The sequence below is a fragment of the Chelon labrosus genome (genome assembly GCF_963514085.1).
Source record: "Chelon labrosus genome assembly, chromosome: 15".
In the NCBI taxonomy this organism is placed as follows: Eukaryota; Metazoa; Chordata; class Actinopteri; order Mugiliformes; family Mugilidae; genus Chelon; species Chelon labrosus.
In genome coordinates this window covers 16,681,655-16,753,743 of record NC_140348.1, presented here as the reverse complement: position 1 = coordinate 16,753,743, position 72,089 = coordinate 16,681,655, and the positions used below count along the sequence as shown (strand labels likewise).

The following is a 72,089-nucleotide window of genomic DNA, read 5'->3' as shown; positions in this document are numbered from 1 at the left end:
CGGTTAAATTATAAAACAATGTGCTGTGTGCTGCGCTATCACGCTGACACCGGTGGGGACGTCACGTTACGTGAGACAGATTTTTATGGTTCATTTTATATATTGTTTATCTAAAATGACTTTACAGTTTTATTAATCCATTCATATGTAAGAAATGTATTCAAATATATTCATATATGTCATATGAAATTTGATTTTTTTTTTTTTTTTTTTTAAGAATTTTTATTTTTTTTTTTTTAAATACAGAATACGTAATTTTTTGGCGGCACCCCTGACACAGTCACGGGGCACCCCAGGGTGCCGCGGCACCCACTTTGAGAAAGGCTGGTCTAGACAGTAGAGACACACAGACCACTACCTTTACATTATAATGATGGGCTCTGGTAAAAAAAACAAACAAGCAACAACTAATTTATTCACATGGGCTTTTCTAGAGGGAGACTGGATGTATTGCACATGTAAAAAGAATCATAACAGCGGTTCCAAAAAGCAACACTTGAAAGAAGAGTGAAAAGCTGGCTGTGAAGGACAGGGACACACCACATCATTATTATCAGTCTCTCTACTAAGACATTCATGGCGAGGCACTCATTCGTACATACATCACACTTCAGTGTCAAACATCCATTTCAATTGAAACACTGGATAAAGAGGAAAGAAAAAAAAAACATACAACATTTTATTCTCGTATCAGTTCCTTAATTATCTTCCTTCTTACGATAAAAAAAAATCTTGAAAATAAATTACTGACCAATTTACTGTTCAAATAATACTTTTTATTTATAAATGCATGGTGCTCTTGAGGAATAACAAGAAGACAAATTAGTGACAAGTGACGTGTTTTCTCATTTTATTATACTGAACAGCTTTTGTGTTTGTGTGTGCATTCATTTACATCAAAGAAAGACACTAAATGTGAATGTCTGTATGTATACTGCATCTTTGTTAAGAAACCTTTAAAAAGACTAAGACTCATTAGCCTTGGCAAGTTGCACAATGTCCTTGTAAATAAAATAGCCTGAGTGTCATTATTGCAAAATAAACTAGACGCTGCAAAAGAATCTACTAACAAAGTGCAGCCTACAAGTCCTCATCTTTATGTAAAGCCTGTGAAACAGAGCTAAGGTTGTTACAGGAAGTGCGTAAATTAGGTACTTGTGCCTTAAGGGTGTTCAGGGCACCTTTAAACATCGAGATCAACACATCATTTTGACATTTTGAGTCTGTTCTTGCTGATTTGCCGTTTAAAGTTCTTTCCCCCCATTACTATTTCCTTGACTTCAGCAGGACAACATGACAGCCATTAATGTGAGGCTGAAAACAGAAGGACCACAGAGGTTAAAGTAAACCTATTTAATCACGAAACAGTGCTTTTATCCGACGGCTTAATTATGTAATTGATTACAATATTGGATCGGGACTGAGGGCCATTTCAAATTAACTATTGGCAGCTTTCACACTACAGTAACACAGGATATGCCACCTCCTGCTTTATATAAAAGGGTCCACTAAGTCTGGTGTGGTTTAAAATTATAGACCTATCTAATTTACCATCTTTCTTGGATATAATTATGGAGAAGATCCAATAATCCAGTGTTCATTTTTATTTCCTTATTTGAGAATGAGTAATTACTCAGTAGGTAATATGATAGTAATCAATTTGGCCAGTATCCGCCCTTTGATGGCTGACCCACACAGCCACATCAGTTAAATTACTTGAATTAAGCACTAGCTGGAAACCTAACAGACTCAAAAACACAGCCATTGCTTGCATTGGGATTGTATTTTGCATATTATATGTTATTATATTGTATGTCTTGCATTCATGCTAAATCCTTTAGGTATTTACTTTGCTTTCTCCAGTCCTTCATTATCTCTTTTTCAGTAACAAATAGCATAAAATTACTGCTCCAAAAAAAAAAAGTCAGTTCCACTGTGCTTAAAAGTGGCTGTCACTCTTCTGTCCATCACAACTCAGTTCCTGAAGGAGAGACTCCCAACCAAGGCTGGCTTACAGGCTACGCATACATAATTTAATGCGAGAATAATGTGTTTTATTGCATCTGCTAGCACTCATGTTAATAATCTAAGGCAAAGCAGTTTAAGTCAAGACACAAACCAAAGATGACATGTCCCACATACAATCCGAGTGACAGAAATAATGATTAGCTATAATAGCCAATCAGTACAAGTTAATATTTGACGAATGACAAGTTCACAGTCGTCGTGAATAAAACATGCCTTTGGTATTTAGAATTTAAATGAGGGCAGAATTGATGCGTTGGATGTGTCCATTGACTGATTTGATGGCGGGTTTGAGAAGGTCAGGGATAATACACTGCGGTCCTGTCTACTGCCGTTGACGCTGGCAGGAGATGCCTCTTGCGATGGTGTCGGGCCACGTGTACGACATGGAGCAATCAGTCAGAGGTGACCTCTTCTAATGCCACGTTGATTGGTCATGTTGCTGTGCTCAGATAAGATGAAACATGGGAAGCATTCTGTGTGTGCCATTTTTGACTGTGTCTTTTGCTGACCTCTGTCTCTTTGCCACTGATTCGACACATTCAATTGGCCGAAAAAAAAAAATTCCATCTGGGGCCACAGGTGCTCAGTCACGGCCCAACATTGGCCAACAACTGAACATCACAGCTCTCAGCGTAGCACAAGTAGCTTTAGTCTCATGTCCAACCATCAACTTTCCAACAACATTTAAGAGACATTTTACAGATTCCTTGTTTTAGTCCAATGGAAAAAGTCAGAAACAGTGTTTACACCAACTCATGGAGCTAACAAGCTTAATTAACTAGCAACAAAAATACTCTGCCAGCCATTGTTGTGTTGTGTGGCCAGGAAGTAGGACCCAGAGGCAGAGACAAAGGGAAGCTGGGACAGGAAACAAAGGAACAAAAAGCGCGTTGCAGGGTATGCAGGGTAATCCAAAAAAAAAAACTAAAGCAAGACAAGAACTCAGGAAACAGGGAGAAGAACGGCAACACTAGGAAAAAATGAGACTACTTCAACAAGTGGGAAACTCAAAAGGTAATTCACGGAGATAACTCAACGGACATAACTCCAGGAAGGAAAAGGCAGGACTATATACACCTATCAGGCATAACATTACGACCACCTTCCTAATATTGTGTAGGTCTTCCTTGTGCATCCAAAATAGTTGTGACTCATCGGAGAATGAACATGGGCCTTCTGAGGGTGTCCTGTGTTGTCTGGCAACAGAATGTTGTTTGTGGAGGCTTTTGGGTCCTATAGGTTGAGGGGAGGGGCCTCTGTGGATCAGGCTTGTCCCAGTGCATCCCACAGATACTTGATCAGTTTGGGATTTAGGGAATCTGGAGGCCAGGTCAACACCTTGTGCTGTTTTTCATGTTTTTTTTTAGTTGTTCCTAAAGCGTTTTTGTGTGTGTGTCTGTGTCAGGCTGCATCCTGCTGCTGCCATCAAGGAGTGTCATTGCTATGGGGTGGGGGTGTCTGGTCTAGTCTGGTCTAGGTGGGCGGTACATGTCGAAGCTCCTGTCAGTGGTCATAATGTTACACCTGATCAGTGTAGACACACATGGGAGAAACCAATCAATCAAAGGGGGTAAACACAGGAAGTCAAGCAAGAACCAAAACACCAAGGAAGAAACTTACAAAACAGAAACAGGAAACACAAAACAGAATTACAAAGAGGAAAAATCAATATTATGAGACCATAAATTTTCCACTGGCAAAACTGAAGCCTGCCTTTTCTACCTCCCACTTTCCAGACCTGTTATTCCACCAAGAATGGAAACAAGAATGGAAACAAGAGTAGGTGTAACAACAGTGGTGCAGCATAACAGCAGTGGAGTACAATGTAGTATGTGGTATTATTAGCAAAGGCATGCCCATCACACTAATAGGCTTTTCTTTTGCCTCAGGTAGATATGAGTCATGAGTCATGTCGTAACCAGAAAAACTCATTTTGTATATAGCTCATTACATTAAGTGTCCCATCGTGCCCATTGTGCCAAATGTGTCAGCATTCAAAAGGTCAGGACTCTGAAACTAACGCGCCCAAATGGAATGTGGTGTTAATTAAATACCATACCTGGTTCTGTCATGTACCCAAGTGGCTGCTTTGCCAAAAGGTGCATTTAATTAAAGTTAATTTGGACAGCCAGATAAGCAATAGCATATACTTGAAGTAAACAATATTTAAGTTATGGTATGAATAGCCTGCAAACCTTGGGCTGCAGTACACCTGCGAAATGTAAGACACACAGCCAAGCAGTTCTGGTGCCAGGTTTTTGCTAGTGTGTGACAGAGAACGGTCGGTACAGCTTCATGGTCACCTCACATGAATAAATCAATCATGTCTGTGTCTTCAAATTTCACTGGAGCTCCGCAGACACAAGCTCAGACACAGTAATGTTTAAAGATATTCATGCTTCATGCCAACTTTCTGAGCTTGCAGGAGCACCTTTAGGTCATATGTCACGGAGCTGTCGGAGGAAATCTGACTAATTCCGCAAGCCTAATGATTAATGTGATGAAATATCCGGAATTACAAATTAAATTCTCTTTGACAAAAACAGATTTCAGAGATCTGGCAGCCCAAAAAGAGCAGTGCATCTCTTAATATGAAGTGTTTGTCTGGTGTTGAGGTAGTGGAAGGAGGAGATGGCTTGTTATTGGGAACAAAAGGCAAAAACGGCAGCAGTATGTCGTTTCTGTCCTGCTCCTGATGAAAGAGAAAAGCACAGTTATGGTAATTTTAAGTACATCAGGGAAGCTGAGGGGAATGGTTACCTTAGGTTACGGTTTCCTGTGATTCCGTCAGTAGCCGACTATTTTTAAAATACTATTCTTCATCTAAAAAAATAACATTTTTTTTTTTGTGCGGAGACCTCTGCCCAGAGCGAAACACCTACAGCAGAACAGTAGAAAATGATTAATTCTTCAGCCCTCTTTTGAATCACACAAAGATGGTAATAGGCAACCACACAGCACCTGAGCTGCACAAGGGCCGTGTAAACACACACTGCAAAGGCAAGCTTTTATGATTTATTGACCCAGGACAATGTTTGTGAAAGGCTCATTTTGGAGGCCTGGAACACACACAAAAAAAAAAAAAAAAAATGTTTTGTTTTTACATTTTGCCAGTTTAGTGTGAATGAGTTTGAAGACTAAATTGTTGGCCCGGGCGGATGTTTGTGTATAAACTGCGGAACTGACAATACAATACCACTAAAAGCTGTCTTTCAAGCTTTTAACAGACTGCGATCCAACCGAAAACTAACTACTAAGTGGCTGTCAGCATGAAAACAAACAAACAAACCAAAAAAATGGTATTTAATCATGTTTTGGTAAGTGCACACAGATGTTGTGTTGAAAGACTATTACAGACAGAATTAGAGGGCAAACCGTTTCAGGTGAAAACCGCAGGGATTTTCTCTGGGTGCTGCGGCTTCCGCCCACAGTCTTAAGGGATGTGCATACGAAGGAAATGTAATCTTTCAGGGGTGAATGTCTACCCTGCGTTGGGCCCAGTGATGGACTGGTGACCTGGCCAGGGTGTACAGTGCAAAGATGGTCCTATTGCTTTAGAGTGAACAAGCTAAACCTTTCATGACACACTGGAGGACTTGCTCACAGTGATGTGCCATTTAATTTTTCATACAGTATATTGGCATTTTGTGAGAGTATTGGGCATCGATACTATTTCTTTCCCACTGCTGGAATAAAAATCAATGACGGAAACGTATGTGGGCTGTGCAAAAGTTGATGGGATATGTTTTATAGATTTTTTTTTAAATGTTTGTAGGGGGAGTGTGGTAGTACTGCATGTCTCTAAAATCCACAATAATAGACTCCATATCACTCCAGTTTTGATATGAACTGTTGGGGGACACATAGTAATAAATACAATATGTATGCCTGATTGCATGTTGCCTTTAGGACTGCAGCCATTTATTTCAAAGCAAGATAATTCGCAAAACAATGCAACTAAAGAAGTAAATCCCTTATATGCCTTAATTTAACCTTTTAACACAAAATGTATCTTATTTGATACAGTTTTAAGGTCCAGTACGCACTTCAGTTTAAAAAAATCTGATTTTTCTGACCACTGTTTCATATTTCCAGTTTTTAGTGTGCCACTTTTTTGATATAAGCCGTTTTGAGTAGCCCTCCACACATAGAAATCAAAGCTATAGGGAAATATTCATGAGGCTTTCCTCGCAACTACCAGTCGAAACCTGGCAACACCAACCAAGATCAGCTGACCAAATGTTGCATGTTGCTTCAGGCTTAGCCTTCGCTGCTCGTTTTGCAATCCAGCAACCAAGGCCCTCCAAATAAAACATGAGCTGCACGAACCTTCAGGCACTCATACCAAGGAGCCAGGTTGAAAATAACTCTGGTCAGTAAAAGAAGTGAATTTCACGAATATTCTAAAAAAAAAAAAAAAAAATTTGTTATAAAGTTAATATTAAATTTTTTTTTTTACTTGATCAGTTTTCCTCAAATTCTACACTAAAACAAGATGCAGCCTGCATTCTCACAGATTTCTCCGATCTCACTAATTGCATTTCCTCACACCGATTCTGCCATCTTGGAGCAAGCTTCCCTCACGTCAGCTACATCTGAAGGATTGAATGATACTGAGGCCATGGTGGATTGAGATCCTCTGTGTCTCAGCAGGTTACGGAGAACGGAGCCAAACACATTAACGGCTGTAACAGCACCACATGAACACAGTCTTCTCTCCTGGTTTCTGATTGGACTTGATGCAAATTGAGCCTGCGCACTCTCGGGACAGCCTGTGGTCCCATTCATAAAGCTCTTCAGGGAGAACAGCTGGTTCCACCAGTTCTTCTCATTTTCAGGGATTTCACTCAAAATAAGGAGGTAACTCAATAGGATGAGATGCTGTAAAGTTAAAGGAATTTCAGGAGAAAACCATCTTTGAAAGCAGATAAAAGAAATGGTAGCAGGAAACAGAAAGGCCTGCAGGCTGTGGGAAATGATTACTTGGACTGATTGACAGGTGGTTCATCTTCAGATGCACAGATACGTTTCAATCACTGAGCTGTTGCTTTCTTGATGCAGTTTCACAGCTGATATGCACCTGTTGGTGTAAACATCACCTGGATGTAAAAGGATGAACTGTGTAATCTTCTACTCAACAAGCCTGCTCATGCACGCTGGCCATTTACTTTAAAATAACAACGTACACACAGTTGGCTTTGAAATAAAGGATGAACAGTTCGATGCATTTAAGAGTTAGGCTGTCATCCTGAACCATCTGCACTTTCAAACTCAGAGCTTTCCTTCCCTCGTCTGATGAATGAGCCTCGAATCAAATCGATAGAAAAGTCAAAATAAGACTCCCACACATACATAATGGCAAGTCAAAAAAGACATTTAATAGGACACACAAAAATATCAATGAATGAGTGAGAAGTCAATCAAGACCTACCATCATTCCCTAATTACTCCTAATCCCAGTGTATATAATAGATAATGACAATTAGAGATCTGACTTTGAGATATTACTATTTGTGAATCATTTTTCGTAATTACCCATAATTAAATCATGATCCACACTTCCTTCATGAGCCATTCTTGATTGTGACACAGAAAACAGTGACTACTCTCCTTTGAGCAACTGTATACATTTTGTTGGAAGGATGTAATTAGAATGTTTTATATGTAATTTTTATGATGGTGTGTTCATCGTGTAATACATAGAGTTAGTTAAACATTAAGGTTTGTCACAACTTCAGTTACGTGCTGCCCAGTGTACCATGCAAGTTAAAAGCCCATCAAATGAACAAAACCTATGCGTTTAAATGAAAAGTCAGCATTGAAACAGCTGTGTTTTGTCATGCTGCACAAAAAAAAAAGGTCAACACAGACAAGTAACGTACAGGCAGAAATGCAAACAAAAATCCATAGCTTTAGCTGAATGGACTGTAACACAACATGTCCGGTCAAGGCTGAAGCATAAAGCTTCCTTACAGAATAATTGTGTGTGTGCTTCAAGGCCACACTTCATCACCACTATGTACCTTCTAATCTAAAAAGAGAGCAACAAATCTTTCATTCTCCATCTGAAAGGCGAATGCACCGTGGAGATGAACTGGGAGCTTTTGCTTTCATACAGCCAGCAGAGGACCGAACAAAACCCTCAAACCAGTGATGTTTTTTGTGCGGTTTACTACACTGGTCTTGGTGCATTTGAATGAATTTGTGTACACAAAATACCGCGTTCGCATATTTTTGGTTCATCCCTTTTCAAAGGGATTTCCGTCACCTCAAAGAACTACCAGCGAATACATTTTTCACGTCTGCCAGTGGGACACAGACTCCAGTTTTTCAAGATGCCTTCTTCATTTTCAGTCCCTTGCTGTCACCTGGACTCATGGGTAGCTGGGGTCCGGATCTGTGTTTTTTACTGCTTCATTATATTCACATCACTCTCTGTCAGGTTTCTAATTTACGTCAATAGCTGGAGCTACAAGTGTTTGATCTTTTCCTCTTTTTCACTTTCCATTTTCAGTAGAACTAGTGGTGTCTTGACGGCTATTATTATTTTTTGCCATAAAATCTTGTACAGATATCTCCTCGAAAGGTCTGTGGCTTTCATGTGGACGAATAGATACCCTCCAACAGTGCATTCACTTCCTGCCCTACACCTGCCTCACCTAAGGGATGGCTGTCTACCAGTTAAAGCCTTGCTGATACTTTGGCACAGCAAGTGGATTTGGTGTCTCAGTGACACATATACAGCATCTATTTCCCTCACAAGAAACTCTTGCTGGATTTGTTTCCTTGATCTTTTATGATCTGAAAGCTCGTGTGCATGCATATTTTAGAATTTAAGTAGGAGGCCTAAGCCTCAGCAGTCCGAATCTTTTCATTGTCTTGCAGGTGTGATGACCCCTGGTGATCTGGAGCACCTGTGGCGCCTAGTTAGACCAGGTTACAAAAAGTCCTACCTGTCTAAACAGTTTCTCTCTGCTCTTCTTCCCAGGCACTTCACATTCCTGTTTGGTTCTGTTGCTTTAAGCTGACCACCTGTCTCTTGCGCTCTACAACATCTAGACACATACTCTTCACTTGTGCACAACATGCTCCGCTGACTGTACTGACTTCCACATCTCATAAGTGATTTGGCACATTGATTTGATTTAATATGGTGAATTAATAAAGTGTTGTTTAACTGAAATACTGGTGTGTCTCCCTGTTGTTGTGGCCACTTGAGCCAGGTCATGACTCAAGTAATTTAAAAATAGCTGCAGTCCCAATTCATCATGCGGTTGGCCATAAATATTATTTATTATAATGTGTCCCTCAAAGGTTCATATAAAAACTGGACCCCGAAGAGAAAACGTCACAGTGGTAGCATTCCTTTGTTGTGCAGACGTGCATTGCTGTCACACTCAGCCTCCACTAACAGACTAAAAGTGAAAGATTTATCTTTGTTTGCTCAAAACATCCGGGTGGAAATCTTCAGCAGAGAAGAAAGCATTCTGCATTCTGTTCAAACAGTGTCAACAAAAAAAAAAAACACATTCTTCCACCCACGCACAGGACAACAATTGACATGTGGGATATATTACAAGTCATACTCGCAGATATCTGTTATATCTTAGGGTGAAATGATTTTCATTTACCCTAAAACATTATTTGGTCGTCCTTGTGAAGCCTTTATCTTTTACGCACCAAAGTATCCTCTATAGGCAATTTGCCGCTTTTTTATTTGGGTTACTTTCTCAGATTTTCACCCACAATAGAGGAGCGATTTATCACGGTCAATCATTTTTGATTGTAAGTTGACTGTTAAAGCTGGTGTGACAGACAGCTAGAAATGGGAGGCTTGACTCTCTTCTTTCTCCCTGTTCAAAAGAGCCTTCTACTGACAGATCAGACCAGTAATCGAACCTAACAGTAACACAAATCCTGTTAAAATATCCTTTGCATTAAGCTTTAAAATCTACACAATACCATTTCATCAGTTATATTCATTTGACTCACAGTGAACACTCATGTCAGTTGTCTTTTGACTACTTTGCTGTTACTCTTCTGTCCATCACCACAAAAAACAAAAAAACAAACAAAAAACACCCAAACGATCTGACTGGCCCGACAGATCTGTGTTGGAGCATAATCAGTTTCCAGCGGAACAACACCAGACCTCTAGCATTAAATTTCAAGGAATATGACCATCTTCAATATGGAATTACATTCAGTATGTCAGATATGCAGCATGCATGCAATTAATAAAAGATTCCTTAATTATTTGCAAATTAGAAAATGCACTCAATTAAATAGAATGAACTATTATCCAGTGTCCATTATTTATTAATGGAGGGTCACAGGAGGTTGGAACCACCACAACCTCTGTTGGAGACAGCTCATGCGCTACATACTGTTCGCTTAAGATATGTATAGCCTGTATAAAAAAAGGGCTGCAGCTCAGCACCATCAATAGTATTTAACAGTACTCCATAGCATGTTATAAGATGGGGTAGTGTAGCCAGGTTAAAAAATAATTAGGTATGTCTCTGAAGCCTTCTCTGTGTGCTGCAGCTAAAAGTCTAACAGCGAAGTATTTCCACATCCTATGTTGTTATTGTCTTGTGATCGGTGACTAGTCGACATGATGCTTAAAAGCATCACGGCACAGCAGTACAGCTGTACAATTCCTAACAAGCACACCTACGGCCAATTTACAATCACCAGTTACAATCACCCAGACAGGTCAGATAGAAATATTTAATACAATAATATTTTTTACACCAGCAAATACACAACCTTTATACAGCTCTTGGACTTATTCATGATATCATTTTCTCTCATCTCTTATACTCCATTACTTTGTGGTCTCAGGCATCAGACTACTGACATCCCTTCATAAACAAGCCGTCAAAGCTGTGGTCAAGAAACCACTGACATCCCATCACTGGAACCCATTTTAGTGTCATTTCCTCAGTTTTTACATTTTTATTACCATCCAGCTCCACCCATTTCTGATGACAGACTTCAACATTTTGCCATTAACTTCAGAATTCTATGAAAAGGAAAATGCAGAAACAGGTGCTTTAAGACATGATCAGCACAAATTGCATTTTCAGTTAAAGGCCCAACCTTATGGCAAGCAAATTTTCAGGACAAAGTCTGCCCAGAACTGCAAAAATAAACATGGTCATGGCCATTGCTTGTGTAAATCAGCTCTCGTTAAAAGTTTGAAAACTTTTGTATTGATTGTATTTATGCAGCACCGTATTGAGCAATATGCATCATATTCTGATCCCCGTCCAGGGACTGGTGCTGGAAATAAGCTTTGGCTTTATACTGCTTGTCCATTACGTAGTTAAGATGAATGCCTTGGTGATTATTAGGGGGGTCAAAATATGCAGCAATTAACAAGAAAAGCAGTAAAAGAAGAAAAAAAAAAACAGTTGACATGAATACATTTATGATTATGTGCAGTGTTTTGTGTATGCGTGGAAATTAAGTTTTAACTAACTGCATTTAGTTAAAACTTTAGAGACTAAAATGAAAGAGTAGGTTTTCAAATGTTTCAGAACATTTTAAATGACTTGAGATCAAAGCAATAAAAGAAATTTCTAATCATGAAGTTTTCCACAGTGAACATCTTTTATTTTGAATTATACATTTTACAAACTTAATCATACCCAAAAGGCATCATATAAAGAAGTGAATTTGTTTCTGTGAAGTCCAATATCTCAAAGTTGCTGTCTGAATTTCTGTAAATTACAGAATCTGAACACTCATTAGGAGCTTTTACTGAGAACATAAGAAGAAGGACTTCTGTTGATTCCTTTTTATGGAAAATCCCTTGGACGATATTGCATGCATTAAGCTTTTGAATGGTGTGGTGCTCCAGAGATGCCTTACACAGCTGGTGTTACTGTACATTGCTGGTGGGGGCCTAAGTCTCCCATGTGCCTTACAATGGATCATCATGTTTCTGGGCTTTCAGAAACCGCTGTCCCTGCGGCATTGCTGTCAATGAAGCGTCTGAATGGACACCTGTCAGTGCTCTTTCTCCAATTATTTCTGTAATTCTGTGGTCTTCTTGCGAAACAGCCAGCTTCTCCTGTCCTCCTCCAGTTGACATCATGAGTGCTTAGGCAATGTGTATTTTTCCCCTCCATTTCAAATAATTTTTTTTCCATTTCAGTAACTGTGCATCATATGCTGACATTTACAGCATTACAAATATTTTTCCATTGAAGACACTGATTTACAGAACCGATGCTCTGAAAAGTAAAACTTTGTTTATAAATAGACTGTATATAAATATGGACAACGTCTTCCCACTTCATTGCATTGGCTAAACTGACGCTATTTTCCCGGGATACCATCTTTCTGACTTTCCGAGAGTGGAGCCACGCCGAGATATTGATGACCTGACCACACTTCAGCCACATGTGTATTTTAGTGTTTTAGTTCGGCCCAAGTCCCATCCACTAACATGGGGGGGTGGACCTATACTGCAGCCAGTCACCAGGGGGAGCTGTACTTGCTTTGGCGAGTTTTGCCGTCCATCTTTATACTTTCTATGATTTTATGGTATAAAAGTTTCACTAAACTTCTTAAAGCCTTTTCGGTGGCATCTCACTTGATCGTCCCAATTTTTAAGCATATGCCAACAGCTGGTCATAGTGTTCAGAGGCTGTTACTTATGCTATTAATCAAGCACACACTTCCACTTTATGATCAGGATGGTTCATCTTTCAACACGCGTGGATGACAGCAGATTTAGATGGTTAAGAATGTTATCTTAGATTTTGTCTTATATTACGTCCCTTGAGGAGGGCTAACTTAAGCCCTAGTCAAACTTCAGCAGTATTACCCGGGGACGATGAGATGGACAACATGCACTGCAGCACATTTTGAGTTTTATTTATTGAAGCACCAATATGTTCATCACATCCGTAAGAGGTGGAGCCGATTCTCCCCTGGGATCAATACAGTCTTCGCTAATGAAGATTCCGCCTTAATTGGTGCAAAGAAGTTTATTGGCAGTGAGGACTTGAGGGAAATAGATGTGGAGAGATGGAAATGACGAAAGAGATCTAAGGGAAGGGATGAGAGGGGTGGAATGCATAGACGGATGATGGTCTTCAGACACGGAAGAGCCCAGGGAGTGAGACTCAGGGTGAGGGTACGTCCTTGTCCCACAAGTTCCTGTGATAAAAGATGGAAGAGGAAGCAAAGAAAAGAGAGGGATGGGGAGAGTAGTGGTGAGAACTGAGACGAACAGGTAGAAGGGTAAGAAACAGTCTTGTTTCTGAAACTTGGTTACAATAACTTATTTTTCACATTATATTTTTTTAATATTCTTTTAGTTATGAACCCAAATTGAAAGCGTAACTAAAATATAGTGGTGTAAAAGGCACAATATTTATTTCTAACTTGTAGAGGAAGCAAAGAACATGACAAGGCTGAAGTAGCCTTGTCAACAGAGTTTGCTTCTCCTGAATGCGCCACATTCAACACAGACCTTGGAGAGTAATTTCTAAATCACATGACTTCCTCAAGTAACACAGTTACATTTTTTAATCAATAAACTGTGGTCTTTTAGTTGGCCTTCATTTTATAGTTGTCCGTGTCTATTCCTGCCTCATTAGAAATCAGTTTGCAGGTCAAACATAGGACGCTGAGATGAAGACACAAATGCAACCTTGGAGGAGAATGCTGGCTTCATTGGTACAAAGCTAAACAGCATTGCCACTTCACCTGCCTTTGTCTGCTAAGAGAGGGTAGCAGAGATGCAAGTCCAGCTATTAAACTGAAACAGATTTTCAAGGTCTACTTGTCACCGGGAGACACGAGACCTATGTGAGAATCCTTGCAATGAACATCTCTGAAAGACACTTGCTTTTCTGAATTCACACTAAGAAAGAAACTGTTTAACATCAGCTGTGACCCATGTAAAACAGGCATTACGACTCAAAATGAGCACTGCATATGGAATATAAAGGCTTGACAAAGTGTGCAAACAAGCAGCACAATCCATCCCCAAGATGACCCACTGGTGAAGACCTGTGTCTCCTCTTGGTTTTAATGCTTCCCTTTCTGGACAATCAAGTGGCATCGGGTTCACTCAGTCACCTGCTGCAGAATGAGGGAAGAGCACTATCTGAAAGTATACGAGACTTAAAAGGAAAGAGAAAGTGTAAGAAATACTGACTTGACTGACGGACACACAATTAAACGTAAATCAACATTTACAGCTGGCAGCTGAGATAGACTCCAGCCAAATGTCTGGCCCGTAAATTGTCATATGTGAAATAGAAAAGCGTGGCATGTATAATAAATGTGCGCCGCTTCATTGTGGTTTGGCCTCAACCCACACCGTACACTTGACCTTTGACCTCCATCTCTGGCATTAATAATGACTATGTATGCTATCCATTTTAATGGCAGCTACTTCAGCATAATCCTTACATGTTAGGGTTAGGGTTAAGGTTAAATTTGTATTTATTGTATTTAAAATTTATATAACATTATATAAATGTTTTAATTGCATATTGTACTGTATAATGTTCATCTGTTTTGAAGGTGGAGTTACCCTCATTATATTGTTCTAAGTAAGTTCTCCTCATCATATTGCCATTGTTAATTGTCTCCTTTAGCTTTTGTTGGAACAGTTTCTTTTTTTTTTTTATACGCTTGTGCAAATGAGTAGACAGACTTGTTTGTATTCATTTTCTCAGAATCTCTAATCTTATTTAAAGTTTGTGTTCAACCACACAGTTATTTTGCGCAGCCCTTCTCCTCAAGGAGGAAAAAAAGAACACAACCTCTATCTGGGTCAGGTCTCAGGTTGATATGTCAACTTCTTATACAACTTAAAAAGACTTTTTGCACAGCCTCAGGGGGCTTCATGTCCCTGTTTTATAATAATATTATTATTGTTGTTATTATGATCACAGTAGGCAGCTAGAATGGAGAAAATGTTGCAACAAAACTTGGGAGCACTTGTATAAGTTGTATCAGTGCATGGTGAAGATCTGTAACCCATTAACACTAGTGTAAACTGCTGCTTTGGTTAGTCTCATACACCAGAGTCAGGACACTAGTATTCCACTAATAATCAGACTAATAGCCCATGTAACCACCTCCATTGGAAATATTGGCACGATTGGGTTGAGATGCATGCTGTAAACCTTTTGATAACCCATTCAAAAGCTGCTCCTACATCCTTAATTTGATTGTGGGTATATACACTGCCACCTGGATTTGACTAAGCAAATAGGTACGAGCCTCCTATTGGATAATTACTGCATGGGCGATTATCTTTCAGCTGGCAACAAGTTATTAACCCCAACTAAGGCAATGAGTAGTTTCTCATTTCTTAAACAACTGTGTCGAAAGACACATCCCGTGGTCGTGGAAAAGATGTTAGTCTGTTTGAGCAGGGTCAAATCATTGGCATGCATGGAGCAGAGACTGGCCACCAGAGACCAGACCTTAACCCCACTGAGAATCCTTGGGATGTGCTGGAGAAGGCTTTGCGCAGTGGTCAGACTCTCCCATCATCAATACAAGATCTTGGTTAAAAAAAATAATGCAACGTGGGTTGGAAATAAATCTTGTGACATTGCAGAAGCTTATCGAAACAATGCCACAGCGATCAAAGCTAAAGGCGTTCCAACGAAATATTTGAGCGTGTGACCATTTTTAATTTTTTTTTTGTGGCAACTTTTTGGCCAGGCAGTGTGTATTTGATGTGCAACAACGGTACATGCATTAGAGACGGAGCGCAGCAATCACCTAGACCATTTAGACTCCCGCTTCTCCAAGTGCCTCTTTTGTGGTTGAGTAGGCTTTTAATCAGGCATGGGAACAAGAAAGAGAGGAATCAATAAAACAGCAGTCGAAGTTAAAATGGTTCCTGTACTTTCTTTGAAAAGGTCCTACTCATGATAACTTTAAATTGGAACAATTCAAGCAAACACTGATTTCATTAGTCTCGTATTTTCTTCATGGACATGGAAATTCAAGTGTAGCTGAAGAAGAAGAAAAAAATCAACATAAGACAGGGAAGTCCTTTATTGGATAGTATATTATTTAATATTAAAATAGTATTTTCTTTACAGTGAGTCATATAATTTTCATGAAGTAAAATGTTGAAGCATAAAGACCTCATTGAGTGTTTGTGAATTCAGACTGTAAGACCGTAAAAAATTAAGATGGATTAATTAAAAAGTGGTGCATTGATAAAAGTGGTGCTCAACTCAAGGTTTGGAGGATGGTGCCAATCACTGTCCCATTCACTGTAGCCTTGTCCGTAAGTGAAGAGGCTGATCCTGAATTCAACTAGCTTAGGGTGAAGTCCACAGCTCACCGTTGTCTGTCTTTTTATCCGAAGTCCTGTTCATGCCTGGCATAAAACACGCGTCTTGGGTTATAGGATCACAGGTGGGTAGCTCCGAGATCACTCAGATCTCATTTGAAGGCATGGGCTGCAAAGGACTGTCACACTCTTTACTTTGATTGGGCCACCTTGGAGGACCTCCTGTTGAGCTCATGTCCTCTCTATTAGGCAGAGCTTTGCCTCATTATTTTTGTTCTACAATTTCACATCTTTGAAATTTTGAAAGTAGAGAACACAGACGTTATTCTGAATGATGAAAAGAGCATCCAGAAAAGAGCGGACTGCACATCGAGCCAATGAAACTCTAATGATCCAATATTACTGAGAGAGACGGAGCCTACTCGATGTGCTTTTCCACCGCTAATTGTTTAAATACTTTGTCTTTCTCTCGCACGCACACAGTTTTTATCAAGTCGCAGTACATTGCATGCGGCCTATACACACCATTTGATTGCCATTCATTCTATTTTAAGACAAATGTTTGCACAATTTTCCACCCACTCCCAAATGACGCAAGTTTATTCAAATGTATACTCCAGAACTGAGATCCAATCACAGGTGGCCACTTGAGACCCATGTGCAGAGGCACTGAAATGCCAGATGAGAACAGATGCACTCAGAGCGGTCCACTTGTGATCAGACAACCAAGGATGCTTGTTAATATATGGACAATTGACAAGAGGACATGAAGTCAACACTGGATTAATTATAGTCCAGTGTTCCTTATTATACCGGGCATATACTGATGTAGCTCTACACTGCAGCACAGTGTTTACATGTCTTCCACATGATTTATCAACTGGTAACGAGGACATTCAATTTCATGGCAGCAGGAGTGATTAAAATAAAAAAAAATAAAAAAAGAATAAGGCCTGATTTTGTCCACTTTGAAATGAATTACCCATCAAGTCAAAAACTACATGGAGCCTTGCAATATGTGCCACCAGTTATCTTAAACTGCACGTGCTGCGGGAGAATTAGCAAACGACCAGCCACATGCGGTTTTATCATCTGTGCTGTGCACAGTAAACGTTCACTGTCAACTACTGTAAACCATATGGAAAAAAAATGCACTCATCTGAATGGGTCTTAGCAGATAGTTATTCACTGAGGATAAAATGATTTCATGCTTTAAATATGAGTTTCAAAAGTTTCCATCCGCCTCTCAGTGGGACTGAAAGGTGTTGACACATCTTTCCCAGTGTGAATGATCTGGTCTTCAGGCTCCGTTATCTGCAGGTCACATACTATGAACGGACTTCTTCTTTCAGGCTCCCTCTGCTCTCTCAGTGCTTTTCCTTGTGAACCTCTGTGCAAATATATCCCCGGCTTGTCACGACTCATATCTTCCACCTGAAATGGAAAAGAAATTAAAGCTGTGAAAATGCTCTCAATTCCACTGGGGCACTGGGATTGAACGTTCATAGTGTGTTTGATTAGAATTGTTGCTTATTTTTTTCTACTTTTGCTCCATGTGTGCTTACAAACTGGCAGGCAACATATTACATAACATGGTGCACTGCTGAGCACCATTTACATGAAATATTTATTGTGACATTCCCATATAGTTTGGTGTGAGCGTTTAGTGTAATTTTCTCTGTTGTTAAAAAACAATTTTCTATAATTTCTGACAAGACAAAGGACACCCTTTGTGCATAGGCATCTCTGGTGGCTTTTTGTTCTCAACACACTTCAATTGGCCTAGGCAGGTGTGGAAATTGTAGCAGAGTGAAAATATAATACAGCGAGGAAGTAGACACGCTGCCCGATCGAAGCGGTGATACGGAGCTGCCTTTTCTGTTCTGGCAAATGTTTTTATGCTGACAGAACGCTTTGAGTAACTATTGATCCCCAATCTCAAGCAGACCCTCCTTCTCTTTTACATTACTTAAAGTTGGATGAAAAGATCAATGACTATTTCACAACTTTTATTGCAGAGTCTGGTTCAGGTTCTCGAGAAAATGGCCTACAACTCCTTAAATTGTTTACACTTATTTCTAGAAAAAAAAAAAAGAAAAAAAAAACAAGACACCACAATTGAGCTGTTAGTGTATTTGAACCATTTTATGACCAAGGTGTTAGACAGGCCCTGTGTATGCAGACATGCAGTCAGTGAGATTGGTCTTTCCTCAATAACTTTGCAAAAATTTCCCAACCCCACATGTAATGGAGACAAATTTGGAGCTGTTGGGAAGATGTACTTCTAACTACCACCCACTGCTTCCACTCTGGTTTAAGTGAAGCCAGATACATCCAGGAACTACCCGCCTAATTTCTCCTCTGAGAGAAGAGACATGATCTGAACGCATGCTTGGTTATCTCTTGGCGAGGCATCAATAAAGCTATATATTCCTCTAAATTAGCTGGAGAACGAACCCATGTCTCAGTGCTTTGTTCGTCACTTAATTAAAATTCCACGTGTTAAAATTAGCGCACAGATAAACGGAGGTTATATACATATATATATATATATATATAGATATATAAAACATTTAAATGGACAAACAATATATACCCAACTCCAATTATAGTTAGGCTTTGTTTAAATAAAAGCTTATCTTCCTTCATTCCACCTTTACTGATGAGCAACAGAATGAGCAGTTTCACATAAGCTCATTAAAACGACAAAACGTTTCCCTTTAAAATTGTAAGTAATCTGGTAAAAAGCGGCAGTTTTCAATTATAGCTGGTCAGGCCTCTGACAAAATGCGACCAACTTATTTTGACCACATTCATTTATTTTTTTTTCATTGCGAGTTTAAAAGACATCACACTTTAAAGATTGCCACCGTTTCTTTTGTGTGCTTGGTGGAATATCAGCAACTTAACTGAACATGGCAACGGGGACTGAGAGGACACAAACTTTGTCAGAGTTCTAGGTTTTACATAATCTTTGCTTTACAGACATTTTAACAACACATAATCATCTACACACAAAACCCCACACCCAAAGAAAAAGTAAAGAAAAAAACAGCCTTCCACCCATGGTTTATGAAGGCACTGAGCTCATCCATTGCAAATACAAAAAGGATGTGTGTCTACAACAAGAACTGAAATTAGTGTACACTATGCAAATTTTTACCTTTGCACAGTTGTGCCAAAAATAACATCTAAATATAAGGATTCTGATCAGACTACTTAAAACTACAGACTACAGACGACCTAAAACAAAAATAAATTAACCAAATAGAATCCCCTCCTTTCCAAACTCCCCTCTTTCCTCAGACCATTTGGTTCATCCCAATGAGGCTGGTTGAACACACCAGGGACTCATCAACGCTCTCCAACGCAGCTTGACTGTTTAGGAACTTAACACCTGTTTACTGACAGAACGCTTGCTGCTTTCTCGCAGTATTATTTAACGCTGTTGTGCATTTTAAAGGCTTGAAAAAATACAAGGCCCCGTGTGTCAAGTTCAGCACTCAGAGGCTGCGTTCAGACTGCAGACAGATCTGATTCAAATCTGATTCCTTCTCATATCCGATTTTTAGGGCTGACTGTTCACACTGCCTTTAGCAAGTGTCCAAATCGGATATGGTTCTGTTCAGACTGGGCCACATTCTTCACCGGTCTGATAGGTTGCTGTAGCAACGAGCGGAAGCGTCATTCAGCACGTGTATTTGTCAGACGTTATATAATTGCGACTTCAAAATCGAGATCCGATTCAAATCTGAATGGGCTAAAAATCGGATTTTGGCTGGCAGTCTGAACGCAGCCAGAGTGTCCCGGCTGTGCGTGACGAAGTTTCAAGAGCAATCTTTGACCCTGTCTATCTTTGCACCTGAATCTGATTAAATATTTAGACTTCAATCACAAGGGTTCCTGTCGGATGACACTGCCCATATCAATGACTGTCCGTATAAACATGACTAAAATTACTATTTTTATACCGTTTTCAATCGCTTCCTCTCCCACTTCCGAAAGGGCTCTTTGACAAGCTCAGTAGTATTTTTAGTAAATTCATCTGGAATTATAAAAAACCCAGGCTAAGACTTGGCCTGCTGTACCTGCCTTATCACAGGGGAGGGCTAAGACTCCCAAATCTGAAACTGTATTATTGGTCTGCTCAATTACGCTCTGCAGTGTTCAACAGGGATTTCTCCATCCTGAGTGAATATTGAGCAAGCACTATATTTGTATTCTGCAGAGCCAAAACAGCTGAAAAAAAAAAATAGAGAACCCTTTCCTTAAAAACACTATTGGCATCTGGTATCAAGCACATCAGTATATTAAAGACACTCCTCCCATATCCCGCGTCTCCCCCATATGGGGTGATGCATATTTCAGGGCAGGAGGAGCGGATGGTGGTTTTAAAATCTGGTCTGATAGAGGTGTATGTAAAATAGAGGACCTTTACATGAATGGCAACTTTCTCACATTTGATCAGTTGTGTCAGATCTATCACATTACAAGAAAACATTTTTTTAAAACATTTACAATTAAAACATTTCATACAGTCAAACTATAAGCAAATGTTATCTGAACCACCACCGCTCTCATAAAAAGCTGTGTATACTCGGCATATATCCAGACAACTTTACTGTTATCTCAATACAATCAATTCTGATCGACTTTGGTCTCCTGCAGGCCAGAAGAATGACTGCTTTATCTTGGAAAAAAATGGATATACCTTCGATAAATGTGTGGGTGAAAGAGATGGCATCCTCTGTTGTACTAGAGAGGTCGACTTATATAACTAGAGGAAAGGCAGAAGAATTTGAAAAGGTGCGGGGACCGTTACTGGAGTTTCTTGGGCATCAGCGTGCACAACTTTGACATTGCTTTTTGGTGTTGTTGTTATACTATTGTTTTCTTCATTATTGATTTATTGTCATTTTACTTTTGTTTAATATGTGAAATGTGATATCTTTTTATATGAAAAATGTAGTAACCACAACTATTTCACTGTCTTTGCCAATGTTATTGTGTGTTTGTGTTTAATATGTTCAAAAATCAATAAAATCCTGTCTGTTGCCTCTGAAAAGTACAATCCAAAGATGTCCTATACACCCATACAAATGTCTGTTGTATGTAACCATACAATATTTTCCACTGTGACGTCCAAATGTTTCTGTGATCATCCTCTAGAGAGCAATTCCTTATTTTCTTTCCCATTTATTTTATCACGTTGACTGTTTTGTCTTTGAAGGGTCATTGTATCCGGTCTCCGATTTAGAAGCTGATATAAAGGCATTCAGTGTACTACTTTCCCCTCTATGACGTTGTTGTACGTTTTGTCTTCTTCCAGACAAGGTTATTTTTCTCTCTGAGCTTATCCGTCAATTTTCTGTCTGCTATCATTGCTTACATTTGTTGTCCTTCTGATTTCCTTTGCAATGTACTGTGGATAAAAAAACACACATTGAGCTGCAGAGTAGCATTTCCTCAGCTGGGGCCAGGCAAAGCCTCATTTCCCCTTTAATTATTGCCTAACTTAGTTTTTTGGTCTTTCTTCACCCATTCAGATATATTGGGAAATGAGCTTGTCTCATTCAATGAACTGCTGGGTTTACTTATTTCTGTTGGGAGAGATTTGAGAAAAAAAAAATAGATAATACAGAAAACAGATGTGGAAAAATAACCATCGACCCTTGAGAGAAGCTAAAAAATTGTGGGAAAGTCCACATTGAACTTAATTTTGGAGCTTAGGGGAATGAAATGGTAATGTAGTTTGTTAAGCAAGATTGGTTTAAAACTGTATTAAATCTCTGACACAACTGAAATCATCCATGATTGTGAATATCTTGGACACTATTTTAGAATAAATTTTCACTGTGGAGCAAAACTCCTGAAGGTTGGTCTGGAACTAATTATGGGTGATGTAAAGAAGAGCAACAGTCAGACACGTCATCTCAGCGTCGTTGAGCTAAATTAGTTTACAACAAAATGACTCTGATTGGTTGTAGGGCTATCCAATTGCCTGCAGAGCTATTTTTTCCTCTGTATCAGTTGAAATAGCATCCACATTGAAATCCAAATGGCATGGTACCAGACTTATATTCTGATAAGACGGAAATCTGTCTGCACCAGGCTAAGTCACCGTAGTCTTCATTGCAACTATTTGGCAGCAACCGCCATTGTTTGCGAGTGCAGTTCTGCACCTTATAGTAAATGATGCCAAATCTCTTCTCTTTCCTTAATTTGTATGCCAATCCTTTCATAGATTCATGGCTCATAGTAAGGCTTCAGGAATACTAATTTCTTTTTAATTTGATGTCAGTATATTGTCTATTTTGTATATTGTTTTAATTGCTTCAGCCTTATCTGGGTTTGTGTTATACGTATGGGTCTTGTTGGAGCTCTTTTCTTAAATGTTGTTAAATAGTGAAAAAACATAAAATGTTCTTTTATGTATTACTTTGCCCAGGAATTATTCATTAGGGATTGTTTTTCATTTCCATAGAGTAGACTGGTGATTGCTAATGATGTTATTCACATCTGTCATATCATCTGTTTCATGATGATGTAAAGTAAATGAATGAATAAAAAAGTAAACACTCCTTGAGGGAGTATATATATATTTTTTTTAAAAGTCCCTTTTTACATTACATATTTCCTTGAGGAAAGAAATGGCAGTAGTAAATAATAAATACTTTAAATCCTCCTTATGTTTTGAATTTTCTGTTTATTATTAAATACGTTTCCTTTTAAGAAGGCTACTTGTGCTCGCCCCCTCCTCATTTTCTGTAAATGTGTAAATGATCTTTATTAGGGTCATTATTGTGTGTCCAATGACTCCGTGACTTACTGCTACATTAGATGTCGCTGGTCGGTGTTAGTGCAAACCACACACCAGAACAAGCTGCTGGCATCCACTTCAATAAGCTTGATCAAACCCTGCCGTGTTCCTCTGCCATGCCCGTCAAAGCCATCACCTTTGACCTATCTGTATTCGAGCAGCAAGGATTTCACGGTCTTCCATGTCCTGTGCAGTTTTCCGGTTTACATAACAATTTTTTACTTTATTTTGTATTTACAAGTGCTAAAAAGTTGCTGATGCATCTAGTAGTCTGTTGCTGCATTTCATTGCATCACCTCCACCTGTCCATCACTACATGCTGTGCAACCATTCTGTGTATTACATCAACATCATGCATCAGTGTCTATTAACTGTAGAGATCTGTGTACCAAACCTACTCCTGCACAACGTGATGGAAAGGGTGAAAACACATCAGGAAGGCAAGAAATTCCACAAATTCACTCTCGACAAGGTTTAACACCTGTTAAAAACCACTGCAGGTGACTACTGATTGAGAGAACACCAAGAGTGTGCAGGGATCTGAAACATATTCCTGTTTTCTACATAATTCTGAACGTGTTCCTTCATTGATTTCTACAAAAACCTGCAAAATAGAAAATAATAAAAACAAAGACAAACTTTTGACTGGTACCGTGTATAGCTGCATAGCTTTACTTAAAATTATATTCAATAACTACTTACAGTGGAGAATACTACCAACATAAATACAGCAATTATTAAACAGGACAAATGAAGTAGTGGAAAATGGATGCACAATATCAAAACAGTCACTGTGTGTCTTTTCTGGTGTTGTTTGAGGAATATATTGGTTGCAGACCACCACCATGTTCTGGTAATGTTTTAATAGTGGAAAACATCAATGCAATTATATACCACCTTTGTGCGTACTTCTGTTATTTTTTTTCAGCCCCTATTGCTGACTGCTCTGCAAAGTCAAAAGAAACAAACAAATGTGGTGAGTGGCAGAGTGCCTTTAATGTGTTTTTGCAGCCAAGGATGAAGGATAACAACAGACAACCTGAAAACATAATGTTTTTTTTGTCCCAATTCACGGGATTTCTTCAAATGTGGCTCAAGCCTCCACCTGGAGCTTCGTTGTCAAGGGCCACCGTGCCTCGTGAAACCAGATTTTTTAACCATAACTTTCTCCCTCTCTCGTCTGGCAATTATCCAATTTATCTTTTAATGAAAAGGTTAAGAGAAGACAGCATTTTTTTCTAAGTGGAAATGACTCACTGGAACCGCACAGCACCTGACAGGATGACCTTACCAAAAGGTTTAGCTAATAACTTTAAAAATACCTGAAAGTCTTCACTACACATAGCGTATAAGTTTAGACAGATAAGGACAGAAACAGCCATGAAGCGCCAAGTCTAGTTTCCTAATTAAAATGTGTGTTACATTCATAAGAGCAAGGCCGGAAGAAGCTTTTGCTTTTTCTCTGTCCCAAATTAAGTGACTGGCCTTTTGACCATCACATCTGCTTTTCATTGCCATTTCCAACACATATCTCCTCAAATAATGCTCACAGCCGCACATTTTTTTTCTCTATAATTACAACACACTGGCAATCACATCTTTTGTGCTTTCACTCTGCTCTTATGATGATAATGATTTAAAGCTGCATATGTGGACGTCGTCCTTGTTTCCTTGTTTCAAGTGACTAAAAGGTGTTGAGTGGAAAGCAAAAACAAATAGAAAATTTAGAGCATTTTATGCGACATTTTATTCTCACATTCTGCACTCAAAATGTGCCCCAGTTAAATTTTAGGAAGAGTAATGAATCAGCTCACGGAACTCATAAGACACATACGAGTCACATATGAAATATACTATGTCCAACTGAGGCTTGGGACGCTAGTGCAAATTGAAAAGGAAATCAGACCAGGAAAGAAGCAGTTGCAGTGAAAGGAGAAATAAGTGTCTTTTTAGACTTTACTCATTAGACGTTTCTTCCATGGCTTCTTAGAACAAGGTTGTGATTTCTGCTGATAATGATTAGTTGCTGGTCTGCAAACCTTCTGATGCACTGTCTTCGAACTCACAAGGCATAAAAAGGTATTGTTATTACTGTGTGTCTTTTTATTTCTTAATGATTTCTTTTTTAATTATTTATTAATTTCACCATTTTGCTCATTTGAAAGAAAGACAGTTTAAATGATGAGATGTGATTGCACTTGTATAATTAGTGCATTGGTTGAATTGTTAATGTTTCAGTGAGTGTATTCTACACATAAAATGAAAAGTACATGAAATAGATGGTTGTGAGGAGTCCATTTTTTTTTTTTTTTATCACTATTAAAGTATTTTCTTTTACATCCAGATGTACCCAGTTGACAAATGCTAAGCCATCTGTTAAAGATCACTGTGGAACGTCAATTAATTCTTGAGCCAAACTCATTGCAGACATTAGCAATGTCATCTAGCCATCCGCAAAAACCGTGTAGTTTGTAGGAGACATCTTTGCGTTTTGTTGCCATCTAGAGTTTACTGGTGGTATTGCAACACGAGTTGAACAGCAAAAAAACAATTACCCAAGTTAGTTCGGGCCACAGTTAACCTCTTCATTGAATGGGTCAGATTTGACAGGAGCCGCCACCGCTGAGCAGAGATGGCTAAAATTTTGCAAACATAATTGCTGAATGGAGTTCTGATTGGCAGGGTGTACATTCTCGGGATGACGCCGTTATGCTGTATCCTTACTCGTGGAAAATATCTGCAGGGAACAGGAAGTGAAAACTGAACTTCTCTGCGAGCCCAAAGCGTAAAATTGGATGGGGAAGCTTGACTGAAAGCTTTCGACTGATACGTAGACATTAATAATGCCAACTTTCCGTGAATCTAAACTTGTATGTCTCATTTGCAATTAAATGATTGTTGCTCATAGAGTCTGTGCAGCAAAGAGTCAGGGTTCCATTGCAGAAAAGCCATCTTGAAAGCTCGGTATTCCTATGCCGTTGGAATAATTAAATACACTGAACAAGAAAGAGCAGCAAGTGCATCTCTTCAGTCTTCAACCATAACAAAGCATTTATCTCTGTTGAGGTCACTGTGGCGGGAGAATTTGTCGCCAACAGATCTATGTGCAAGACATTATGCATACACCTTTGTCTGCTTTAAGTATCACCTGCTGTGTGCACGTCTTGGAAGACGGCCTCCAACGCCTTGAACGTGAAGGGGTCAGGGAAGCCACAGGGAAGCCACATCAGTGGCTTTATACGAGTCCACTGACATTTCCCCTTTGCTCATTTTTGATATTTTGATAAGGAAAGTGTCAAAGAAGAACTGTTGGCTATGGTTCTGCTGAAAGATAATAATACCACTAGTGACATTACCTTTGAAAAACATGAGGAGTTATTCAAAAAGCATGGCTTGTCATTTGAAAAAGTCAGTCTAATCGTCACAGTTGGTGTTCCCACCATGGTTGGCAAAAAAAATAAAAAAGTCCACCGGGATCAGAATTAAGAATGTCACTCGTAAAATGAATGAATGCACGTCACTGTGTCACATTCACAAAAGGGTGCTGAAGAGGTTATGGACAAAACAATACAGTTGATTAACTCATCAGAGGGTACATATCAAGTACACAACATCCCCTGTTCTACAAATTTGTGCTGGAATGGAAAGTTGTTCATGAAGAGCTCTCATGCCATGTTTGGCTAGCTGCAATGTAGGCGAGTCACCACTGAAGTGACCCTCAAGAGCTTGTCGCCTGTTTAAAGATAAATTGGTGACACAAATCCATATGACTAGATGATGCTTCACTGTAGCAAGAAAAAACTGGATGCTCAACTTGACTTTGATATATAGAAAAATTTGTTATCGAGGATCTGCAGCACTTTTTGAGCGGCTTGTCCCCAAGACTATGGCACATGTTTGGTTGCAATCAAAATTGTTTTGCAAATTAGATTTATTGGCAAAATGTGCAAACTAGCAGCTGTTTGCAAAAAAAATCAAACAAGAACAATTTAAATAGTGCCACACAACTAATGTTACATGTGGTTTCTCCAAATTCAACACAAAATGCCTCTTTTAATCACTACTGCAGTCTCAAAATTATTCGACCCCTTCATGACAAGCATCTTTAGTACTTAGAAGAGAACCCTTTTACTGTTATGACCCTCTGCGAATGTGACACCAGTGTCTGGCAGCGTTAGTGGGGAATCTTAGCCCACTCCTCAAGGCCTCCAGTTCACTAATATTCTTGGTGTTGTGTGCTGCAACCACCTTTTTCAAATCCCACCAGAGATTTTCAGTGGGGTTCAAGTCAGGTGACCGGGATGGCCACTGAAGTATCTTCCAGTGCTTATTCTGAAACCTTGGTGGACTTTGAGGAACGTTTAGGATCATTGTCCTGTTGGAAGGTCCAATGACGCCCAAGCTCCAGCTTCCTTACAGACGACATTTTCTCCCAGGATACTTCATCGAATCCATCTTGCCCTCCACACGCTGCAGGTTTCCAGTTTCAGAGGAAGCAAAGCAGCCCCTGAGCATCACTGCAGGGTGTTGTTTTCAGCGTATGCTTCATTCTTCCTCCTCCAGACATACCGCCCATCCATTGGCCCAAAAAGTTCTAGTTTTGCTTCATCGTTCCACAGAACAGAATCCCAAAACCTCTTTGGCTTATTTATATAGTTTTGAGCAATTTGGAGCCGACTTTTCTCGTTCTTTTGGGTCAGTAGTATGTATTGGAGTTTGGGCATAAAGCCCTTCAGCGTTAAGTATGTGCCTTACTGTGGAACCTGAAACCTCAGTGTCTGCTGTCACCAAGTCTTGCTCCATGTTCTTTGCAGTCATTCGAGGGCCTCCTGCCTCCTCAGGAATCTAAGGATTCCAGCCTTATCTCTAGGAACAGCCAGTGTCTTTGCTAGCTCTTTGGATCCTTTTCCTTGCTTGTGCAAGTCAGTTATCTCTTCTCTGGCCTTTTTGGACAAATCTCTTGACTTGGCCATGTGTCTTAACATGCAATCAAAAGTCAAATGTCAAATGTCCAGGTATTTGAGGTGTTCTATCTCAAGCACACCTGATGCAACTAATGAATCCCTTGATTGGTTGTGCTTGAGGCCACACCTGATTTGCAGAAGTGTGCTCTCATGAGGAATTCTATTCAGGGAGCTGAATAATTTTGAAACTGGAGTAGTCATTAAAAGTGGCATTTTGTGTTGAATTTGGAGAAACCACTTGTTATATTAGTTGTGTGGAGCTATTTAAATTGTTCTTCTTTGATTTGTTCATTGCAAACAGCTTCTAGTTTGCACATTTTAGGGGCTGAGTATTTTTGATTGCAACTGTATGTTCTGATTATGTGTAGGTCCACCTATACATGCAATTTGCATTCTCGTGAATTAAATGAACACTATCAAATACGCATGAGCATGGGCGCATCTTCAGGACAAGCAATTGATTGGGACTCTTTGAAAACAATAATAACAAAGGCAAGTATAAACCCCTTTACACCTTGGAAGGACATATAGTGCATCAAAAATAATCCACAACCCCTAGGGCCCCCCTTTTAACAACCATGACAGATTGTGCTAGTTTGGACTAGGGGGATGGCACAGGTATGTCTTTGCCTGGGGAGGACTTCTAAGCCTAACAGCTGTCAGGTCTGATGTAAGACCTGGCAGCTGTGAGAAGGGAAACTTAATTTCTCAACATTAAACAAATGGTATCCTAGTTCTTTGTATTTGATTTATGGTTTTTAAATGTCTTTAGTTGACATATCCTGCAGATGCATTGCCGAAAGCCACTGTTTATGTTTAACTGATCCTCAAAAGAAACACTTCTGGGATCTTAGGCTTGTGTCACTTGTTTATATCCATTTTCTGTCGTCACACAATGCTGGCAATGTTGTGGGCTTTTGTAAAAATATTTTGGTTGCTATAAAGAGTCACAGTTAACTGGCAAGAAAATAAAATAGAACGCTCAATTCAATTTTATTTATACAGTATCAATAGCAATCCAATTTGTGTCACAACGCTTTGCAGAGCCCAGACCCAGAACCCCCCAGAGCAAACACCAAGGCAACGCTGGCAAGGAAAAACTTCCTTTTAACTGGGAGAAACCTTGATCAGAATCCAGCTCATTTGAGGGGAACCCAGGGACCCATCCGCTTGAGGCCAGCCAGTGAGAGCGATGAGTTTCTCCTCCTTTTGTGTGAAGACACATTCCATTCATAAAAGACAAGGAGGCAGACAGCAGTGTCTCTATTTTTGTAATAGCGCAAACCTAACCCATCGGAGCACTTTGAAAGAACAACTTGTTATGGATGTTATGTGCTACACTACTTCTTGACTGGGTGTAGGTGATTCAGGTTTACACTTGAGTTAAGTTGGTACAATTTTATTTATTTATTTATTAATAAATCCTGACTAGCTTCCTCCCTCTGTTTCTAATCTCCATTAACTAAAATGTGGAACAATTCCTCAAACGATCACAGTAAATTTTAAAAATGCATGCGTGCAACAAGTGTGCACAGATTTTCTTCTATCCTTTCTTCATCTGCAGCTTTGTGCATTTGTAAATCCAACAGCTTCAGTGGCAGCATGTACACTGAATCTAATTAACATGAGCTCACATTAATTAAGGTTAACCTGCTGTGTTATGTAAAGAATCACACATTCGCAATTGCACAGCAGCTGTGTAACCGACGCTCAGCTGGCTGAGCCGCGCTGAGCAGCGGATTGCATCTCACGCTGAATATAAATGTCATGCTCCACATGGGTAGCAAACAGTCCGCGTGTTATATTGTTCCCCATTAGAAAAAAACTATTACAGACCTGAAAATCCCACAATAAACTACCTTTTCTTTGTCATTAACGGTGCTGCTGTTGGCCTATGTAGAGGTCAAAGCCTGCCTTTCACACATGGAAAACTGCATTAGTTTCAAATATGTCAAGACCAGTGACATCTTAAAAACCTGTTTGCTGAAAGCAAGCATTCACTGGCATGGTTAAGTGTTTATGTCTCATGACTTCCTTGAATGTATTGAAATGTTTATCTTGATAAGCAGACAGCCTGCTCGCATGTAATGAGGCGTATGTAAAGGTTTAGATTCTTCCGCGGTATTGCACAAGGACCTTGACCGTGTGGATTGTTTTGACTTTAACAGCTTCCAGTGATTATCTGTCGGTGATTTAGTATTGCTGGTGATGCAAATGGTGTATTTTCCAGCCCTCTGTCGACATGTGAGGAAAGGAGCTGCATGGCACAATAGCAAAGGTTGTATGTGGTATGTAGTGCAAACACAGTAAATAACCCCAATACACTGACATACATTTCACTATAAGCTCAGGGAAGCTTACGTAAATTCCGTATCTGTTGCTTTACACCACCTGGATGTGTATGTTACTCTGACGGTTAAATGTGCATATTTTGCCGTGTGTTATTGCTGCTTATGACACAGCTTTGAATGATGAATTGCTACACACTCATCTGTTCTCCTGATAGCTTTCCAAACCCCTCGTCAGCCGGAAGCTTGAAGGTTGCTATGTAATTGCGTGGATTCACTAAAGAGGGCTCAAATGCCAACATGTTGTCTTATGTTGTTGTAGAACTACTTATTTATTTATTTATTTTTTAAATGTTTCTTTAAAAATCTATTTAAAGCCTATAATACTCTGCCAAAAATACTGCTTCTTGTGTTTCTGGAATAATGTCAAGAGTGGCGGTCGTTTGGCGAGAAGAGGGAGCGGAAAACAAGCCAGAAGCTCAGCGGCTTGGGAAGAAAAAAGAAATAATTTCTCTCTGAGAATTCAACAATGCTGTCTGACGAGATGCGCACTGGAGTGAAAAATCAAACATGAGGAGTAGAGAGAACAAAAATTGCTAGCTGCTTCTTTACAATTAACACACTTTTAACCAAAACCAGTATAAAAGATGTTTGACTAGATGATCTGCACAGCTACATGTTCTTGATTCATTTCATTTCGTTTCAGCAAAAATTTAGGAAACACCCTACCTTCTTGTTGTCAGGTAATGGCTGCTTGACGACTGTCTTCTTGAAGGGGTTTGCACCAAATTCGTCTTCCTCCCCCACTGTCAGTCTTGGACTGGCCGTCATCGGGCGAATGACCCCTGGTTTCGTCTAGGCAGGAAGAGAGTTTAATAGCAGAGAGGAGTTAATTCTCTGGAGACGCTTTCCAAGACACTTTAAATAGCTAGACTTTTTACACAAAAAGGACAAAAAGCATGATCAAATGATAAATTAAAATGTGCACCTTTTTAGAATTCATCAGCTTTCTTTCCACACCAGCAGAAGGGTGCAAGGTGCATACAGATGCCTGAATAAACAAGGTGGGATAAAAAATAAATAAATAAATGAATAAACATCAACGTAGAAATGTATGCCTCTCATAAAACTGATAAAAGGAAGTATTTCAGTAACTGCTGGTTTTATGTGAAGGTGGGAAAAGTATGAAACGTCTGAGTTGAAATTCGATGAATTATTCGTAATGTCTGCCAAGTGATATTTACCACCATGAAGACGGGTCTGGAAAATGAGAGTGTGCAAAGAGGTGAGTTTTGTTATATCAGATGTGCATGAACATCAGCTACTGTTGATGGATTCGTGTGAGGTATCCACAAGAGAACACAACAGAAACAACACAGTGTGACAAACTGTAACTGTGCAAATATTTGTGTTACAAAAGGAGAAAATGACAATTACAACAGACAATTCTGCCATGCAGTCTTTTCAGTTTGCATAAGAAGTAACTCAGAAAGAGTAATTCAGCGTTTTGGGACACTTCTGTAAATGCACTTTCAGAATCAACAAGAAAATTGAGTCTCATGTCTGAGTGTTGGGAATGGAGCCGGAGTCAGAATATAATTTGAGATGTCAGTAACATAATGGGATCCTGTGTGGAGGGATAAATTGTTGGTTGATGTGAAATAGTAACACATAACAGCCCCTTGAAAGCACAAATTGCAATTTTCTCAAGTGTTTGTCAATGCGTTACTGCGTGGTCAGACGAGAGGCAGGGTGAACGTTGGAGTCAGCTCCATCGCATTTGAAGATTTGATTAAAAGACTCAACCACGAGTTTGAAATGGTTTAGCTTTGACTAAAATTAGAACGCAGCCCAAGGATTTAGTGATGTACTGTGTGAAGTTACAGAGAGCAGAGGAAGTGGGGGATAAGTCAGATGGGAACAGCCCGTAATGAGCTCTGAGATGCTTCATGAGCCAAACAAGCAGTACACACTCATGCACATAGTCGGTGTTTGATGCAAACCAACACAAACAAGAGGGTAATTCATGCAGATGACTTAAGGTAAAAATTAATTTCACGTTTTATCTAAAGTACCTTAAATTTGAATTCTTTCTAATGACCAGCAGGGGGCGACTCCACTGGTTGCAAACAGAAGTCATATTTTAAAGTGTAGGAGGAAATGACTGTACCTCTCACATGAATTATTACCTACCCCAGTAACCATTTTCCTCATGAGTGCCTGGTCTCAATTGCTAGTTTCAAGTCTTGCTCAACACAGGATGCATTTCAGAAATCACAAATACGTCAAACTGGCACAAGAGGAGGAGCTGGGGTGGAGGTGGGTTGCAAAGCAGCTCGAGGGTGAAACAGGAAAGGCGGACAGGCTAATGCATCTTAAGTAAGGTGCCCCTGACTGAGATTTTCCAATGTGTGCCTCAGCTGACAGTTCAGCCATTAGCTGATGTGGGCTGGCTTATAGATAAACTATCAGCGGCTGTAGCTGGACGTGAGAGCTGAGCTTGGCCTTGTGGCCTGCCTGAACTACTGCTTCGCTTGATTTTGTAAATTAAGAGTAAAATCGACTATAAGGCAGAATCTTGTTCAAATATGGTGGCGGAGTCATGACAGTCAAAACCCAACAAGACTATAACAGTACACCTGATATTGATATCTTATGCTATGTCTACTTCTAAGTACTCTATATTTAGTTTATTTTCATTAGTGAGCATTAAAGGAGCTGGTCTGTGTTTTTTAGGACATTGAATGAGTATGGGTAAGCCTGTGTCCAGGCTTTATCCTAAGCTAGGCTAAACGCTTGAGTCTTTTATTGATGTTACCTTGTCACTCAAACAAGCCACTAATATAAACCACGGTTCCCATAATGTTGAATTATTCCTTGAATGCCTCTGAATTTGCAGTGGAAGTTGCTGTAAATACAGTTTTTTGTAGCAGTTTTTATTTTCCCTCCCAAGACCAGATCTCAATTCATGCAGTGGAATATACAAAAGTAAAACAGAAAATGTTTTCTTCATATGATTTAAAAATGACTTATTCTAACTGGGACTTTTTGACTAATATAGTCTGAAAGTTACAGTGTACACTGTAGCCTCCACAAGGGGACCCACTTAATTCACTGTGCCCCCTCACTTGCTCAAACTAGCTCAAGCTTTCTCTGTCATCATCGCTGTAACTTGCAAGCCACGTTTGGATATTTGTTCTAACGCCGACACTGGTCCTGTGAGGCTAATCCTGCTTTTAATTGAACAGACAAAATAAACTCCCAGTGTCTACTCACATATTTTGTTTCCCGTCCCAAGGATTTTGGCAATGACGAGTTGTTCTGCTGAAATTGAAAAGAAGAAAGACCAACACAAACCTCATTTTGGGGATAAATGGAAAAAATAAATCTCATGAAAAATGACTCATTTACTATTTCAAAAATGTTACTTTTGCAATGTCACTTTTTTTTCCAGAAATGACTGAAAAGAAGACCTGGACAGAAACCCATGGACCCCGAGAACATAGTGAACGTTTGTGAACGCAAGATTTTTCCCATGTTAATAAAGCTTATTGTTTCCTCGGTCTAAAATTTTATATATATTTTTTTCTTTTTCTGCATTTTTCTCATCAGTGATTGACATTCACAGATTTTCATCAGTGCACTCTTGAACCTTAATGAAGGATGGCACTTTCTCACACACACACACACACACACACACACACACACACACACACAAGATAGACGCTTTCTCATTTGTTGAATAATGAACACAGCACAACCACTGATATGCAAGGCCCAATATCTGCTTCAGTTTTGCATTTGGTGTTTCTTTTTTCATTTATGTAACTTAGATGATTTAAAGTTTTAGCCATAAATGCATTTCAGCTCAAATCTGACACCTGTAACTGTCTGCCAAAAAAAACTTGGCACTTTTTACATTTTCAGCATGACACTGTCAAAGGCTTGGATTAAGTTTGCATTTCTTGGTGATTTTATTACATTAGGTTCGGCCACAGATATATCCGCTTTTTATCAAAACGCCCCCGGGGAAATTTGGCGGGAGCCACCACAGAAAGAAACACACTTTACCTGCAGACCAGCACTGGCAGTCGATGACTTGGAGTTCTGCGGGGAATGCATATTTTGTGGTTAAAGGATCCAAAAATGTGACTAATAAATCAACGTTTGTGTGTGTGTGTGTGTTTAATTTTATAGATATATAATAAACCGATAAAATGCACTGAACTCACTGCTGAAATGGAATTGGCCAATATCTCATCAATGACGGCATAGAGCTCCTCTGACTGTTGCCGAAGTTGAGCCGGTGAGCACATCTGTAGAAGTAAATGTTAATGTTTACGTTGTGTGAAGTGTGCCATGAAAGCCTCTAAGTGATGTGCGAGCGATACCTCGGCGTGCGTGTCAGTGACGCCTCCATCCGGCGTGTCACAGTGTTCTCTCTCGACCTGCTCATCGATCACCTGTGGGTGCAGAGAGGGAACACGCTGAGCTCCTCGCCAAGACCACCCTGTTTCCCCTGAGTGACAGCACACTATTCATTTCAACATCTCTTCGACAATTTTTCTTCTTCTTCCGCTCTGTGAATAACACAGTGAGATGTCTTGTTTTCCTGTCTCCTTGGGCCTGATTAGACTTTTAAGACGGCTTAAAAATTGTCTGTGACTTATTTCCATCATTTTTGCAGTTTGCTTTAAATTCCTTATAAATCCTGATTAGAGGAGACTCTTCAGCTTATAAATTTATTCCAGTTTTGTGCTGCTTACATAATTCTCCACAGAGCAACATTTGTTAGAGTCCTTAGGGCTTCATGCTATAACTGGATATTTAACAGGATAACAAGATGAATGAATGGCATTAGAGGGAAATGAGTGAACTCACTTGCTGATCCATCAGAAGGGTGTTCGTGGGAATTGCAGCGAGCGATTTGTAGCTTAACTTAATCTTGTGTGTCTAGAGTTTTACAGAGGGAGGAGAGCAGACGATCAATATAAATACATTTGCAATTCAAATTTCTGCATTTCCCCGAAGGTAAACTTTGCGCAAGATTTCATCGTATGTGTTTTACATGTCTGTAGGCATGCTTTTATCTAACTCTCCTGTCAACGTCTAATCATGCAAAACAGGTAACAGTGAACCGTGTTAGTCTGCTTTCACAGCACTGGAGAGCACATCACTTCACATCACTGCCCACGTGGCTCATTTGATGGGCTGTAAATGTCAAGAAGTTCAGCTCAGACTGGATGACTGCATCCCACATCAGCTTATATTTCCCTGACTGCTTTGAATAAATTGAGTTTCTGGTGGTTAATACTCAGAATCTTGTGCTGTGTTACGTAACGTTGTCTTTCTAAACCCATGCTTTCTACGGCATCACATAGCCTGCTGCATAAACTGCATGTTGGATTCCTTTTGGCTTTCAACACATGACAGCCAAGATGCATCAGCCATTAGAAATGTCAATCTATAACAGCATCAACGAGTCATGGCAAAGATAACCAGATAAATAGGAATCCAACAACATTTCTGCACAATGGACGTGCTCATATCAAGTGAGTGAAATCTGTTTTTAACCACACTGCACGGACATTAATACGTCAGAGAGAACACATTAAAAAATGTCCTCAGTCATGCAAATGGCAAGTGTAGCCGCTACCTTTCTTTTTTTACCCTCCCTGTCACTGCAGTCTGATATTCCACTCCCCGGCCTTGGGGAGGGTGTGGAGCGCGAGGAGAGAGAAGGGGACGGGGTGAGGTCTCTGATTGGTGGAGCAGGAGAGGGCGTAGGTGTGGGGGAGCTGGTGGGCGACGGCCATCCGGAGAAAGCAATGGGTGTGTAGCGGGAAGGAGACAGGCAGTGGGCTTTGCGGAAACCATGTGACGGCGTGGGGCTTTTGGAGTCGAGCCAGCTCATCGCTGACCGACACCTTCCGGGGGTGTTTTGTAATGGACGCAGAGGTGATGCTGTGTCTGTGCTGTGTGCGACAGGCTGAAGATGAGGAGGGCAGACAGGGAGGGATCTCAGCTGCTGAGAAAGCGAGTGCAGCCTTGAGAGATTTGAACTTGGCTGGCGGCTGCATATCTGGGCCGCAGAAGTCTTTGGCTCATTAATAAGTTTACAGGACGAGGAGATGAGTTTTTTAGGGTTATTATCTGCGTGGACCTTGAGGAAGTTGTGTGTGTTGCTGGGCTTCAGCTCTGGAGACACAGGTGTGTACGTGTGTGACATTTTTTTGGGAGCTGCAGACCCTGATTCGTCGTGCTTTGGCGGAGAAAAAGATTTGAAATCTGAGCAAAGCAGAGGCAGCGGTGCTCGAGGGAGTGAGGCGCTCTTAGCTGGGGGAGGTGAAATAACCTGCTCCCACCTGGGTGCACTGCTCGAGCGAATTTGCTCGGAGCATCTGATCGCTGAGGGCTGAGGGCATGTTCTGCTGAGGTCACATGACTGCGCTGCTGGAGGAGCCGTGATGCACCTGTTAGGTTCCCTGTGAACATGGCTTTGACTATCTATAGACGCTGATGAGGAAAATTGAGAGGAAAACTCCAGGGGAATGGAGGCCACACTGGACGCTGCTGAGCAGGCATTACAGAAGGACAGGGTCACAGGGTTAACAGGCCAGCAGGGGGTGTAAGGTCTCTCTAGCGCATGGGACAGGACAGGAAGGCGGCCTTTTCTTAGGATGGCAGTGAGGAGGGAGAGTCTGGTTAGAGGAGGCCGGTGCCGGGGAGGAGGGGATTGTGGGCAGACAGAACAGGACAGACTCTCGCAGGATGAGAAACAGGTTTGAGGGAGGTGAACCAGACTAGAGCCAGGAGCGAGAAAGTGCTTCTTTATCTGGACAACAGTGGGGGTGAAGACCCCAGAGCGGACAGATGAGCAGGGTGAAACAGTGCGGCTGAACGAGACAGGAGAGGTTACAGAGGAAAGCGGCACGGCAGACCAGCTCATCTCTTTTTCCGAGCCCTCTGAGAGGATGGACTCTCTGGACGAGGCCGGGGTGGGGCACAGGTCTGCTGAGTTTAGGGGTCCCGTTCTGTCTTCTGACACGGGCGTTCTATTTGCAAAGCAACCCAAGCTAACCTCAGCATGTCCAGAGCTATCGTGACACTGCTGCTGGGAAATGCCCCTGTGTTTATCTACAGCTGTTTCCATAGAGGCCGTCCCAGCGGATGCGTGGTTGGGTGTATTTTCAGACTGAGCGCTGACTGAAGGAGACGCTTTGGTTTGAGAGAGGCTCACGTGATCTCCTGAAGGATTCAGCTGAAAGAACAAAAATAAGCTTACATTTCTTTCTGTAATTTTGCCCGGTCTTATCTGAAAATTCACACCTCAGGCAGAAGTTACCGAAAATAAACTTTCTCAAAGTCTTTAAAGCCTGATTGACCTAAATGTCAGACCTGCAAATTAAGATTTGTAATAACTTCAGTTGCAGCTGATCTGGGAAAATAAATATGATGGAGCCACATTCCGACAGCCTGCAAAAGTAAAACTTTAAATAAACTTGCTATGACGTAGACACTGAGACTGTGCATTTGAACTTATTACATTTAAAAAAAAAAAACAGTGAATATACACACTGGATAGTTAAAAGTGTGTTATTTTTCATCTAATTGCATGACATAATGAACGTCAAATTAACAATTTAGTATTTTAAACTGAGCCACCTTCCAATTCACACATATATAGAATTCTACACATACTGCACTGTATCTATAAATTAACGACAACGTTTTTTGATGTCGATTCCTCGTGACTTTGAGAGCAGTCATGTTGTACTTACATGAGGATCTGTCTGTGGCGGGATTAAGTTTCCTGCTCCTCCCTCGACAGAGTCTTTGATAAAGACTTTCTCCACTTTGAAAATCTCCCCGTCCGACATGGTCTCTCTGGTTGTCCTCTCATGGGACGCAGCTATGTTCTGACGGAAGAAAAGGAAGCAAATGTTCAGAAGGAACCGAGCAAGTGAAACCCGAGGAAAACCTTGAGGTGAACTCCAGTGAGTCTCACGGCGTAAAGGGGTGTGCTTGGTTTCACCACACCACATGCCCCACACACATATATAATTCACATGTACACGCACATGTCCTGCTGTCAATCGTGTAGTGCATGCCTTATTTGCAGCCCTGAACTTAAGTATTTGAAATGATAGTCTGAGCTTGTTTAAAGTCCCCACGAAATCAAACTCGATGTTGTAGTGTTTTTAGATAATATGTCGTATAATAATAATATATCCAATCAGCCACAACATTAAAACCACTAACAGGAGAAGTAAATAACATTGACCATCTTGTGACAATACAATGTTCTGCTGGGAAACTTTTGTACCTGGCATTCGTGTGGATGTTACTCAGACATGTACCACCCACCTAGACCAGACCAGGCACCCCCACCCCATAGCAATGACACTCCTTGATGGCAGCAGCCATCCCCAGCAGGATGCAGTCTGACACCGACACACACATAAATGGCTTAGGGGCAACTAAAAAAACATTAAGAACAGCTCAAGGTGTTGACCTGGCCTCCAAATTCGCTAGATCCCAAACTGATCAAGTATCTGCGGGATACACTGGAACAAGCCTGATCCACAGAGGCCCCTCCCCTCAACCCATAGGACCCAAAGCCCCCCCCCCCAACAGGATTCTGTTTCCAGACACCACAGGACACCCTCAGAAGGCCCATGTCCATTCTGTGATGAGTCACAACTGTTTGTTTTGGAGGGACAAGGGAGACCGACACAATATTAGGAAGGTGGTTGTAATGTTATGCCTGATAGGCGTATAACACCTATTAGACAAAAATTTTCCCAACATGGACAAAAACATCACTTTGTACATATTCTCAATATTTGTTTTTTTGCTAACCTTGGCCTCATGGTGTCCTGTGAACACAATTATGGCTGCAATTAACTAACCACCTTTGTCTCACTACAACACAATTGGGAAAAGAAGTCAGAACCAGGTAAACTTCTAAGACATAAGGTTGCCTTCCCACCTGAGACTCACACACTCTTTGAACTATGTGGAAAGACATGGTTTTGTAAGATGAAAACAATTGTACACAGACGCTTTAAGATAACTTCACCTGAAACCTTAAATATGTTCACTGACACAGAGCAAACCATAAACTAGAATAAAACAGAGCATTATGTTACAGGAGACTTTGTTATAGGGGAGTGGAATATGGTTTATGGTAAATGCATGAACTGAATTTAAAGGAGCGCTCTTGACTAATGGGAGTGACAATATACGCTGAAGTAATACATCATTACTGCCATGAACTCCCACAATGATGGTAATTATGATTCCAAATATACATGTGTCACCATTCTATAATGGCCACCCCCGGTTTTCTGGACCAATCAAAAATTCTCTCTCTGCCGTTCTTTTGGCTTCCTGCAGATAAGCAGCAATCAAAGACACGACAGACTGCCAGAGTTACATTTATTTCTGGGAACGCATTCAGCATAAATGGCAGCTTGTGTCAATAACAACATCACATACTGAGTGTCAAAAGTAGTTATATTTAGAACGCAAAAAGAAATGCACAGGGAGTCGGTGCATGTTTTTCACATCTACGCTAACTTACATGTTTTGGATTTTACATCTTGCGGTAAACACAATCATTGTAAGTACTATGTCTATAAAATATAACCATAATGGCACAAACCCACTCTTTTTACTTTCTGCTTCAAATGAGTGCATGGTTGTGGCGTAAGACCGGTTCATGACAAGTTTATTCTGGTAGCTTTCCCTTGGGTTTCAGGCTCTGGGTTCTGTGAAGCACCTTGAGACAGTCTGAATGGTTATAGATAAAACTGAATAGAATTTAAATCAATTGCTTGACTAAGCGTACCTGCAACGAAACCGAAGAAACACATTGCACTGGGTATTTTTTGGAAAGAAAATACGTGTTGTCACCTCCACTAATTAGTGCAGCCGAAGGCCCTTTCTAATGCATAACAGGTGGAGTAGGGGTAGTGAACAAACCCTCTAATTTGAAACAAGATGGTAATTAGGCAGGCAAGCTTAATGTTGTCTTGCAGAGCATCATACTGTATGTCGAATCAATGGTGGCCACTCAGAATGCAAATTGATAATGAGCACTTGAGGGTATACTATCCAATTTAATAGAGTGCACGTCTTTTTTGTGTGTGTGTGTGTGTGTGTGCCGGGTGCTCCAATTCACGCTGGTGGATTAATGAGCTGTCGAATGTCTCACAGGTAATCCGTTATATTATGTCCATTGGCATCTGAATATAGAAGATGTCTCACAGCAGGAAGTAATATTAATATATCACATGTAAATGCGTCAAGTTGCCACTCAGTCTAAGCTGCAAACATCTGTTAACTATATTTTGGATTACTGTCAAGACAATTTTTTTCGCTCTCCTTAAAAAACGTTTAAGAAGCTCCCACCTGACAACATGTGGGTGTGTATGCAGAGTAAGAAGCTGTGCGAGAGAGCAAAAAAGAAAAGTACCATGTGTCACGACTCTGCACCACATGGGAGCATCAATACATTAACAGGTCAATGTATTGTAGGACTGAAAGAACCAAGAACAGACTCGCAAACACTGATTCAGTGACGCGTTAGAGTGTTGAATAAATCTGGCTGGACTCCCGCATATCATCAGGAGGACATCAGTTATGTTTATCCACATCCTTCACATACTGCAGAATTCAGACTCACACAAAACATGCACAGCAAGTTGTGAAAGAAGGCCTGAAGATCGACAACGTGAACTGTTGTGGAATTTGGAAAAAGCATGAGTTTGCTCGCCAGCACAACGGAACTACTCTTGTTTTGTTGCCAACTCAAAGTACAGCTAGAGAGTAAAATAAAAATGAGTTACGGAGTGGTTCAAGAAACAAAGGCAAAGAAACTCAAGGATTCAGGAGAGATACTGCACTCATCAAGGCCAGGGGAGCTATCACTTGAACAGCAAGCATGACTTCCTGTGTCATAACCACGAGCTGATGTTTTCCATTTGAATGGAGCAGTAATCTTAAGGAGGTAAAACACAGAGAGAATATAACAGAAAAGGATGCTGAATAGATGTGAGGCTGTCTAATGTTTCTTGTGAATTTGGGTGTCCGTAATTCACTTCCTGTTGTTCGGGCCAACTTCAGATGGACTGTAAGCTACTAAACTACGGCCTCTTCCTAACACCTCTCAGTGTGATGTGTATGCAACGTGCTGCTTTTTGAATGTAGCCACTCATTGTGACATAAGTGGCGACGGGTGGTGATCACCACAGTGTACATTAGGAGCAGGTTTTCTTCCACGTGGTCCGCCATGCTGTGCAGAAGCCAAGCACAGAAAACAGAAACAAAACACTGGCTCTTGAGAGGGTCTTTCACGTGTTTAAGTTACAACTATCGAGGTTAATATGCTATATACAGTTTTCATATCATTATATAAAATATGATTGATTGAATATGATCATTGTTACAAATGTAAATGCTCAAAACTTCCTGAACAGCTGCAAGACTAAATGCTATTTAAATGGTAAGGCATGAATAAGCATAATTCTTCATAAGTTCATGGGTCACTAGTACTTTATTTGCATAAAACTTTTAAAGTAACTTTTAAAGTAAGACTTTTGTTAACAACTTTCTTTTACAAGAAAGAAATGCCATCAAAACCATATTATCCCTTTGAAACGGATGAAATTGCTTCCAATGATAAAAAATAAAAAAATACAAAAATATTGTCAGATAAACAATAGGGGTTATACACAGCTACAAATGGTATGGGAGTACAAATGGAGTTCAGATGAATTTGTGGCAGAAAAAATAAATAATTGAGCCACAGATTCAAACAGCAACAGAGCATTCAAACACGCACAATCCAATTTTGTTCGTAATTATGAGAAGATGTGTCTTCTAAAGCCCGGGCTTCTTCACAGGACTGCAGCTGCGTAGTTAAATGTTGTCGGTTAATAACATGAAGGCTGCCACTCCTTAAGGTGATAGCAATGGGGTATATTGAGAGTCTAATGGTGCCACCCCCCACTGAGGAGACCTTTGAAGTCTACATGCAGTCGGCCAACAAGCTGAATCCAGGCACCCGGAGCTGTGGGGCTGCTGTGACGTTGATGCTAGATGAACTTCACCGATCGACGCCACTGGGGGTCAATCAGCACGCGTTAAAGTTCTTCCTATACAAAGTTAGGCCCCTAGGTAAAATCCCTTCTCTGACAGCCAAATGCCATGCATTCAAGAAAAGGCGAAGCTTTAGAGTCAGAGGACATCTCATCCGATGCCTCTGGTAGCTTAAGAATACGCTCGATATATTCCTGATGATGATATTTTCACAAGTCAAGCGAGAAGATAATTGGATGCCATGAAAACATGTCAGTCTGTACGGTTTAAATGTTTGATGGAGATGTAAGAGGAGTGCTCTATCACTGAAACCGAATGACAGATTCACAAATGACGAAATGATTACACCTGCTGAATCCATTTGATTTGAAGATGAGCCATACTGATGTCTGAGCCACCATTTGAGCAGGATGTGTTGCTAAAGTAATTTAGCCAGAGCGGGATTCATTCTTCTCCAGTAAAAAAAGCTTTCAGTCCTGAAACTTTACTTGACATGATTTATCACTCTGAAATAGAGTCAGTTGAAGAGGGCTACACGTTTCAGAATCAGATTTGCTGGTTTAGACCTTTTAGGTTTGACACCTTCTATCATGCAGAGACGTTTTTCTCATTATGTTGTCCACAATCCTTATTGATGGTTACAACATCACAGAACCAGTGTCATCAATGGCCTGTTGTTGCAGTTGAACACTACAGTATCTCTTCACACCAGCAGGTGGCAGTAGTCTGTATTCGTCATTCAAAAGCTGGGAAGTTTGGAAGCTTGGAACCACTACGTCATAGAGAGTTGGCATTTTTTAATTCCAGAAATCGCTTCATTGTGAAAAAGAAAAACTTTGTCATTTACTACTTCTATCACTTTTGTTTCTCTTCCAGGGCATTATCAAAAAAACTTAAAGAAAGGCAACCGGACTTGGAAAGTTTCTTGAATACGTTTTGCCACTCTTTCTTGCCTTTCCATGCCTTACTGTGACCTGGATGACTGAAACCTTCACACACTTCTTGAGCATTATTTCACTGAAGGAATGAGTAATGAGTCTTTATTGTAAATTCTTGGCTGCTCTTTCTACAGACAGGGAGTTGTCTCAATTAGGGACGATACACTGGGTCACTCGCATGTCATATTTTTCTGTGGCAGTGTATGAGTTGTTTCAGCTTTGTTGAGCCTTTTTCACCAGCAGTGAGGTGTTGATGGTCCACGTCATCTGTTTTAACAGTATGACACTCTTCTCTCAAACAAACATATATATATCCTCTGCATTTAACACATCCAAGTGAGCACACTTGTAGCAGTGGGCTGCTGTGCAAGGCGCCCAGGGAGCAGTTTGGGGAGTTTTGAGATGCTTGCTGAAGGCATCTAAGCCATGGACATAAAAAGGATCAAAGCAGAGGCCTCTGGGTCCCAAAGCTGCTCCTCTAACCACTGGTGCCCTTTGAAAAATGGTGACATAACAGAGGAAGGTTTTGATTCATCAACCTCTGAGTTATGGGCACAGCACACTTTCGCCCGCCACTCTGCTATGTGGAGGTGTCCTCTGTCCTCAATTCTTTGGAAGTCTATGCTCTTCTCTTTTAAGGTTGACCTGAGTGATTGAATCTGCCACCGATTCAAAGCCATTTCAGTTGACGAAAAAGCCGATGACAGGGGTCAGACTAGTGCCGACAATGCAGGATACATAGCCAAAACTGGGGTCACAGACGCTCACCAGCAGCGTGACACTGGCCAACAGCCGACTATCTGCTTAGTTTGCCCTTAAGTGTTCTCTGCAGAGTCACGCGCAAGTGACTTTTTTTTTTTACTGCAGACATTTTGACTTGTCACACTAGAAAAGGCACAGGTGGAATTATGATGAAGTGTCTCCTAAAGCAGAGACACTGAACTATATGCATCCATGCTTTCCCTGGTGGGACAAGTCAAAATGATTGCAGTAAAAAAGGTCTATACAAGTAATTTGCATTTAAAAGTCAAGGCTCATCAGTTTGATAAAAATGATAAATGTCATTGTGAGAAGAAATAGGCAGAAAGTGATCATATTCCTTTGCTGTCGTCATTCTTTAACATTCTGGGTGGATTTAAAGTCCCAATCTTTAACATTTTGGATGACTAAGGAAGTTTTTGATGAATGCAGTTAATTAGCAAAGAATCGAATGCTTAATAATAAAAACAAAAATAAATGAAAGCAACAATCATGTTACAGGTAATGACAGTTGCAGAAGAAGCTGCTGCTGTACCTTTTCTGGATTTCCTGTCAGAGCTCCAGATCTCTCCTCTTCAGTTATAATGCTTTTAATTGGTAATCTCTTCACCACAGGCAAAAATGTGAAAATAGAAGGCTGCGATGGCTGTGCCTGTAAAAGACCAAAGGAATGAGTCATTCACATGTTACAGGGTCTTTCAGGTTACTTGGCGACACTTTTCCAGTTATTTCACGGTCAACCACAAAGACTTGAAGTTTAAGATTGCCTGCATTGAACGCTGAGTCAAGCACAAGAAGGATTCTCTGTTAAAAGCTCTCTTTTTTGAAAAATCTTTTTTTTTTTTTTTTTTTTTTTTTACATTGAATACAGCTGAATATATTTCTCGTTTCCTTCTTCTTCACAGGTTCGTTTAACTACACCCCACTACTAATGATCCACCACACACACATACACAAATTTGGCAATTATCACCCTGCAGCTCAAAGCGCCTCAATGAGGAGTGATGAGTTGCAATTAAATCAGCATATATTCTCATCTCACGTGTAGCTGAGCTATTAGTTGTGATTAGTGATGATCATTGCTGTTTTTTTGTTTTCTTTTTAGGACTCCACAGTATTAGGTGAAATATTTGTTTAGTGCAGGAAAATGACTAAAAATTAAGGATCACTGAAAGAAAACACAGAGAAAAGTGTAGCTAGTAGGAATATAGTGGAAAAAATTCATTTACTGTAGAAAGACGCCTCTAAATGCAAAAAAATTCTAATATTAAATTAAAAGACGGGCCAGACATTTGAAGGTATTCACCAATGTAGATTAAAAGGAACACAGAGAAAGCTAAAATAATTAACTTTAAGTCCTATATCTACAACTACATATGCATTTAGATATAACTCACTATAAATATTGGGTTATGATACTTGTTAATCACCAATAAATATTTTTTAATTACAAAAGAAAGAAATATATCCCTTATGTGCACGCCATGAAACTGACATTAAACTATTAACCTGCCAGTAATCAACATTTCACGACAGGATTGCGATTTACAAGGAGAACTAAAAGAACACTGGAGAGACTTCAGCAAGAACCAAGAAGGTTTCCTCGCAAAGCTAAATATTATAAAGGTAAAAACAGGATTATGGTCAAATCCAGGACCACGGCACACAAAACGGTAAAGTACACAAATATCTTGGATTCAGGAAACGTACTCCAGGAGTCCAAGCCAGCAGGCTCTCAAAAAAACTGTAAAAAAAAAAAAATCATATTTTTACTTTCTCTCAATGAAAGAACACTCACAAGGTTTTCTCAGCTTAGGGTAAATCCTGGAAACAGTGATTTAAAGCAAGAACAACTGCCCAGGCTCTGTCTAAAAGTTTAAAAAGACAGCCTCTGATAAAAGCTCCCAAAACAAAACTAAATAACAACGAAAAGCACCTTTCAAAGTACCCAAGACGCCTAAAGCAAAATTAAGTCATTCTGCACACAAGCCACTCTGTTCAACACTGTCTCTAACCTTCACGTTAAGCTTAACTAATTCCCCGCTGGCTCAAGCGTTATATTAAAAGTATAGTCCAGCATAACCCCTCCTAAAACCTTAGAATAATTTATGATGTGATAATGATTGAGCTTTAATGATTTTACTTTCAGAGCCAGCCTAATTGTTCCCCCGTTTCCAGTCTTTAGCTCAGTTAACTGAGCTAAATTGCAGAGGAATCTGTTTTTGTGTGAACCGTAAAGTTTTTGTATAAAGCAAAAGAACGGTCGCTCAAGGACAGAAGCAAGTGGAAGGGGGACGTGTTAAATGGCCTTTGCTGCAGGAACAAACGCCATATGAAGAAGAACTTGTTTGTTTATTGCAGTATATGTTAGATGACAAATTCCACCTTCATGGAGCAGCGTCTTGCTTCATTTCTGCCCAAATGATCATCATACTTTACACTGAAATATGATGCACCACTGGCAATGACATATAAGAGGCATTGCAAGCATCCTTTTGAAGGAAGGCTTTTAGCACCACATGACGACTAAAGGTCGCGTATTTTCTTTTTGTACAAACAACTGCATTGAAATATGTTTTCTGGCGTCCTTGTGCATGAAGAGAAACATCTGTGCTGTCTGCAAAGGCAACTCTTGCCTGTATAGCTCAGTGCACATCACACCATCCGCTACCGGTGATAAATGGTTTGATCCCCCCTCTCACCCCCTCGCCCCCATGTTGACAGTGTAATAAGCTGGAGTTGTGAATAGTTTCACCACATTTATGAAAGTCAACAACGTCTTTTTCTTGTTATTACAGCGACGGAATTAGAGCTTTAAAAATGCAAATACAAGGCAAGCATCTAATATGTTTCCACTTAGAGATTACATTGAACTGCAAATAGATTGCATAAACTCTGGAGCAGTGTGTTGTCCCATTCCAGCAATGCAACGGCTTTAGCTTGTTAGGATGGCGACACAATTCCCATTGCAATTTGGGTTGTGTGGTGTTTCTGGATGAGGGAAGCTCCTGTTTGTTCCCACACTGCAGCAATCAAAGCACACACTCATCAAAAACACTTCTGCCGCTTACTAATCACGCGTCTTCTCTCGCAGAGTTGACGGGTCATCTGCAAAATGCAAACTGGAGAGTAATGGCAGTGGGATTTCCTCCACTAATCAGCTCGGGTCATTGTGGTAAATACTTGAAGCTCTATTGAAAATGGATCACACGACCTCCGCTTGTTAATGTAGAAGTGTGTAAACGTTGTGATGCCGTTTAGCAGAGAGAGGAAGAGCTTTAAAACAAGTGATGATACCAAAGATCCAAACCAGATTTATCACTTCATTCATTTTAAATGTATGTGATCCCTTAGGGATGCAGTCGGGGGGATCGCATCCCCTTACTACTGAGTGAGAAAAATCAATACTACCTCAGCTGGAGACCTCATGATTGCACTATAGAGTAGCCTACAATTAGTTTCCATCATGGTCCTTTAAGAAATGCATCCATGTCTCCTGGCAACCGGTGAAATAGTCATGCAATTTAAATTAAGTGATTTGTGTGAAAACTGATCTTTTCACGAACCAAACCGAGCAGTGACTGAACATGAGAGAAATAAAAGGAGAGAAAACAAAACGGATCAGTGGGCGATAATGAAACTAAAAAATAAATGTGTATATATACGTATATAGTCTCATACAAACCACACAGACAAGTCTCCAGGGGAAAGAGGACGGGGTTCAGCACCCTGACTGCTCTGCTCAGCTACCCAGCCCAGTACAAAACAAACTCATGTACGGTGTGTCCTGACACCTCTCTGTCAGAACCAGCAGGAATTTCTTCAGCAATTTCAGCTACAGTAGCATGTCGGATCTGACCACACATGCCAGCTTTTGTTCCCCATGTGCACCAGCGAGCCTTGACCTGCCACGAACCTGCCGTCTGTTCACTGGCATTTCCTTCCTTCTACCACTTTTGATAGGCACTGATCGCTCTAGACCAGGACCCAGCATCTGCAGCTTTGACCCAATCACAGCGTCGTACTACCCATCACAACGAGGTCCCTGTTAAAGTTGCTGAAATCCTTTAACTTGTCCAATTTTCCCACTTCTAAAATATTGCAAAAATTGCAGCCTAACATATCCCACTCTCTGAGAGGTACCATGATAATCATTATTATTTACTTAAGATATATAAATACATATAAATACAATATATAAGATGTCTAATTTGTAAAATGTATGTTATGAGATATAAAACATCTTTATAAATGATATAATAGTATTTAAATCATCTTTCTGGTTATAATTCAGTAGCATTAAATATAAAACATAGAAGACTGATCCCACTCTGGTGTACAATGAAGACTTTTATATTTTACACTTTAAAACTTTATATTTTATACTGCAGTATTGCTACTTTAATGTACAGTCATTATAATCTCTGAGTACCTGTTCCACTCTGAAAGGGTCAAGTGCTTATTTGTCCCTGTAGGAACCGACTTTATGTACTAGAGTTACAGCACTATTCGCCGAGCAGTTTTTCAAAGGACCCGACCATTTTCTCTGCAGCGCTCCACCTCCCGGGTGCATATAATTAAAATGTCTGTTCAAAGAAACTGCCAGAGCTGGTTCCCACAAAGACTTTGACCCTGACTGCGTTATTTTAAACACCATAAGAGCAAGCCCATTAAGAGCACTGTATTATAAATGTTTTAATAAGGTTATATCTGCTGAAGGCATATTTAAACTAGTCGTTCAGATATTTTGAAAGCAGCAGCTGTGGAATTATAACGGAGAGGGAGAGAAGAATTATTCACAATTCTCTATATCATGCTTTAATGTCTCCTCTCTTCATCTGCAGGGTAAAAAGCCAGATTTCATTGGACCGACGGATATGCAAGAACAATAGGCTTTCAAACAAGTTCAAATAAGTTCACTGGGCAGCCAACATGTTTGTCTTTCATTCATCATTCACGGCAAAGCTAATGTCAAACTTTACCGTGACTATGAAACAGAACAAACAATCTTCTCTGTCAGAGTTATTACCATTTACAGAATATAATACGTTCCATTTCTCCATTTCAGGCATAATGACAAGGTAACAGGAGATATTTGCATTTTTATGTGCAAAGGTATTTTAGTATATTACAGGATTTCTATCGTTTCCATTTATGCATCATTAACAGGTGTCCATACTGTTGCGATATAATCATTTAACACTGACCATTCTCATTCTAGTTTCACTTATATTTCAATATCATATCAGTACTTTTATTTAGTATTTTGACTGCAGAACTTGTAATGGAGTATTTTATTTTTTTTTAAAACACTACTCTACATTTCTTTAACCTTTGCCAGCTATGTTTTTAGTGACTTCCTGAGCTGTGAGACTTTCAGACATCCAAGATAAAGTGTGGCAACAATTACAGAAACTTAACAAATCCCTCGGCTAAAATAATCACGTGCCGCCTCCTAAACTTGTTTATGTATTTGCATGATTACGAAACTCCCATGCCTGCTTGCTTGTCCTCTGTAGTCATAGCAGAGTAACTTAACACGGTGAAAGGTTAAAGTGTGTGTTCCCTCCTGGCCCACCGGAGCCCGCTTGAATGTTTAATCGTGTTGTGTGTTGCCGAGGTCATGCCGTCCTCATAGATCACATTTCCGGCCATGCTGTTTCTGTGTCGCCTCAATGTGTGTGCGCCCTCACTCAGTTATGCCTTGTGGCATGTCGGACCCGTCCCAAAGACTAAATACAAACAGCACTAAATCACTTCCCGAAGGAGACCACCCTGTGTGTGGTGTCTTTAAAGAGACTTTCACAAATAGTGACCTATAGAAAGTGACTCATGTACTTTAAGAAAACTCATATTTGTTATACTACCGTACTATCGTATGCAAATCATCTTCTTCATGAAGGTTGTGATACCTCCATTATTATGCAATTTTAGCTCATCTTCTATATGCCTTCCAAAGTTTTAACATTAGATGTTCAGATATAACCTCAATGCTCAGCTGCAGTGATTACCGCTGTAAACCTGAGGCCGCGGATGTTAAACTCTATATCAGGGTAGTTCACGTTGTCCCACGGTACAAGCATAAACACTTGGGTGTGTCACTAAGTAAAGAGTTTAATTACAGACAAACACTCAGCCCCTCCCCTCCAGAGTAGATACGGTCGTGCAAATATAGCCCACAGCCAACTGCTACTGAGCACGCTGAGATGTGTGTCAAGATAATAAACAAATATCATGATGACTCACACACAAACATAAAAAATATAAGAGAAAAGCCCAAATTCCGGTAATGTTCAATATCAGCCCGTACAAGGAGAAAATGACATAAGGTTAGCCACATGACCTTAAAGTGCAGTGGGGAGTCAAAACAAGACATAACAGTGACTTAAACAGATGTTTCTGGGGTGATTTTTATAAACAGTATTAACATTAAGTTGATGCATATGCTTTAATGTTTAGAACGTATAGGTTTTTAATAGTAATAGTTAGCGTTCGAATGAATCTGAAACAGTTTCACTGACCAGTATTCAGCGTAGTGTTACAGGAAATAGCAGGTTAAGTATCAAGTAGCCGTGTCTGAGTTAAAATGTGTCTATGTGTTTATGAGTGTAAGCCTGGAAGGCTGCCGCGGCTGTTAGAGGTCACAACAGGGAGTCTGGTTAGTAGCGTCGATGCATCAAAACTCAGTTCTTGAGTTTAGCTTTGAGGGTTTCGCTTTGAGGTAAAATAGTAATCTAAAATCAGAATTTAAATCCCCATGCAACTACAAAGGTCAGCAGAAAGCACAGGCAGACAATACCAAGCCCTCTTACCTTTCCCACGTAATTATTCAAGCTGTCCATTTCTGCTTCAAATGCCTCTCCATCCACAAGCTTGTGTCCGTGCTGCATAAACAAGATTGTTGATCAAAGCAGATGTGGAAAGCAAGATGCCCTCTTTCCAGCCCCTCTCATAAAGTTCAAAGTGTATTGCTGTTGGTGTGCGTATCGCCCAGCAGATTTCCTTTTATAGACGCATAATAGCCACAAATAGCTTGCAGACAGCAGTCTGCCTACTGGGCACCAGTAATAATGTTCCCACCAGGGACTATATACAAGCGACACACACACAAGGGGGGAAAAAAAATGCCTTAATTGTTCTATTTTATTTTATTTTATCCAACACATGCTCTTCTTCGCTCCACCGTGACCGATTCCTGTATTCTTATCCAAAGTCTGTCATTTTTTATCTGTAGCCACAGAATGAGAGCAATTATGCTGAAAACAAAAAGATGGGGACATGATTGTATAGATAATGACTGTGAAAAAATGGCTTACAAAAAAAGCATACAACATAAAAATTGTCAAGAATTTCAAGAATCTGTCTTATTTTTCTCAACTTGGTGACGAGAAATTGTGGAACTGGTGACAATTACTTCATTATAATCTTCCAGATAAAAGGTTACTTTTACATTGTTAGCAGGTATCTGATATGACAGATGATAGAGGGTGCACCGCACTAAGGTCGGCATTATTAAATTCAGCCTTTAAATAATGCAGAATTTTATAAAAACTTGAGATTGTGGGTTTTTAATTACAGAAAATGATTCAAAAAATTGTGTTCAGTCTCCAGATTACTCGACCCCCTGACATATGTGCTTAACCAACTGATGTGACAGAGGCACCTCAGCATGTTTCCAGTGATGAGTTATCAAGCAACTTGAAACAAATTCATTTACGTGCTTGTTTGCCGCAACATCGACTTCTCTGCTCCCTTATCAGTGAGTGAAAGCAGACCTCTGTGAGTGGATGCTAATCCTTTACGTACACTACATTCCTCATCCCTCTCACAGCTGTTCTTGTCTGTTTCCACCCCGCTGTCTCCCTCCCCCTTGTCTGTCTGTCTGTCCGTCTGTCGGTGGAAGCAGCACACAGAGAAAGTCGCAGCAAGACAAAGCCTATACCGCCACCTGTTCCTCTTGCTTTTACCTCTGGTGTTGTGCGCTCTGGGAATCGTTTGATTTCTCATTTCATTCATTCAAGAGGCACGAGAGAAAGCTGGATCGAACAAGTTACTGTAGTGTAAATATGCTTTTGAGCACGAACTATTTCTGACAGGAACAATTCTTGAATTTTTGCCTTTAACCACTACATGACAGTCCTGTGATGTGGGTCCCCATGCATATGAGGAAAAGACAGGAAGCAACATCTTTTATCCTCAAGGAAATTCACTGACAACGAAACTGAATTACACTGGTGGCAGCCCACAGTGAATACCAACGGAGATGTCTCTGATTACAGCAATTTACAAGTTCCATGAATCCATCGTTGATTACTTTGTTCAGTTTAAACAGTTGGATTCCAAATATAGGGCATTTATTGTTATGTTTTGAAATATTTATCAAATATTAAAAGAACTTCCGACTGAGAAATAAAACCCTATTTAATCTGTATTCTGAACAGCACGTGACATAGAGATGAGCATGTGAATAAACAGTGGCTTTAGGCAGAATTATGGATTCGGATCATCTTTACATGATTGTTATCTGTTCTACACTAGATGAATGGATTTTGAGGTTTACGAAAGAGTGTGCTTAACGGCAAGGGACACACGCTGCATGTATGGGGATTATCATGGTTCATCTTCACCAGCCTGACACAACATTTAGAAGCAGAAATCGTGCAAACACAGAAAACAGAATACAAAAATGAGCAAATTGCACAGACTGCAACTGAAAGGTGGCCACAGGGCACAAAAAAGTAATGGACGTGGCTGGAACATCTATGACGTTGTTGTTGTTAAGTCGTGTTATTACCGACTATCCATCAGTGGTGTTGAAAATGAGCTAACTTGCACCTTTTCTGTTCTGTTGGAATTTTTTATTTTTTTTGCACTTCACAAATAGCTGTGAGAACAGGTGTGCATTGACGTATTAGGGACATCTGTATAACACAAGCTGGTGACTCATTCATCTGAGAGAAAGTTGCACAAGAGTAAAGTTTTCTCCTTGTTAAATGTTAAATGTAGCTCAGGTTATAGCGCATCACACTTGTCATACAAACAGCAATCATTAGTTTTATATCGCCGACTTCATTCAAAATGAATGGTAGCTTGTTGCTCTGTTGCTGCTAGAGTGAACGCAACATAATACACCACACACCTACTACATGACGTTTTTTGTGTAAATCATTACTTTTTAAGGTGAAACATGTTACTGGATTGGTTAGGATGTGGATAAGGTTAGTTTTAGAGTAAGGTTAAGGTTGGGGTAAATCTAGTTTAGGTTACGTTTAGGGTAAAGTTGGAGTAAATTATGATTTAGGTTAACATTTACAATCAGGATAAACCTCTGATTCCTGGGATTAACACAAACACTTTCATTGTTTGTGACTTCAGTAGTGTTCTCTGCATCCTTGTCAATTTTCTGTATTTGCAGCATTTTTTTCATTATATTCCAAAAGTTTTCCTAATCAGCGTATGTTTTAAGAACACACTAATGGTACATTTGTTATGCCAGTTTCACAATAAAATCAGTCTAATGTGTTTGCTATGGCCTGACCCAGGTACTGCACTTCATCAAGCTAAAACAACTAAAACACGCCATGAAAGACACATTTTGAAAAAAATAAAAATACATCCTTGCTCACACAGTGCTCGATAGTTGAAGTTGTTTTAGCTAGTAAACATTCAGTCAATTTTGCTGTTGAAAATGCCCCTTTGTTAGTAAATCTTCTGTTAGCTGTAGCTAGCTAGCCAAAACCAGGTAACATTTTTTCAAAAAAATAAAAAATAAAAAAATCCCACTAATGATGAAAATGCTGTTTCCGGTTGCCTATGTTTTCAGTTTTAACAATGCAAGACAAAACCTTTTTAGGATTTTTAGAGTATCTACATACGCAGAGCTATCTCAAATATCAGTAGAGGCAGTAGCTAAAGTGTCTTCACAAATGTTAGCTTACAGCTAACTCTAGAAAATAATCTGTCACTGGGGATGAGCTAGTCATTTTATTTCTGTAAACATAAAACCTAATGTAGTTAGCTTTTTTTGTGGAATTAAAAGGCGGTTACTACGGTAGGTAGTTAGCTAGTTAGCTAACTTTTGCGGCTCATCAGATAAACATGCTATTTGATCGTTCATTCATTCATTCATTTTCTATACCCGGTTATTCCTGTTAAGGGTCTTGGGGGTCCGCTGGAGCCTATCCCAGCTGTCATCGGGCGAGAGGCAGGGGTAGGCCTACACCCTGGACAGGTCGCCAGTCCATCGCAGGGCTGCTATTTGATCGATTTCTCCCATTTCTGTTGTTGGTTTTGAATAATCTCTTTTTTCTCTTCTCTTTTCGAAAAGAAAAAAGGGAACCCTTATTTAAAAGTTGTACAATATGTTGTCATATCAGACCGTTAAAGGCTGACGGTAAAACTCTCTGTATTAGTCATTCTTTACCCAGTGCTACTTTCATTCTCAATACGTAGGCTATTAAGAAATATTCAGCTGCAGTCTGATTATAAACCAAATGTTCCCAGAGTCCTTGTCTTCTTACTGAGTCATCTAAATCCATGTTCATCCCCCTCCAGTCTGTCATGAACACTCTTGCAGCAGACAAGACTCACAATATGTGTCTGACCTGCCAGTAATTGACTCTGGATTGAATTTCGCACACTGGATGTGCTTTCTAACAAGTTGCGTCCCTCGAGGATTATCACTCCAATGTTTTCGCTACACGGCATCACATTAAATAAACAGCTGTGATGTTTCTTGTGAGGTCAACCATCCAGTGGGTGGACACGGTAAGTCCACTTCAACACAATCCCAAACCACAAAACAAAACATTTTTTTCTTTTTTTCTCTTTCACTGAGCTGCAGGCAGGTCCTCACCTTACCGCGCTCATCTAATGCACCGATCGACATGTAGGCTACTTCATCTCTGAAGAAAAGGAAAGATTGAAAATATTTACTCTTTATTCCAAAAGTGAACACAGAACGATTAACTGTTGTGACTGTGAGAGTATAAAAGCTGTCAAATAAATTCAAGGCAGGTTCACATCTAACCGGTTTCTAGGCTTTGGAAGCACGATTACAGATTTTTCTTTTTCCCTTTTCATTTCTGAAACATTGCTGCACAGTGTATAATCTTACAAGTCTGGATATAGTCCATACAGCAGGTGTGTGAAGATGTGAAGCAGAGTTCAGTCTGTCTCGGTCCTCTGCAGGTCTCGGCCTCCCTGCTGTGCACTCTGTTCAGCCTTATGGCATTTTTATCTGGGCACGGACTATAAAAAGTTGAAGGGCTTCACGCTGCCATGGCTTTTGCCAGCACATAACTTACACGCAGTGGTGGGAATTAGAGGACACCAGCATCTTTCATTAACATTATGCATTTCGCAATTAGAGGGCTTTAGAGTCCTTTCAATGTAGTTTCACAAGCAAATAATTCTGACGGACAAAGCATTGCAGCGACAGTAGAAATCACATTCCAACAATGGGCTCGGCAGAAATGGTCTGTGTCCTTTCATCTTCGTTGCTCTTCGCCATGGTCAAGGTGGGTAGAAAGCACTGTCGTAACAGTCAGAGTGTGCGTGTTTGTCATGTGGCAGCTCTCTGACGAGGCTTTGTGTCAAGGGCTCCACGTCTTCATCTGAGGTAGAGGGATGAGTGAGGATGATCCGGGGGATCTGTCAGATGATTGCCACAGAGGGAAACGTGATTATGGTGGAAAACAGGCGAGCAGTCATATATTGTGATGGACACACGCTGAAAGATTATGATATATATCTCACAGATGTTGGATTTCTGGTCAATATCCCAATTTCTGTCTTAAAATTTGCTTATGAAAAATGAGCCGTCAGCGTGAGACGACGTAGTTTGTCGTATATTGTAAAGAAAACACAACTGCTTACTGTCATCATATGTTTCCCCCCTTGAAGTGAATCATTTTTCGCTAACACCTCCGCCTCCAGTTCAGACACCGTCCTATTAAGATCACTCTCCAGATCAGACTGAAACACAAAAAGAAAAGGAAGTAGGCAAAGCAAATAGAAAAGGATTGTGGGATTATTATTTTTTTGTATGAAAAATGTGTGCCATGATTCGAGTAAAGCACTCACAATGCCGTTGCCATTGCAGACAACCGCCTCTATCCTCTTGGACAAACAGTTATCTGCGCTCTCCATCTGGGCCTGTTTGCTTCTCAGGCCCCCCCCTTCCTGGCTGCACAGCTGCCGTCCTGTCGCGTTCTGATGATCCTGCAGCAGTTCACCCACCTCTCGAAGTAACAGCCTCTCTCTCAGTACTTTCATCTTGATGCAGCTCCCAGCGTTCCTGAGGGCACTGACCGCCTGGTGGTGGGTCGCCCCCTGCATACTGAGGCCGTTGACCTGGATGGATGCATTATACTTTTAGTGCCGGTGAACAGGAGCCGGAGTCAGAGATAGAAAGATTGACTCTTGGACACACAGCTTAGGCTGCCTACAGAAAAAAATCATATCTAAAGTGTATTTATTTTCAGTGGTTCCTATTTCTCTGTCTCATGCTGGCCTTATCACTGAAGCCCCAGCTCAGTGTCCTCTATTGGTCTTATGATGCCCTCCAGTGGTCACAAGATGAACACCTGAAGGACGTGTTTATAATTTCATTCATTCACCATATTTCACTAACTTGGTTGAATATTTAAAAGTCAATAAATCAGAAATTATTAACAATTATTAGAAATTCTTATTAGTTATTCCCATCCTACCTCCAGCAATCTATCTCCAACGCGGATTCCAGCTTTTTCCGACGGCCCCCCTTTAGTTACTCTGGAAATAAAAATTCCCTGAAAGAAATGAATAAATTAGCCGATGAATACATTTCACCATCAGGCGCTCTGGGGCTGCGTCTTTGCATCATCTTCATTCAGACAGCAAAAACCATGCACACTAATGATTGAGACCTCTCTCCTCCACCAGCACTCACCTCATCATGGTCTTTGTAAGGCAAAGAGCCCTTTCCGCCAGCAATGCTGATTCCCAAACTACCCCTCTGGCCAGACACTTTGATCTGTAACTAAGAGAGGAGTGTTTCATTATAAATGTAAAGCTATAATTATGTGATCCAGGGGCCTGATTGAAGCGATGCAACATAGCATTTAGTAATAAGATAAAAAATGAAAGATGATTTGCCACAATCAGTACACTTCCTTGCATTGGCTAGATCAAATCCTGAGCTTCAAAAAAATACAGTGTGACGTTACTCTTAATGGCACTTGGGAGATGAACGGTTCCTGAGGAAGGATCTTCTCTGTCTTCTCCACAGAAGATTTCGGATTCCCTGTGATGGATGGGATCTTTATGTTTTGGAAGGGGTCTCCATGGAGACCAGACCCTGCATTAAGCGCTCTGTGATGTTGAAATGTCCTGCCCTCTTGGGTTTCACCTCTCTGATGGCGAAATCGAGCCAGTAAGGCATCACCCTGTGACAGCTGGCCTGCGCCGTCCTGGTGATGAGAGATAATTTGATGCTTTTACTGTCTGACAGAGACACATCAGCGGAGAGTAATATTTGTATTTGACTCACAAAATGATAGACTGTCAGGGGATGAAACTCTCCATTAGCTGAACATTTTGTCAGATAGGGCATCGGCAAATCTAGAACAAGTGGGAACCTGCAGCATGCGGCTGGTAAATATGTAAAAGTCTGCACGAGGAGCTAAATTGGAAAACTGACCTCCTCGGGTTGTTCAATTTCCTCTTTGTCCTTCTCAGCCCTGGAGCAGCCACCACACACACTGTTGCTGGCCAGAAACAGATGAGGTCTCCCCGGCAGACACTCTTTGTTTGCCACCCACCTGAAGCCTGGGATGGGCCAGTTTTGGCAACTGGTCCTGAGGAACGGGTTAGTATGAGGATTTCTACACTCCTGGAGATAATCAGAAGAAACCACCTGTTGCTACAACTTTTATTCCAGTGTTCAACATCTCAAAGGAAATACGTAGTGACAGTAATAGATCAGTGGGAGAGGCATGGTTTCTCAAAGCTGATCCTGAACTGAAAATCTGTGAAGAATAAAATCCAGCTCCACCATCCATAATACAGCGCATGTTTCAAAGTAGGCAGTGTAGAAGCTGTATCTTTAAAGCTTAATTCGTTTTTGTCTCTTTCTCTGCCTTCTGCCAACACTTTTCTTCTTTTGAATGAATGATTCAGTGGTAAAGAGAGTTTACTGCTTGTAATGCAAAGCCACTAAATAAAAGATTGCAATTGAATAACAAATATTTTCATAGATGATAGTTTTTAATGTATCAGCAAATTTGTATTTGAAATAATAATGATAGTGTGCTCATCTTTAAATGGCAAATTAGATATCCAAGAGCTTTTGCATGAGAGCTGCAAACTAGGACGATGCATCATTAGATGCAGATTCTTATATATCTGTAGCTTTGCTTTCACTGTTTGTGATGTGGTGACCACAATCTATACATATATATATATATATATATGTAAATATATATATGGTATGCATTATAGATAAAGCATGCTAGTATCAGTACAACATGCAGCACGTGCAGGGCAGACAAGTCACATGCTGGCAGCGCATTACAGCAACATCATGCACTACTGGACAGACAGAGAAAGCAATGAAAGGGTCAGGAAATGGAATTTATTGTACTGCCTCAACAAGCTAGTTTACTCAGTATATTATTTTAGACACTGGGTAGTTAAAAAAAGACTCCATATTTATATCTGACAAGTAAATTCAGTTTTTATTAGCCGAGGTGACATCAAGCAAGAAAGTAATTGATACCTCTTTAACAGGCTGATTAATATAAATTAAAGGAATAACAAGCATGTTTAGTGTTGCACTCGTTTTTATTGATCAGTGGTTAAAAAGTCATCCAAACCTCCATATCTCCATGTGAGATCTATCTTGTGCAGTTTGATCAGAGAAATAATTAAAAACATAAAACCAACAGTTGAACCAATTTCCCTGGTCCGTATTTTTTTTTTCTTTTTTCTTTTTTTTTTGCAATCAATTTAAAAACAAAATAATACAATTTATCTTGTACCATTTATAAACGAATAAGATTTGAGCAACGCTGAGAAGTGCATTAAAGTGGAACTTTAACAACTGCATTTTTAAAGGATGCCACCCTTTTGGCGTCTTCCTCAACACCAACACCTCTGTGATTATTCTGTACAGTACTCTCTGTTAAAGGGAAAGAAATCTTAAAAAATAAAAAATAATAATAGCAAAAATACAGCTGTTTTTGGCATCTATTTGGAAAAACATCGCAAAGCAGTAAAGCACGGCACATATAAATACGACAGCATTGTTACTTCTGCATAATTACACTGCAGATGAGTAATTTAAAGTTTGATGTGCAGTACTTAATTAATGAATCTATTTATTATCCAAAAAAAAAAAAGAGGTGTAAATGTTTTTAAATGAACGAAAAAAAAAACAAAAAAAAACAGGATCCAAGGCCATCCGCTCAACCAATGACAATTATATGGATCGAATAAGACATTAGTGACTTTGTTTTGTTCATGGCTTTGATTAAAAAAAAAAAAAAAAAAAAAGAAAGTTGTACCAAGTTTGAAAAAGAAATTTGCTATACATTTTTATTTACATCTGAGCTGCCAAAAATATAAAAGTATCCATATTCACAAGAGACTATACAATACTCCTCAATCAGTAGGTCCAAAAACTCCTGCTTTTGTTTCCCCAAAGTATAAAAAGAAGTATTCACCCAGTGTTTTAAAAAAGATATAGAACAATATATAATACATTTAAGAAGGTCTGACCATATTATAAAGATTTATTATAGTGCAACTACCTAAAGTATATTTAAAAACAAAACAAAAAGAGTCTTTTAAAATCTCTTTTAAAAGGAGCATCTCTGTGCAGATTATTGCTGTGGACATTATTTAAAAAGAGGAAGGCACGGCGGCCCTGGTAGCATGTATCGCACAGGACTGGAGATGGAGTAAGGTTACAGGCGTCCCAGGGTTTAATCACAGGAAGGGGGTAGGCCACACCGGGGGTTTGTAGGTAAAAGAAAAAAACAAAAATGGGGGCTGCGGGGGGATGTGCAGGACAACACGGCGAGACACAGGAGGTTTAAAAAAAAAAAAAAAAAAAAAGAAGAAAAAAAACATTTCTGAGGTAAAGGTCACACAGACGTTGTCACTCTGTCTGCAGCGTTATTGACCTCGTTTTTGTTGGAGTCCAGGCCTTTGGCGGCGTTCATGTCGTTGCGGAGGTTCTCGGCCGCTTTCTTCATAGTTTTCAGCTCACCGGGGTGAGGCGTGGCCCGCCTAAGTAGTGTTCCCTGTGTGGGGGGGGGAAACAGATTCAGAGTATTGGTGCATTTCTTATACCTGCTGCAGAACAAACCCGCTTTAACAGAAAAGCTCAGTACAGGCGAGTTAAAAGGACAAGACAGTTAAAAAACAAAGTGACTTCATTTCAGGAAGAGTTTTTGTTAAGCAACAAGTCAAACTATTTCAGCTATTGATCTTTTTTGTTTAATTCTGGAGGTAAAAATGTCTAGTTTTAGTGGCGTCGCTCTGTGCATGTAATTATTTTGTAGCATCTAAGCATACTGGTGATAGCATTTAGCCTATAATACCTGTAGGCTAATCCTGCTTCTCTAATACGAACATTAAAGGATAAAGATAACTCAGGGAGCCATGATGCTCAATTAGATGTATTTGGATACACAGGGAATATTTCTTAGGATGAGGAATTCGTCGTTTTGGATTTATTGATAAGAATAAAAATACTGAATATCCTCAGCCGTAACGTTTCACAATGGAAAATACTTCAGTAAACCACTGTGTGCGACATGATGCCTTTGAGCTTGCTGGTCTCACCGTGTCATCATCCTCCTCCTCATCACCATCATCTAGGAAGTGAATGGCACTGATCCTGTTCACGGCCTTGTTGTCCCACGTCTCATCGGCCATGTCATTCACCAAGCTCTCCAAGGCTCCAAAGCGAGTAAGGTTATCAGAGCCTGGGGATGTTAAAGAAGAGACGACATATGATGTATCAGTGGAATTCATGCACACAGTGAAATGCTCAGACAAAAACTGAAAGTGCAAGCTCGAGTGAATATTTTAGCGGACTAAAATCAATATAGTTGTTACGACTGCTTCTCTGCGAGCTGCCAACGCAAGGAATGAAAGCTGTCACACAACCCAGCGCTAATAAGAGAGCCTGAAACTGCCAGATCACAGTTTCAAATCCCAGCTTAGTCACAGGCTTACAGCAACACAATCTTCCCTGCCCCCAGCCTCAACCTCAATCGCCTGTACTACACCAGTTGCTGCATTTCTTTCACAAGACACAACGTCACAAAACTAATTCACAGTTCTGTTTGAGGTCAAAACAAGCATCTTTTCAAAAGCAAAGCAATTCGCAACGAACCAAAAATACTACACAGATCAAGGCAAATGTGTGAATGACAGCACAGGAAAGTTACTACAATAAACTGTTGTACTAGGCAGAGACAGAGCCGGCCCTCGACCGCATCTCTCCACCCAGTGGGTGAGCTTTTAATGGCAGCAGGCCAACCGCTACTAAGCCTCTTTAGCCGTCCGATCCAACACATTTCTGAAAAAAAAAATAAAATAACCAAGGAGGGCCTCAAGGGACGGGAGAGGGCCTGATCTGTTAGAAGCGCTGTGATCTCTTACGGGACCTCGTAATCAACAGATACTGCAGGAAAAGGATCAGAGGGCAAGGAACACGCTGTGCTTCCCCGAGCAGATCATGTGATACTGTCATCAAAACCGCAGGGCACTAAATACTCTGAGACGATGCAAGGACTGATGAGGAGTATTACTCAAATGTCATAGAGCTGGCACCAAGTCCTCCTTTCACTCTAAAAGAAGTGCGTCACTTTAAGAGCATGGACACGCTGATCTACTTGCATGTATTTACAGTACATTCAGCATTTTAAATTAGAGAGTTACTGCTCCTGACTGCACAGATGTTTTGTGGTTACTCAAAGACTCCTGATTATGTCAGGCTTCAACTTGATAGAAATAATTACCTTTATTGTCTGGTTCGTAGGGCTGTTGAGGCAGCAGCACGCAGGTGAGCACCTTCTCTCCTGACTCAGGATCCTCATCAGTCTGAAAGGTGAGGAGTGGCTGTGACTGGTTCTCCGATAACCATAAGGCCTTCAGTCGGAGTGTGATCAGAGACATCGGCAAGTGGGTGAGCCTGAACACAGACGGGAAATAAATCATTGCATCAGCAGCCCACCACATACCTACTGGTTCTCATCTCCAAAACATACAGCCTGGATAAGGGCAGTTGTTTGGTCTATGTGGGGGGGCAGCAGAAGGGGGGGGCTCTTTCCAGACACAGAGCTGGACATGCCTGAGTGTGACTCAAGCAGCAGATATGTACAGCTTTCTCCGAAGACAAAGCTTAGAGAAAAACAGGTACAGGCATAGAAACAAAAGCCAAGACAAGATCTGACTGATAAAATAATAATAATAATAATGATCTTTGCAGACCAGAAAGTATAAGTACAAGCACAATGAAACTAAAGTTAAATCATGTCTCATCATTCAATTCACTTCACACTACTGATTATTAAGGAGCGTTTTTACAGTCTCCGTCTCTGCCGCCACGAGACTAGTGTTTGTGAGCGTACCGGTTTCCAGAGACGTCGAGCACATGCAGCTCTGTGGCCTGGGACAGCTCTGACGGTATCCTCGTCAGTCGGTTTTCTCGTACACAGAAGACATTCAGACCGCTGCAGCCCCCGATCTAGGAGAGACAAAGGAGAGACAAAATGATCAGGCTGCACGTATTTTTTGCCATAGCATTAAAATGCAACCTAGATGCTGATTTTTTTTTTTTTTTTTAAACAGTCCCCCACCAACAGAAACCAGAGTAAATCTATTGTCAGCAGTTGGGCACTTTGTCCCAGAATTGGTGATCCTGACAGCAAACCAATGAAATGTCAATGAGATGTGGCAGAGGGACCTAAAATTAGGAACAATTAGGCTTAGTAGCCAGACAAAACAAAGGCCTGATGGACCATCTGAACTTGTAATCTATTAATCTGCTCAGAGACACATGTTAACAAGCATAGCTAGGTTCATCATGCTAAAAGGTGCAGGTTAAGCGCATCAGATTAGTAAAAGTGATAGGTGCTCAACGCATTCACGCGTGGGAATAAATTCAGTAGTAACGGTTGTTTGTTCTCATGAAAGCCCAGACACGATTCAGCCACAAAAGAAAAGTGTTATGGGCAATTAAAGTGAATAAAACTGGGTCAATGTTCAAGTAAACGCTGTCACTGTTAAGAGATGTCATGCAATGCCTCTGTGAAAAAAACAGTGATGGCGTCGATTCATTATCTAGGCCAAGTGTGTTGAACTGTTTTCTTTCTCTAAACACTGCAGGCTTTTCATCAATAAGACACAATGGTCTTTCAGACGGAGCTTTAAACCAGGCGTGCCTTCACTTAAACAGACAAGAGGTTAGAAAAGAATGTCACATACAAACACAATGGGCACACTCAAAACACGGCCGAGGCTGAGGCAGGCAGACGACAGAGAAGTAAAAATGGAAGGAGGGAGCGCAACAAGCGGGAGCATTGTTGAGGTGAATGTGAATGAACTTTAGTTGAGTTTTAATTCGGTAGAATGAAATCTAATCTTGCATAAAATATCTTGCATTAAAGCATTATATTAAAATAACGCCAGTCTGACTGAACGACATTACATGAAGGGACTCAAAACTGTTTGAATTTCACTGTGTCACAACTACACAGATCAGGCATAACATTATGACCACCTTCCTAATATTGTGTAGATCTCCCTTGTGCCTCCAAAACAGTTCATCATCAGAGGACATGGACCTTCTGAGGGTGTCCTGTGGTGTCTGGCGACAGGATGTTGTTAGTGGGGGGCCTCTGTGGATCATCCCACAGATACTTGATCAGTTTGGGATCTAGTGAATCTGGAGGCCAGGTCAACACCTTGTGCTGTTTTTCATGTTTTTTTTTAGTTGTTCCTAAACCGTTTTTGTGTGTGTGCCTGTGTCAGGCTGCATCCTGCTGGGGATGGCTGCTGCCATCAAGGAGTGTCATTGCTATGAGGTGGGGGTGCCTGGTCTGGTCTAGGTGGGTGGCACATGTCTAAGTAACATCCACACAAATACCAGGTCCAAAAGTTTCCCAGCAGAACATCGTATTGTCACAAGATGGTCAATGTTATTTACTTCTCCTGTCATAATGTTATGCCTGATCGGTGTATAGTTTCACTCTAAGTTGCGCCACTTTTTGGCGATACATCACTAAAGACCCGTCAGTGTAGAACATGTTTAGGTTTTCAGGTCAGGCAAAAATGTAATATTAAACTTAAGTGGACATGTGATTAAAGTTTTTGGTTGTCAGTCGCCTCTCAACAAACTACGTCCTACGTCTGAGTGAGATGATCTGTAAATGAAGAGCTTACCTCCTTAGGTAATGACATTAGCTGGTTTCTGTCACAGTTGAAGTTGGAGAGTCGCTTCAACTTCCCGACACTCCTAGGCAAACTCTGTAACGGTAACCAAAACAGCAAAAACCATCAATATGAGCTTGAGAGGTTTTTAAACACGGGTTTCATGCTCGCAAGCATTCAGGGGGCAACACCACTTTGGTAGCAATAAGGTTGTAGTCAACCGTTGTTATCAGTAGTTACTGACTTACTGACTATTAGGATAGTTATCAGGTATGTCAATAAAACTGAACAGAACTTTTGTTGCCCTTTTATCCTCTCCTGATGAGAAACACATGACACACAGCTAGGTCTGGGAAGCCATGTAGTCCAGACCATGCAGAGAACATCAATCAATTAGCTCTCTGAAATGGTGAAATATTAACCAAATCCCTAAACTACTCAAACCCACACACATTTTTCATTCATCTTTTTTTCTTTTTTCTTTTTTTTTTTGTGGACGTTGCAGTTTGAAGCCACGATTCAAAGCAGAGATATGCCAAGAAGAAGAAGAAGTAGAGCTGCTTTCTCCCCTTAGCTTTCTCCGGTGATGACGTTCCACAGAAACCCGTTTATAAAGAAAAAAAGGCGCATTAAGTATTTAATTTCCTCATTTGTGTAGACTCATTAAAACGGTCTGTCCTATTGATCAGTTTATCTGTAAAAAGGAAATGACTATGGCCAATCAAATCCTCCACATTTCAGCAGTATAGTGTAGGGCTTTCATGCACTTTGTTGCTCACAATCCTTTCATTTATCACCACGCAAGTAGAAAGAAAGTGGTGGGAGTGGCCATGTGTGCACAGCTTTGTTTCACTCACTGCGTGTCCATGACGCTCTCTGTATCTTCAGAAATAACTTTATGGTGTTTCCTTTAAAATTTAGGAACGACGTATTCCTAAATCTGAAAACATAGGTTGTGCCAGTGTTGTTGGCATAGCCTAGCATAAAAAAAGAGTTGATTCTTGTATGCTTTACGTGAACTCAAAAGTTCCTTTCACCATGGGTGTGGTTTTGATGCAGACTATTAGATTAGAGTCAAAAAGAAATGTGCAGACTTAATGTAATTTGGAAGATGCGGTTCTCTGCATGTCATGTATTTAGGTTAACTTTAAACATATGCACGTCAACAGTCTGCACGTCAGCCTTGGCTATAGCTTTTTTTCCCCGAGTTTGCCTCGATGTGCCAGTCAAGACCAATCTCTGCACAATTTGTGTGATGATACCGATTATCCAATAATGTTTTAAATTAAATAAATCCCTCATGTTGTCTTCCTGTTGACCATGCAACTTTTGTCCTCTGTTTGACTATTTATAAAGCCTTAAATAAAATGTATCACCTAATTCTGTTACACATTTTCAGCCAATATCTTTTCAACTAATTTCTTTTTTTTTTTAGAATCCATGGGCAGTAGACCCATGTAAGACCATATTTATATCAAATGATATGATATTTAAACACTCACACTTGACCCGGAGGACCATACTAAAGTATATGCACAGTTTAAAAAAAACAAACCTGTAGCTGGTTCTCCGTGAGCACAAGTTCAGTAAGACTTTCACAGTTGCCAATGCTCTCTGGAAGATGCGTTAGCCTATTCTGGTCGACTTTCAAAATGGAGAGTTTCCTTAGTTTTCCTGCAATGAAAGAAAATGTATATATTTAAAATAATAAATCCTTGTATGCATGGATTAGCAATGAATTTATCATTTCTGGGTTGCATATCAGCTAGCCACATTAAGTTAACACCATATTTCATCTTCTGTGAGTTTAACATACACATGAAGTGAGAGGAGAAACAACCTGTTGGATAAGACTGCCCAAACATACACAAGATGAGCTCGCAAGGTAGCACAATCACTCTAATAAATAGGTTGAAGAACCGCCATGTAACATACCGATGCTTTCTGGCAGAGCTTCTATGTTGTTCTGAGACACGAGCAGGTCTGAGAGTGACACCAGGCCTCCCAGCTCCTCTGGAAGTCGCTCCAGTTTGTTTTCTGATACATCTAGACACAGCAGGCTTTTCATACTGCCCATCTCCTAAGGTTCGGAGCAAAGACTTGTGGTGAGCAAACACGTTAGAATAATACAGCAGCAAGGACACAGTAGAATCTGTACATGCATTTAAACTGGGGATACTCAGATAATGTCGAAAGGAATTATTACATGACATTTTACGTACGCTAACACAGCGTGACATTAATCCAAGACTAGACTTCTGTTATCAAGGGGCGTTTTTTTTTCTGTCAGAAATGTTCTTATTCAAAAGTCCACTTTTATGAAATACTATAATTAATAGACAGACAAAAACACATATGCATGACAAGCTTACTGCAGGTATTTCAGCCAGGTGGTTTCCATCCAGCCACAAGTCCTTTAAGCTGGCAAGATAGCCTATTGACTGGGGCTGTGCAGGAGGAAGAAATGCAGGAAATGGAAAGATTAGAGGCAGAAAAATAGAAAGACAGAAATAAAAACAACATACAAGAAGAAAACAAAAAGTATCAGTGATTTGTTTCTCATAATGTTGTTGATTTTATTTAAATCTTTCACAGGATAATTCACCTGGTGTGAATCATGGCTACTTTTAATTTGTCAAAAATACACATTAATTGGAATTTTATTATGGTATATCAACTACATAGCATTTTTCTAAATGTAGGCGTGAGTTATAAGTCAAATAAAACCCAAAAATAATTCTTGTCAGTCTGACTTTTTTCCGTTTCCGTCGGAAACTGTGAATCATTCATCCTCAGAGATAAACCCCTCACATAAGATTAAAACCACGGCGCAAAACAGATGGTCATCCTCCCGTCGAGGGATGCTAATCTAAGCAAGCATTACAAGGATAAGGAAATGGGAAAAGTTTTGGTCTGCTCATTTTGTGAAACATGTGGCGTTCCTCCGAGTAAACAGGCAACTCACCAAAGAGTACAATTCATTGTTGCCTAGGTCGAGTTCTTCAAGTCTGTGAAGCAGAGATAGAGACCTGTGGATGACAGATGGAAGTTAAAATACAGTCAAAATAAAATGTTTCTCCTCGAAATGTGTCTCTGGAGAAAATGCACTTCCTTCCCTTTGCACTCAGACACGTAATTATGCACAAACATGTCCACAAAAACCAGCACGCCTGGTTGAATACTTACTCTGGCAGGAATGTCAACACATTTTCTCTGAGTTCTAGTGATACCAAGTTGGAGAGGCTGCAATGACAAAAAGAAGGATGATTATGATATGTTTACCAAAAAAAAAAAAAAAAAAGTTTGATGATAGCTAAATATAGAAGGTCTCGTTTGCCATCAGATATCTGCAAACAGGAAGCACTTTGGAGGTGTGTCAGCCTTATCAAGGCAATAAAATTGCAGCAGCATAAACAACCGCTGCATACTTTAAATGTAGAGCAAAATGTCCGAAGGGGCCATCCCAGACCGAAGTACACTGTTATCTTCTTGCGTTTCTCGCTTTAGTACCGTTTATGTTCCCAAGTAATGCGCGATTTTATGACAATAACCGACTGGAACGGTGCAAAGTCTATGTTGTTGAGCCGGACGAAACAGTTCAGACTTCGTGTTGTGCAAGAGAACAAGCAAGGTGTCTTTCTCAACGGGAAAAGGATTGAGGATTGCCAAGCTAAAGTCAATTAGCTATACTCTTTCGCTGACATAAAACAAGCACTGCAGACGTAGATGCTTAAAAAGACAAATAAAGCAAATAAATACTGACCTGAGCCAAGGGGGTATGCTTGAGCAGATTGTAAATTCAGTCTATATGAAATCTAGACTCATCAGCTGTGAAAATGTGAAATGCTACAGCGAATTTTTCCCCTTTTTCCATAATCTCGTTTTCTGGGAGTGCTTTTCTTTCGCCAAAGCACATCACTGAGCCAGAGATTAAAAAGAAATCTCCCGGTCTTCCGCTTCTAGCATGCTCCGCCTGAAATCCTCTGGCTCCAGTGATCAGCTGAATGATGAAAACAACCACCTAACCGCATCAGGTTTCCGTGCACGCCGTCTCTCATCAGAAAGCCCTGCCATCTTAGCAGATAACCCACTGATGTAATTTAACCTCTTGGACATTTGTCTTATCTACTTCTTAAAAGCCACTGCGTGTTGCTCCAACTGCGTTATGGTTTTCATTACCTTCTTCCCCCGACATAGAGAAGGCCCTAAGTCATGAGTTATGCAAGACAAATATGGGACATATGTGGGGAGCATGCCGCACCACGAGGCAAACGGAGGAAGGAGAGGTAACCCTAAGACGCAGCACGCAGAATCAAAATAATGTAAATCAGGTATATATACACACATGTAAATTCTATTCTGAAGCCTGCAGCCATTGTCTATGTTGCGTTTGGGATTGTAATCAAATAATTTCTGAAAGAATTTGCCGCACAACAAATCTTTTGGAGGGGAGTGAAATCCGTCCTGTGCACGAAAAGCACAGCGTTGCTAGGAAGCACATAGTTTGCCAGCAAGCAGACCACAAATCAGAAGAAATATTAATGCCATTTCCAACGCAGCATTCAATTCAAACTGAACCGAAATCCTCTGTGACTTTATGGCTTTTACGGATTTTAGAGTTGGGTTTTGATGGTTGTTTGAAGTCTTGAGCAGTGAGTTTTTAACATGAGGAAGAATAATGATCGGACTTCGGAAAGATCAGGAGCACGACTGCAAACCTTTTACTTGTTTTGAACTCCATACTCCGTTAACATTAGCAAATAGCTACCAGAATCACAGGTGGGTGCCTCTCACTCACCCACCGTCTCATGCATGTATTTCGTTTTTTCAATGTGCCTGATCAACAAGTAATATGAACACAGAGAAATCTCAAAATGCTATGAATTCTTCGCACCTTCAGAATATTTATATCCCTTTAAATCCATCGTTGTGTAAAAGGGTTTAAAATCCTTTTGCCCCTGAATTCCTAACATCTACTAAAAACATCCCCTGTGGCACTTTGACCTAAGAGCACATAGTTTTTGTTATTAAATTAAATTACAACTGATCTCAACAATAAAAAAAAAAAAAGACCTCATAGGAATAAAAATGTTGGCATACACGCCCTTCTGGATTTACCATTACCTTTTATGAACAAAAACAATGCAGCCAAGGAGACGGTGCCGACTGGTGTAAGGAATGGTGTGGTTGGTGTGTTGTGGAAGAAATCAGGAAAGAGAAATACAAGAGAAACACTTGGACATCCTGTGTGTATATTTCCGTTCCCACCGGCTTTTACCATAAAACTTTTGTGCACTGACAGCTGAGCAAATGATCTGGATTGTGAAATTGTTTTTAGAAGGAACACTGCCATAGCATATGCTATCTGACTGTGTAGGAGGATCCACCATGCCCGCTGGCTAAAATAAACAGCATCAGTTCTCAGCCTGACTAATTTATCCGCAGGCAAAGACGCACACGGAGAAGTGTCACTCCTGAGGAATGTTTTTTTTTTTTTTTTTTTTTTTTAAAAGGAAAACTGTTGCTGCTCGTGCTTGGTGTTTTATTTCAGCTGACCAATATATAGATGGCACATCATGAAGGGGGATATTAAAACTTTTATGCCTTTAGTTATAATGAGAATGAAATAAATGTCTTTTGTTTTGTCACAATATTCTGAGACTACAATTAATGTGGGATTTCTAAATGCAGCTAAACTTGCTGGACAATGAACTTCTTTCTCATTACCAGAAAACAAGTTTGCCTCCCTACAATTTTTTTCTTGTGCGTCACGTTTGATGATTCAAATGTGTCAGAAAGCAGGGCTGGTAAACAACAGAAATCAGCCTAGAGGCTAAGGACGACGCTACGACGTTTACTTTTCGATATCATTCACTTAAACCTCTTCAGACTCAACGATGACTGAACTAGTGTCGAGTGCTGCTTTGGCCTAGATTTGAATTTATGGTTGAGATGGCAAAGACTCACAATTTAGTGGCAGAGGTTATAAACCTTCGCAGCGTCATAACATTGCTTCAGAAATGGGGCAATAATTGGATGTGTCATGTTTCAATTGCTGCTAATCGGAGCTAAACTCAATAAATACCTGACAACTGGAGAGACACGTAACCTCAAAATAAATGCTGATTAAACCATTTCCCCACAGCAGACCAAAGCCAGGTGTGAATAAGACTGTTGTCCAGAGGGATGAGGACAACAAAAGGGGGAAAGGTAAGAGTGAAGAAATGTTTTACTGGTAAAGGTGGCATTAAATGTACTTACTTCCCGATGTTATCCGGAAGAGATTGCAATGAAATATCATTGATGGAAAGGCATGTTAGATTCCGTAACTCAGGAAAGCTTTCAGGTAACCTGCAAGTGTAAGGAAGAGGCCACAGTGTGAGCTGCAAAGGGATTTACAAGAAGATTTAAAAAGCATTTTTAAACAGTAAACACTACAGGACTGAATTACTATACGCTGCTATAAACTCTTGCCATATTGTATGCCTCTGGACAATGTGACATTTATTTCCAGTAGCTCACGTACAGTGTGTCTGCTTCAAACATGCACCTGACACACAAACAGTCCATGACATTATCAGTTAACTAGTAAAAATAAAAAACGACTGTGCTCAGATCCCCATGAACAAAGCACAGTTTGCACTCACATCTTCTGCTTATACAAAATACAATACTTTAAAGACACAAATCCTTTAATATGAATTGAGCGAAGCAATGTGGTTGTGCCTCAGCCAAATGGAAATACTTAGATGCCACTTTGTGGTCACACAGCAGTAGGGATACAATTATGCTTCTAGCATCCTTTGATTTGTGGTTATCTCAGTTACTAATGGCAGCCCATTGCACTTATACTGCCTGCTTCTGCCTTGTAATTCTATCCAAAACACTATTTCGGATCAATAAATGCAAAGATCTTATTAAATTAAAGTAATTCACAAAGTCTTCAGAAATAAATCGTAAAGGTTTTGTATATTTGTGAAGCAGGCTCCCTGACTGGCCTTTCACCTGAAACCTGCCGCTGGAATGTGGACCCAGGCACACTCCCTGGCTTAAGTGTGAAGCTAAATGTAAACAATTAATCAGTCAATGTGAACTCAACATCCAGCGCTAAAAGTAAATCTGGAACTGGCCCTCAATCCAAAAAATAAAAAATAAAAATTGGTTGTGAAAAAGGTTTTGGTTTGTAATAATTTCTAATTTCTAGAAACAGTTCATGTGTGAACATAAAAGTAATTTATAGGGCAAAAAAATGACAGACTTTAATTTATTAAAAAACACAACATGATATCACTTCCCTGTAAAGCCATAGTTGTAACAACAGCTTTACGATTGAACAGCTGTAAGAGGAACTGATGTAAAAGTGCATAATTAGGTTACTACTGTCGAAAAACAGTGTGTGTGCACTTTAAAAGTATTGAACCCCAGTACCACAGTACCTACTAGTCATTGTTACCCACTAAATTCTACACT

At 40.2% G+C, this 72,089-nt stretch overlaps 2 protein-coding genes across 2 annotated transcripts in view; both read right to left on the bottom strand.

Annotated features, from left to right (window-relative positions):
* Positions 1-14,914: 14,914 nt before the first annotated feature.
* mlip (muscular LMNA-interacting protein) lies at positions 14,915-44,934 on the bottom strand. Its single transcript, XM_084561124.1, has 11 exons — positions 44,728-44,934; positions 38,172-38,309; positions 36,047-37,651; positions 35,272-35,343; positions 34,782-34,853; positions 34,623-34,706; positions 34,462-34,497; positions 33,667-33,714; positions 31,379-31,441; positions 31,120-31,245; positions 14,915-17,752 (listed from the first exon to the last, which is right to left on the bottom strand). Exons 1-11 carry the CDS (start codon positions 44,869-44,871, stop codon positions 17,531-17,533), a joined length of 2,610 nt encoding a protein of 869 aa, XP_084417250.1. The 5' UTR covers positions 44,872-44,934; the 3' UTR covers positions 14,915-17,530.
* A 13,767-nt stretch (positions 44,935-58,701) lies between these two features.
* The window catches only part of lrrc1 (leucine rich repeat containing 1), a 22,733-nt gene continuing 9,345 nt past the window's right edge, over positions 58,702-72,089 (bottom strand). The window contains exons 4-14 of the mRNA XM_084562111.1: positions 70,881-70,970; positions 67,806-67,862; positions 67,585-67,648; positions 66,992-67,066; positions 66,555-66,699; positions 66,175-66,293; positions 64,632-64,715; positions 62,819-62,934; positions 62,207-62,379; positions 61,023-61,165; positions 58,702-60,478 (exon numbers count right to left, since the gene is read on the bottom strand). Coding sequence (XP_084418237.1) covers positions 60,320-60,478; positions 61,023-61,165; positions 62,207-62,379; positions 62,819-62,934; positions 64,632-64,715; positions 66,175-66,293; positions 66,555-66,699; positions 66,992-67,066; positions 67,585-67,648; positions 67,806-67,862; positions 70,881-70,970 — 1,225 coding nt within the window. The 3' untranslated portion in view covers positions 58,702-60,319. The remainder of the gene's footprint in view (positions 60,479-61,022; positions 61,166-62,206; positions 62,380-62,818; positions 62,935-64,631; positions 64,716-66,174; positions 66,294-66,554; positions 66,700-66,991; positions 67,067-67,584; positions 67,649-67,805; positions 67,863-70,880; positions 70,971-72,089) is intronic.

Bases quoted from the DNA above. Each gene is read 5' to 3' on its own strand.
- mlip (XM_084561124.1), bottom strand. From the start codon at position 44,871: ATGACTCATTCCTTTGGTCTTTTACAGGCACAGCCATCGCAGCCTTCT. The intron at 37,652-38,171 runs GTAAGTACAACA...TTGTTCTTTCAG, and splicing joins CGCCACAGACAGATCCTCAT to CTGAATCCTTCAGGAGATCA. The intron at 34,707-34,781 runs GTATCGCTCGCA...TTACTTCTACAG, and splicing joins TCACTGACACGCACGCCGAG to ATGTGCTCACCGGCTCAACT.